General features: G+C 36.5%; 5 protein-coding genes and 1 pseudogene across 7 annotated transcripts; 1 reads left to right on the plus strand and 5 right to left on the minus strand.

Moving 5' to 3' along the window:
• Positions 1–274: 274 nt before the first annotated feature.
• On the minus strand, positions 275–2,132 carry LOC125472574 (potassium transporter 10-like). The gene is made up of 5 exons (XM_048574218.1): positions 2,031–2,132; positions 1,194–1,419; positions 1,007–1,017; positions 696–891; positions 275–348 (listed from the first exon to the last, which is right to left on the minus strand). Exons 1-5 carry the CDS (start codon positions 2,130–2,132, stop codon positions 275–277), a joined length of 609 nt encoding a protein of 202 aa, XP_048430175.1.
• A 10,021-nt stretch (positions 2,133–12,153) lies between these two features.
• Positions 12,154–16,645, minus strand: LOC125472599 (potassium transporter 10-like). Its single transcript, XM_048574252.1, is given in 9 exon segments — positions 12,154–13,254; positions 13,512–13,766; positions 14,090–14,257; positions 14,348–14,608; positions 14,718–14,768; positions 15,142–15,387; positions 15,640–15,865; positions 16,138–16,220; positions 16,223–16,645. Coding segments are annotated over 9 exon segments (2,358 nt in total). The 5' UTR covers positions 16,251–16,645; the 3' UTR covers positions 12,154–12,214.
• A 1,966-nt stretch (positions 16,646–18,611) lies between these two features.
• On the minus strand, positions 18,612–23,681 carry LOC103945168 (potassium transporter 10-like). The gene is made up of 8 exons (XM_009355704.3): positions 23,115–23,681; positions 22,470–22,698; positions 21,688–21,933; positions 20,965–21,015; positions 20,599–20,859; positions 20,344–20,511; positions 19,927–20,178; positions 18,612–19,708 (listed from the first exon to the last, which is right to left on the minus strand). Exons 1-8 carry the CDS (start codon positions 23,226–23,228, stop codon positions 18,675–18,677), a joined length of 2,355 nt encoding a protein of 784 aa, XP_009353979.3. The 5' UTR covers positions 23,229–23,681; the 3' UTR covers positions 18,612–18,674.
• Positions 23,682–23,798: 117 nt separating this feature from the next.
• LOC103945166 (potassium transporter 11-like) lies at positions 23,799–30,478 on the minus strand. 2 transcript variants are annotated; one of them, XM_018646908.2, is made up of 9 exons: positions 30,171–30,478; positions 29,452–29,802; positions 28,860–29,085; positions 28,034–28,279; positions 26,845–26,895; positions 26,436–26,696; positions 26,155–26,328; positions 25,367–25,621; positions 23,799–25,028 (listed from the first exon to the last, which is right to left on the minus strand). In XM_018646908.2, the coding sequence occupies exons 2-9, from the start codon at positions 29,611–29,613 to the stop codon at positions 23,986–23,988; spliced, it is 2,418 nt and encodes an 805-aa protein (XP_018502424.2). In that variant the 5' UTR covers positions 29,614–29,802; positions 30,171–30,478; the 3' UTR covers positions 23,799–23,985.
• A 24,798-nt stretch (positions 30,479–55,276) lies between these two features.
• On the plus strand, positions 55,277–62,606 carry LOC125468207 (annotated as a pseudogene).
• Positions 62,607–62,902: 296 nt separating this feature from the next.
• LOC125472422 lies at positions 62,903–65,022 on the minus strand. 2 transcript variants are annotated; one of them, XR_007254372.1, is made up of 3 exons: positions 63,965–65,022; positions 63,303–63,342; positions 62,903–63,201 (listed from the first exon to the last, which is right to left on the minus strand). XR_007254372.1 is itself a non-coding variant. In XM_048573837.1 (2 exons), exon 1 carries the CDS (start codon positions 64,959–64,961, stop codon positions 63,999–64,001), a length of 963 nt encoding a protein of 320 aa, XP_048429794.1. In that variant the 5' UTR covers positions 64,962–65,022; the 3' UTR covers positions 62,903–63,342; positions 63,965–63,998. The 2 variants fall into 2 exon arrangements, 1 of the variants encoding a protein (XP_048429794.1); XM_048573837.1 differs by having other exon boundaries at positions 62,903–63,342.
• Between the last annotated feature and the right edge of the window lie 7,067 nt (positions 65,023–72,089).

Genomic DNA, 72,089 nt, shown 5'->3' on the forward strand with positions numbered 1-72,089 from the left:
AATGTTATACTTCCATTAAGCATAAAATATGATTTATCCACTAGTGTAATTATTTTAAATTGAAGATCGAATTCATTCATTGCATTCTTATAGGATCGAGGAGTGTAGCTACAAAAAATCATCAAAATCGAAGCTAAAATAACCGTTAAATTGTGATTTTTCGTTTATAACCATAAAAAACTTTTGTTCTGTTACCTAATCTTTGAATGTTTGTTTTTTGCGATTTTTTTCGTATGTAATCTCGGAGTATTTGCAAACAAATGAAACAGTATCTTTATGTCAAGCTTATGGAGATACCATTACTAATCTCAGAGTGGCGTATGTCGATCCCCCCAACCGCTGACAGAACTGCAAAATATAGCATCGATAAGTGTTGCATGTACTTATCAAACAGAATATATATGGTTAAACAGCTTCCAATAAAACTAATAAAGAATATCATAGAACATGTGTAGAATATTTCAATGTTCTTACTTGGTCAAAATGCGTTCAAGGAAGTACCTTTTACCATTAGAAAGAAGAAGATAATAGTTTCGTAATTAAGATTGATCAGGGTGCAAGGGATTGCAATACGCTTCCCTTACGAGTTACTTCTTTAGGAACTAATCATGGATGTTGAATGTGTTAAGAAAATCACCAATGAGGATAGTTAGGCAGAAGAATGATACTACAACATCAACAATGAAGATGGTTACCTGATATGGCTGGAGTCAGAATCCCATCCCCAATCACCGTGGAAGAGCCAACTAGGACAAGGATAAGAAGTGTGCTCTGCATAAATGCATGTCCCTCCAACCATCTCCTGGTTCTTGCAGCAAATGATTTCTCACCAAACATAGAATGACTATATGTTGTGAGTGCCTCATCCGTTTGGTCTTGGTTAGGAATAGCCTTTATTTTTGCATATCGACAGAGTAATGAATAGAGAGCAAACGTTCCATTTGCAACCATGAGGAGGATAAGTTTACATGAACTGAAAATCGCAGAATAAAATAGAGAAATTTACCTCATTTGGCACTACATTAGAACAAAACATAACAGCATCTATAGCTCTCGATGTTATTGTCGCAATAATCAAACATAGATGCTTTAGATTAATGATCTGAGCATAGCGTTCAAGGCCTATGCTAAGATTAGAAAGGTAGGGAGGGGAGGAGGAGCTTATATAAGTATGATAGATTGAGATCAATTACCTTGACCATTGTCATTTGCTCTACAGACAATAAAAACGTACTTCAGGAGTACAATAAGGGTGAGGGAATAGATAATAACAGATAAAGCTTCAATCAAATCCTCCGGATCACCAATTCCATCAGGAAACGTATTGTAGAAAACATACAAAGGAGATGTGCCTAAATCTCCATATACAACGCCAAGGCTTTGAAATGCTACCTGCACGAGCTCTAATGCTGAAAATTTCTGGAAGGGCATAAAAAAAAAAAGTGATCAGCAAGGGGAGCAAAGTTAGTTCAGAAATAGCCCAAAAACTTCAAGATATGTTACATCCATGTCGGATATAGACAGATACATTCGCTCGTACAAAATGGTGGAGCTAGAAATTATTCGCCGGATGGGCTAGCTTAAAGATTTAAATCTTTATAAACAAAGAAACTTGATACTATATTTTTTTTATAGTATCAACTAGCTTAAGAAAATTTTCTCAAGGTGAGCCAAGAACTTTTGTTATTCAAACAAATTCAAACTTGTACATGTACAAGAAGTGATGAGAAAAAAGATGTGAGAAAAAAGATGGTTTATAAACTATATTATATAATTAAATCGAGAGAATTTGAATCGGTGACTAAATATATGGTGGACTACATTTGAAAATTAATAAAAATTACATGTAAAATTTTATTTTCTACCGAAAGCTACCTGGGCTACAGCCCAGGGTAGCCCTTAATGTGGCTCCGCCGGTTAGTGAAAATCAATCACAGATGTAAATCAATCGACTGCCCATTTCAAAAGATCAAACCCTTCAGGACTGACATTTGCGCAGTTTCAATAGGGGTGGGGGAGTGAGAAAATACCTGTTCCTCGTGCATGTTTCTCAGCCTTTTAGCCTCTTCATCCATGGGCTGATCAAGCTGCTGATCCAAAACCCGAACGGCTGTTCTTACCGGTGCTTTCATCAGCAGCCAATCGAAACCCGATAATTCAAGCGATTCTACTTCCCTTCCACCAATTCACGTCTCGACTATATTTTTTTCAATCCTTCCCTCTATATTGAAACTTTAGTCCTAACTGAACAAAATCCAGATCCGATATCAGTAAGAGTCTGAAGATTCCGGTTTCGAATTACTAACAAATGACCAAGGAAATTCCCAGAAATAACTAAACATCAACCTGCGTTCCCCAATCAAAAAGCTTATGATCAAGTATGAAACAGTAAAAAAATCATTCAAGTGAAACAAATGTGCACTGCCCACAAATCCAACGCTGATCAAATTTGAAAAAATACCCAGAACTCCATTGAATCCATGGCAGTGCAAGAACCCCCAGCACATAAATTTTACACAGGAAATGCAAAACAATATAGGAAAAGATGGAAAATTTATTAGTGTTATTACCCGGTTGCAACTTGCAGATGATCTTCCCAGGTGGGTTTTGCCTCATAGTCTTCGAGTAGCCATTTGAGCATTGCAACGAGTGTTGGGGTTTAAAAATGCTTCACTACTTGGAGAGGTTTATCTTACAAAGGAAAATGTAACGCAACGGAATTGATAGGCAAGAGAAAGAAAGAATTCTCAAAGTATTACACAAGGTTTTTATTCACTCACAAACTTAGTACAAAAGGAAACACTCTAACACTCTTAGAAGCTTTGTTGCTTCTTCTTACTTCTTACTTGACACTCTCACTTCTTGCTACTTGCTCTCTTGGTTGTTACAAATGGTGTGGATGCCTTCTCCTTTTATAGGCATGGATGGAACCTGGGAGAAGCATGAAAACATCATGCTAGAGATATCTAGATAATTCCACTACCTTCCTAAGCTAGAATTATCTACACTAATCTTGTATGTTGGTGGAATCCTCACCATTCTTCTAGACTATTCCACCAACTTGAACTTTGCTAGAATTCTCTAGCATGTGCATGGATCTTTCTTTGTGTATGGGCCGGATCAATTATCTTTGGGCCAAGACAAGATTACAATTCAACATCCCCCCTTAATCTTGTCTTGTGACGCCAATTGAGTTTCTTAGTCTGACAAAGTCTTCTTGTTTGAGTGGCTTGGTGAATATGTCGGCAACTTGGTCTTGAGACTTCACGTATTCCACTTGCACATCCTTTCTTGCAATGCACTCTCTTATGTAGTGATAATGGGTATCTATATGTTTGCTCCTGTCATGGAATACTGGATTCTTTGCTAGAGCTATTGCAGACTTGTTGTCAACATAGATCTTTGTTGGCTCTTCTTGTCGCATTCTTAATTCTTTCAGCAAGTTTCTCAGCCAGATTGCATGGCAGACACATGAAGTAGCAGCTACGTATTCAGCTTCGCAGGTAGAGAGAGTGACAATCGGTTGCTTCTTCGACATCCATGTGAATGCAGTGTCTCCCATGAAGAACACAAATCCAGTAGTGCTTTTTCTATCGTCGGAATCTCCTGCCCAATCACTGTCGCTATATCCAACAAGTTTGTAGTTATCAGAACTTGAATAAAACAAGCCAAAGTTAACAGTACCTTTGAGGTATCGAAGAATTCTTTTGGCCGTTTTCAAATGTGTAGTTGTGGGATTCTCCATGTGGCGACTGATTAATCCGACAGCATAGAGAATATCTGGTCTTGTGCAAGTCAAGTAGCGCAAGCTTCCAACTAGGCTTTTGAAAAATGTTGGATCTACGCTTTCTCCTTTGTCATACTTGGTTAGTTTGACTCCGTACTCCATTGGCGTGCTCACGGGCTTGCAGTTGTCCATTTTGAACTTTTTCAGTATCTCCTTTGCGTAGCTTTCTTGGGAGATGAAAATTCTTTCTTCGTTCTGCTTGACTTCAATGCCTAGGTAATATGCCATCAACCCGATGTCGGTCATCTCAAATTCTTTGGTCATCACTCTCTTGAACTCTTCAAACATGCTTGGATTACTCCCGGTGAAGATTAGATCATCCACATATAAGCACACAATCAAAATATCTCCATCTTTGACTTTGACGTAGAGAGCATGTTCATGAGGGCACTTGATGAAGTTGTTTTCTTGAAAGTACTTGTCGATGCGACTATTCCATGCTCGTGGCGCTTGTTTTAACCCATAGAGGGCTTTCTTCAGCTTCAGAACTTTGTCTTCATGCCCTTTGATCTCATAGCCTGACGGTTGCTGAATGTAGACTTCTTCTTCAAGGACTCCATTTAGAAAGGCGGACTTCACATCCATTTGTTGAATCTTCCAACTGTTTTGAGCTGCCAAAGAAATTAGTAATCGTATGGTTTCCAACCGAGCAACGGGTGCGAATACCTCATCATAGTCGATTCCGGCTCTTTGACTATAGCTTTTCGCCACTAGTCTTGCCTTGTATCTTTCGACCTCTCCATTGGCATTTTTCTTTGTCTTGTACACCCACTTGACTCCGATGGCTTTGTGTCCTTTCGGAAGAATAGCGAGTTCCCATGTATCATTCTTCTGGATTGCTTCAATTTCTTCATCCATTGCTTTCCTCCACTTAGTATCTTGCACTGCTTCTTGGAAGTCGACTGGTTCACAATCAGCAAAGAAACAGAAAAGTGTAGGATTATCAAGTCTTTCAGCTACCTCATAAAGATCTCGTATACTTCTTGTGCGTGGTACTTCTCTTTCATTTAGACTCCCACTTGACAATGCTGATGCTGATGAATTACCATGATTGGTTGATGTTGGTGAAGCAGGTGGAGTAGTGGATTCTTGTTGAACCTCTCTTGCTTGCTCCATCATCCCTTGTTCATTATCTTCTTCAAATTGAGGAAAGAAGTGAAGATCACCTGCATGCGGGCCAAAATCCCATTCTTCTTCTTCATCGAACATCACGTCTCGACTGATCACCGTCTTCCCATTGTTTGGATTATACAGCTTATAGCCTTTTGAATTGGTGTCATAGCCAATGAAGATGAACTTCTCACTTTTGTCGTCGAGTTTGGTTCTCCTCTCGTCTGGTACGTGTACATGGGCTATGCTTCCAAAAACTCTTAGATGAGAAATACCTGGTTTTCTTCCACTCCATGCTTCTTGCGGAGTTTTTCCCCACACACTCCTTGTTGGAGACCGATTGGATAGGTAGACAGCACATGCTACAGCTTCTGCCCACAATTCCTTAGGCAATTTCTTGCTTTTGAGCATGCTTCGAGCCATGTCGAGGATGGTTCGATTTTTTCTTTCCGCCACTCCATTTTGTTGAGGGGATCTTGGAACTGTCAAAGGTCGACGAATTCCATTTGCTTCACAAAACTCTTGAAATTCCTTCGAAGTGAATTCTCCTCCTCGATCAGATCTCATGGCTTTGATATTGCAACCACTCTCATTTTCTACAGTGGCTTTGAACTTCTTGAATGCTCCAAAGACTTCTGATTTCTGCTTCAAGAAATACACCCAGGTTTTTCTTGAAAAATCATCAATGAAGAGAAGGAAATAATTATTTTTACCCAAAGAGCTTGGTTTTATTGGACCGCACACATCGGTGTGAATGAGCTCGAGTGGCTTCTGGGCTCTTGTGGTCGACTCCTTTGGAAAGCTTTTCCTGAACTGTTTCCCAAGTAAACATCCTTCACAAACTTGATCAGGGTGGCTGATGCACGGTAAGCCTCGCACCATCTCCTTCTTAGATAATAACTCCAATCCCCCAAAGTTAAGATGCCCAAAACGAAGATGCCAAAGCCAAGATATGTCTTTGTAACATATCTTGAGACACTTTGCAACATCGTTTTGAATGTTCATGGGAAACATCCTATTCTTTGACATTTTCGCCTTGGCAATTAATCTTCCTTTGTCATCTCTAAGAAAAAGGATATAATTTTTCGTATGAAAATCATAACCTTTTTCTAAGAGTTGACCCAAACTCAAAATGTTGCTTTTCATATTGGGCACGTAGTAGACATTTGAAATTAATTGGTGACCGCCATTTTCCAAGGGAATAAGGATGTTACCTTTTCCTTTTACGGGTATTTTGGATTCATCTCCAAAAGAAACGTTGCCACTCACTGATTCATTGAGCTCTACGAAGATGCTTCTTCTTCCGCACATGTGGTTGCTAGCGCCGGTGTCAAGGTACCATGTATAGTCTTGGTCTCCATCATTGTTCTTGCATGCTAGTAGCACAACACCATTCTCTTCTTTCTCTTCTTTCACATAATTGACCTTCTCATCAAGTCTGCTGTTTGGAGCTCTACATTCCCAAGCATAATGCCCAAACTTTTGACAATTATAGCATTGAACTTGAGATTTTTCATACCTTGAGTTTGAGCGTCCTCTTCCGCGACCTTTTGTTGAGCTTTCTCCTCTTTCGTAGTTGCTATGGTTGTTTAAGTTCCAACCACATCCACGCCCATGTCCACGTCCGCGACCTCGACCACGACTTCTTCCGTATCGGCTTCTCTCGTTGTCGAAGCTTTCTTCTTTCTTCTTTGGCTGAACATGCGTCTTAAGGAGCTGCTCATCATTCCCTTGCCTCTTCTTATGTTTCTCTTCATATGCTTGTAGTGAACCCATTAATTGCTCTATACTAATTTCTTCCAAGTTTTTAGTTTCTTCAATCGTCAAGACAATGTGCTCGAACTTGGGGTCCAACGAGCGTAGTATCTTCTCCATAATTCTAACATCTTCTAACTTTTCTCCGTTTCTTTTTAATTGATTGGAAACGGCTAAGACTCTTGAGAAATAATCAGAGATTGATTCATACCCTTTCATTTGTAGAGATTCGAACTCACCTCTTAATACTTGAAGACGAACCTTTTTCACTTGTTCGGCTCCTTTGTAAGAGGTTTGAAGCTTCTCCCATGCTTGCTTGGCAGAGGTTGCACTCGAGACCTTCTCAAAGCCATTGTCATCTAATGCTTGGTAGATGAGGTAGAGAGCCTTCTTGTCTCTCTTTCTTGAATCTTTCAAACTCTCCTTCTGGGGCTGAGACAGAGTAGCTTCATCTTCTGGCTCAGTGTAGCCTTTCTCCACGACTTCCCAGACATCGTGTGCACCCAAAAGGGCCTTCATTTTGATACTCCAATTATCGAAGTTGTTGCTGTCGAGCACTGGAACTTGGAAGGCTGCCATAGTGTTGCTAGCCATGGCTCTGGTACCACTTTGTTGGGGTTTAAAAATGCTTCACTACTTGGAGAGGTTTATCTTACAAAGGAAAATGTAACGCAGCGGAATTGATAGGCAAGAGAAAGAAAGAATTCTCAAAATATTACACAAGGTTTTTATTCACTCACAAACCTTAGTCACAAAAGGAAACACTCAACACACTCTTAGGAAGCTTTGTTGCTTCTTCTACTTCTTACTTGACACTCTCACTTCTTGCTATGTCTTGGTTGTTACAATGTGTGATGCCTTTCCTTTTATAGGCATGGAGGAACCTTGGAGAAGCATGAAACATCATGCAGAGATATCTAGATAATTCCACTACCTTCTAAGCAGAATTATTACACAATCTTGTATGTTGGTGAACCTCACCATTCTTAGACTCTTCCCTGAACTTGTAGAATTCTCTAGCATGTGCATGGATCTTCTTGTGTTGGGCGGATCATATCTTTGGCCGACAGATTAAATTCACACGAGGTGGGAGAGATGAGCACGCGCCATTTTTTAAGAGCAAAAGAGTAGTTAAAGACTTCACGCTCATGTTGACCAATATTAAAAGACTTCAGTTCACGGAGAATTATATTAATAGCGTGAAGAACGAATAATACCGAGACCAGAAACCCTTCACCAGATAACGTTATTTTATGGAAGATTCTGAACATAGGCAAGTATAAGCGTTAAGCACGATGTTTGTATCTATTTTCTTAAGCAGCTGAAAGAATAAACAAATCAAGGGTGGGTGTTGACAGTTGACCTAGTAGTTTTATAATTTTTTGTTTTTGTTTGTTTTTATTCGTACATTTATATTTTTTACATTAAAGAAAAGGAAAGTTTGTTCAAGTAAAGAAGAATATCATCACGAGATTTGAATTAGTTTTATAATTAAGCACAATAAAATATTCTAAAGCAACTGCAAGAAATAACAAATCAAGGGTGGGGAAGAAAACACAAATCAAGGGTGGGTAAGAAGAAACAAATCAAGGGGTGGGGATCAAGGGCAGGTGAGGTCATTTTATTTTAAGAAAAATAAATTAAGTGTAACGAATTTTCAAGTCTAACACGTAGACAACATAAACAAAGTGACTTAAAACATGTGTGGTCGTTGGACTTCACACGTAAGATAACCTGCTTTGATACCATGAAGAAGTTGGAGTTCCACTATAAAACCAACTGGTAATATGAGGGTAGGCCAACTTATCTAAAAACTCATGCAAGATCCCTTCTCTCTTCGATGTGAAATTTATTCTCAACACTTTTTCACAACCATCGAATGAAGACACAAGCACATGTTTGTGAATTGACAAAACTAAAAAGGTAAGTTATCTTCAATCCATTATATATTGAAGAAAATAGTAGCAATGTTAATTTTAACCTAATTGGAGTAATGACACTTTAATTAAAAATTTATGACCATTGATCTCCTAACTTATCAAATATGTAGATATGATTCTTTTCGTCAACCTTGTCAAAATTATGTCAAAATAAGTTATGTTGGAATAAACATTACTACAATTGGGTTAAAAACCATTTCTGCAATTGAGTTAGAGTTGAGGGACCACTTCTCCGATTGGATTAAATGAAGTGATCATTGCTACAATTAGTGGGAGAGTTGTCCGCATTGTATTATTTTCTGTTTATGACCATTGTGTTATCAACCGAATTCACATTTGCATTTCATGGTTATTCGTTGAATAACTAGTTTATCTGTAAGGGAAGAATTTTGAGGCTTCATTACAAGACCCATTCATATTTGGATTGTGTTTTCATGTGAGGAAAGGAGAAGTGTCGACAGATATTGATGCTAGCTAACCCATTAAGAAAGTCACTGGCTATGGGAGCTTTCAAGAGTCATGTATGGGAATTCATGATGATTTTGAGCCGACTGATGTGTGGGAGTAAATGACTATTGCTTTTGATAAGTTTTGAATTTAGCCATTTCAAGTTTTCTAATGATAATGTGATATGTATATCATGTGATTAATCCATAATGTTGTGATTGATCCTTGTTCCAAAGAACATGTTGATTGATATCTGAAAATACAGGAATTTGAAAGAAAAAAATTCATTGATTGAAGATGGAAAATTTGGGTTTGATCATAAAGGTGAAATGGGTGAATTTACGAGAGGAATGAAGTGATATATATATATATATATATATATATATGTATGTATGTATGTATGTATGTACAGGTAAAATCTGTAGATGTGTATAAATGTATGTTTCATTTGCATTATACAGCATGAATTTGAAAATTGTGGTTTCAGGGTGGATACAGACATGTATTATTTCCTGGAGTCCATTCTTCTAAATGCATGCTGGTCAATGTATATAAGAAGTTAGCACTCAATGTGATCACTTAAGGGAGGAATTTTATTTTGGCCATATATCTTATAGAAAACAACTAATTAACATTCATGTGGGAGAATGTAAGAATTCTATGTGGACTTACCTTGTTGTGATAAGGAATAAGATATATATTGATAAAAATAAATTTAAATTCATCAATGAGTTGTATACGTGGAATAGCTTCCTATAATGGTAGAAACACATTCAAAATGTTTTGAATACAAACCGTTCTTCCACTACTCAATAACATGCAGGTTGTGATGATATGGGACGATAACCAACTCACCCATGATAGATGGAAGTTGGCTGCCAGTCATCAATAAATAAAAGGGATTCCCTACTCACAAAGTATTGGTTCTAAGTTAAGGATCCTATCACCATCAAAACATCGAGTCTTGAGTGAGTAGAAGACTTCCTTTTACTGAGATAATGACTGCTCCAAGTAAGTCTCTTTACTTCTGTATTGATAGTGATTTAGGTTGAGTCTTACATTTGTTATTAGCCCCTTGATTCAGCTTTGCATGTGTGACACGTGACTCATTTTGAAGGAAGTTCTAACGAAGTTGACAAAAAGGACCATAGCTGCAAGTTTTGATGAGTTAAGGGACCGATGGTTATGGACTTTCAGTTGAGAGACCATTGTTCCAATTAGATTAAAGCTAAGAGAACATTGCTACACTTTTATACTGTGATGTTTGGTTCTAAAATAAGAGTGAAATTACTTCATTCGTCAAGTCCTTAGAACCTGCACTTACATTCAAATCTCATTTTCTATGATCAGAGTAATTTAGAATATCATCTCGTCAAAAAGAAAAGGTAGTCTTGTTCGAGTGAGCCTGTGTTTTTCTAGAGTAATCATCGTGCTTCTTTTAGCAAATTTTGGAGTGAAAATGTTCTTGGCCCGAGAGTGCTGCATGAACGCAAAGATATACGCTTGCCTGCAAGTTTCTCTCGAAGTTGAGGTTGAGGATCCGCCGGCCGAAAAATCCACACTCTAGTAGTCCAGTTCCGAACGTTAAATCCTTTGCCTAATGGAGAAGGCAGAAGATTATTTACCGACTACCAATTGTTAATTATACTATCAAAAAAGTTTCACACAGAGAAAATCTGTCCAACGCTCAAGACACTCTCATGAGGAAAATTGAACAACACACTGTTCCCTCTGCAAATCTTCCTAAGAAATGCATACAGGTAATCAATCACCATCTTCCTAAAAAAAATTTGATCCCCCCTAGCGTGTATGACAGTGTTCCCAAGTGTGTGAACCACTCCTGCATCTCTACACCGGTTCAAGAACTCTATCCCGTCGAGCTCAACCAGCTGCTTGCTCGGTGGGACAGAGGAGTAGGCCAAACTCTGGCCGATATGCACCGGAGAATCATCAGGTTCGATGGAGTCTACAGATGCAATCGACAGGCCTGCATTCGATGGAGTTTACACGAAGGGGGCGTTGAGGGGAGCGGAAGATGCAGTCGCACAGGGTTCTAAATTTGAAAGAACCTCTAAAATTTTTGTCACCTAATATTTATATGTAATAATGTTCTATATTTAAAAATTGTTTTTATTAGCCTTTTAAAATCTCATCGTGCATCCCTTATAAGCTTTAATTTTTTTTCCTTTCTAAATATAAAAATTTGGAGTACAATGTGATACTTTTAATGGCAACAGTAACACCTTAAAAAAGGTTATTTTTTTCAATTTATTATTTAATAATGTTATATATTCAAGTGAAACTTTAAAGTTAGTGTTTTTAAAGTTTTTTTTCTTGTTTGGTTATTTAAGATTGAATTGCTTTTGATTATTTAGTGAACTTTATGTTCGTAACTCTTTTTATTTATTATTAATGATATTTTTAAACTTACAATTAGTGAGTACTAAACTTTGTTTTGATATAAGTGATTACTTTCTAGCATCAATACATTGTTCTATTTTTTTTAAACAATATCTTAAATAAAGGCCCTTTTATTAATTTCGCACAAAGCCCCCAAAATTTCAAAGACAACCCTGATTCTACAAATGCATCATCAGGTTCGTGCCCATTTGCGTTGTGCCCTGCGACACATTAATACATTAGTTTCGTTTTGAGCAACTTTAATTTACGGGTACCAACTACCAAGTAGGGGAAAATAGAATCTTAATGTTTCATCCAATTCATTTGCTATGTCAAGTTTCAAATTTCAATGAAATAGTGATGACAAATTCAAATTACTATTCGGATAGGGATGTTTGATTTGTTTATTTATTCTTTCTTCGTTGTGAATCATTTTCCTTAAGAACGATGTCATACGTGCATGGTCTCAAATACCTTGTTAGTTTAACCTAACTTTTGTTAAACGTCCGTTAAAAAATCTTACAAAATAAATTACAACTTATATTAACCGGTACGTGCAGGTGGTTAATTAACTTAAATGATCGATGTTAGATCTTAATTAGGTATTTAACTTGTTTAAAGAAATTGGACGAAAAATATATCGGTGTGAAGGAGGTTTTTCGATCGACAAGTCAAACTGAAATGGATGACAATATGTAAGATTGAAGTGTTAAAAGTTGACAAGATTCTTCGTCCAGAAAAATAAAAAAAAGAGTTTACAAGATTGATGCAGATGCTATACATAGAAAACCTGCCCGACATCCAAAAGACTCTCATGAGGAACGTTGAACATTACACTGTTTTCCCTACATACCCTCCTAAGAAATGCATATAGGTAGTCGATAGCGATCTTCTTCCATAGTTTCGATTCCCTCCCAGCTTTTACGACTGTATTTCCTAGTATGTGCACCACTCCTGCATTTCTACAGTGGTTCAAGAATTCTATCTCATCAGCCTCGCCCTGCCTGCTTGCCGGAATGGAGGTCATGTTGTTTGCATGCAATGGAGGATCGTAAGGCACGATCCAGTCCACTGATTCAACCGACAGGTCTACTTGATTGAAGTGATGTATATTACTGTTATTACTCAACTGGCCATCTCCTGATTGATTAGTTTGTTGACCAAGTAAACTAGGTACATCAGAGTTTAGTGACGCTTCCATCAGGGACTCAAGCTGGACAAACATGAAAAGGTTGTGAAAGAGCTTGTTCTCCAAATCATCATCCTTTTTATGGTAGTCTTTATACCCATACCTTACAACGCAACGAAACATATGGAAAGTCTTGGGTCCAATCCGCTTTATAAGGAACCGCTCATCTTCTGGGACTGTGAAGACAGGAAGGTACTTCACGCAGACAAAGACAACAACAGAATGGATGGCGGGTAGGTTGGTGATAAAGTGAGAGAAGATCCGGGGAACTCCACTTGCTAGCTCAGTGTACACAAGGCCAATCCCAGGTACGCGAACCAGTCCTAAACTTGGACCAAGTCCAAGAATCCATGCCATTGAAACCTTACTGTGCATCTCAGTCTCGTAGCATTTAACTGTACCATAATGCCAAACATACATGATGATAAAGAAGGCTGCTGCGACCACAAGAGGAACCCAGCCGCCTTGATTGACCTTGAGGAGTACAGCAGAAGAGTAAGTGCCCTCCACAACCAATGATGAGCCAGTGAAGATCAGGATAAGAATCCAATGGCAGCGCCACACTAATATCATGACAAAAATCATAAGCAATGTGGTTACCAACATGACTACACAAACTGCTGTCCCTGTTGGAACACGTAAGATTATGTTAGTTGGTGCAATCTTAATCACAGTCAAAACAGAAGTTTGAGGAGAGAAATTGTTACCCTTTAATCCTAACTGCCATCATAGATTTCCTAATGCTATACAAAAGTTTCATAGAATTTGAAGATGGCATATAATATGGAGGAGGAAAATTCTTTATTCACTAATGCTATGAAGTTATGTTTTAACATAGGAAGATACGTGCACAATAAAACAAGCAACATCTGGTTTAACTTACCACTGGCATTCCCTAGGTTGTTTTGACTTTTAAGCCCAGCTGTGACGGCAATGCACAGGATCATAACAATCCAATTAATTTCTGGAATATATATCTGGTGACGGTATTTCCTTGATGTATGCACAATTTTGACTCCTGGGAAGCAGCCTAATGCAACCGCCTGCTTGATTAGTGAAAAAGTTGCAGTTATGGCGGCTTGACTTGCAATGATAGCAGCTCCAGTTGCAAGAATAAACACGGGCCAATATATGCTGTCTGCAAGAAGTTAAGAACGATTAATCAGAATCCTTCGGCAATGCATTACCATAAATACAGGGCATTCATGCCACTCTAACTATATATGTAAAGTTTAAAGGGTTTCCTTGAACAATAGACTTCTACTTTACGTGAAATTTGAGTATCATAGCACGTTCACGTTTTGAAGAAAATACCGTACACTAGTTTTTCAAATACTATCTTGTATCAGTATTCTGACCATACAAGTATTTACTTGGTATCAGTTTCGGCAACATGGAAACAATAAACACCTAAACCTAAGTGTTCATGTTATATTTTATAGTTCAAGAAATTAAACAAACCTGGAATGGAATGATAAAAAGCACCAAACACGTTATTTGGATTTTTCGTGAGGTATGCTGCTTGACCACAGTAGGCTAATAGAAGGCAAGGAAATACAACCACTGTGAAAGCAAGTTGTATGGATGGGACTGAGAAATTGGATAAGTCAGCAAAAAGTGCTTCAGTACCTATAAGTGTTCACAACCAGTCTTCAGGGACTAAGTCACAAACTTGCTTGAATTTCATAAGTAAAAGAGGATGGAATGTTGAAATTTTACCTGTTATAGTGAGCATAAGACCTCCAAGGGATGTCCACCCATTTTTTCCTCCCCTCTTAAAAAATCGATATACATATATAGGTGAAAAGGCTTTTAAAATCCTTCTATCATACTTCCAAATATTGAACATGCCAATTCCTCCAGTTACGAGAAACCAGAGGAGTACGATTGGTGCAAACAGGAAACAAAGTTTATCTGTACCATAAGGTTGCATACTAAACAAAAGTACCAGTATAACAACAGCAACAAGCACAACTACCTCTGTATAACAAAAGAGTAGCTATGATTAGATTTGGCATAAATGATAGATGAGAAACAAACAAGGTGAAACAAATGAAACAGTATCTTTATGCCAAGCGTATGGAGATACCATTACTAATCTCAGAGTGGCGTACGTTGATCCCCCCAACAGCTGACAGAACTGCAAAATATAGCATCGATAAGTGTTGCTTGTACTTATCAAACAGAATATATATGGTTAAGCAGCTTCGAATAAAACTGATAAAGAATATCAAAGAACGTGTGTAGAATATTTCAATGTTCTTACTTGGTCAAAATGCATTCAAGGAAGTACCTTTTACCATTAGAAAGAAGATAATAGTTTCATAATTAAGATTGGTCAGGGTGCAAGGGATTGCAATACGCTCTCTTACAAGTTACTTCTTTAGGAACTAATTACGAATGTTGAATGTGTTAGGATACCCGTAAAACAAAACTAGATAATTAAGCAAATTACCAATGAGGATAGTTAGGAAGAAGAATGATACTACAACATCAACAATGAAGATGGTTACCTGATATGGCTGGAGTCAGAATCCCATCCCCAATCACCGCGGAAGAGCCAACTAGGACAAGAATAAGTAGTGTGCTCTGCATAAATGCATTTCCCTCCAACCATCTCCTGGTTCTTGCAGCAAATGATTTCTCACCAAACGTAGAACGACTATATGTTGTGAGTGCCTCATCCATTTGGTCTTGGTTAGGAATAGCCTTTATTTTTGCATATCGACAGAGTAATGAATAGAGAGCAAATGTTCCACCTGCAACCATGAGGAGGATAAGTTTACATGAACTGAAAATCGCAGAATCAAATAGAGAAATTTACCTCATCTGGCACTAAATTAGAACAAACCATAACAGCATCTATAGCTCTCGATGTTATTGTCACAACAATCAAACATAGATGCTTTAGATTAATGATCTGAGCATAGCGTTCAAGGCCTATGCTAAGATTAGAAAGGTAGGGAGGGGAGGAGGAGCTTATATAAGTATGATAGATTGAGATCAATTACCTTGACCATTGTCATTTGCTCTACAGACAATAAAAACGTACTTCAGGAGTACAACAAGGGTGAGGGAATAGATAATAACAGATAAAGCTTCAGCCAAATCCTCTGGGTCAGCAATTCCATCAGGAAACGTATTGTAGAAAACATACAACGGAGATGTGCCTAAATCTCCATATACAACGCCAAGGCTTTGAAATGCTACCTGCACGAGCGCTAATGCTGAAAATTTCTGGAAGGGCATAAAAAAAAGTGATCAGCAAGGGCAGCAAAGATAGTTCAGAAATAGCACAAAAGCTTCAAGATATGTTACATCCATGTCGGATATAGACAGATACATTCGCTAGTACATGTAATGAAATCTTTTCAACCATATAGGACGAGAAGTGAAAATCAATAACAGATGTAAATCAATCGACTGCCTATTTCAAAAAATCAAACCCTTCAGGACTGACATTTGCGCAGTTTTGATAGGGGTGAGGCCGTGAGGGAGTGAGATAATACCTTTTCCTCATGCATGTTCCTCAGCCTTTTAGCCTCTTCATCCATGGGCTGATCAAGCTGCTGATCCAAAACCCGAACGCTGCGTTCTTATCGGTACTTTCTTCAGCAGCCATTCGAAACCCGATAATTCAAGCGATTCCACTTCCTTTCCACCAATTCACGTCTCCACTATATTTTTTCAATCCTTCCCTCTATATTGAAACTTTGGTCATAACTGAACAAAATCCAGATCCGATATCAGTAAGAGTCTGAAGATTCCGGTTTCGAATTACTAACAAATGACCAAGGAAAAATCCCAGAAATAACTAAACATCAACCTGCGTTCCCCAATCAAAATGCTTATGATCAAGTATAAAAAACAGTAAAAAAATCGTTCAAGTAAAACAAATGTGCACTGCCCACAAATCCAACACAGAAGAAGAACAAGCTGACCAAATTTGAACAAATACCCAGAACTCCATTGAATGCATGGCAGTCCAAGAACCCCCAGCACATAAATTTTACACAGAAAATGCAAAACAAAATAGGAAAAGATGGAAAATTTATTAGTGTTATTACCTGGTTGCAACTTGCAGATGATCTTCCCAGGTGGGTTTTGCCTCATAGGCTTGGAGTGGCCGTTTGAGCATTGAAACGAGTGTGAGAAAGATGAGCACGCGCCATTTTTAAAGTGAAACTAATGAAAAATCCTTGAAAATTTTGAGTCTCAACGATAAGGACAAAATAAAAAGTAAAATGAATAATACAAGATTTGATTTTTTAGTATAAAAATATGATTTTTCGTTAAAATAAACAGTACCTCAGACTTTTCATTAAAATTCTTTTTTTTTAAGGGCAGAACAGGAGTTAAAGACTTCACCCTCATGTTGACCAATATTAAAAGACTTCACGGAGAATTATATTAATAGCGTGACCACAAACCGTTCACCAGATAACGTTATTTTTTCCAAGTCTCATTTTTTCAATAATAATATGGAAGATTCTAAACGTAGGCAGTTATAGGCACGATGTCTCTGTCTATTTTATTAAGCAGCTGAAACAATAAACAAATCAAGGGTGGGTGTTGACTTATTAGTTTTATAATTTTTTTGTTTTTATTTTGTTTTTTTGTTGAGTACATTGATATTTTTACATTAAGGAGGGAGAGTTCGGCAAAGCCACATAATGGGTAGCCTAATTTGGTATCAAATTCGCCATCCATAAAATTCGAACATAATACTTCTCACTTCTAAGTGAAGAAGAATATCATCATGAGATTCAAATTAGTTTTGTAATTAAGCACAATAAAATATTCTAGAGCAACTACAGGACAAGACAAATCAATGGGTGGGATCAAGGGTGAGTGAGGTCATTTTATTTTAAGAAAAACAAATTAAATGTAACGAATTTTCAAGTCTAACACGTAGACAACGTAAACAAAGTGATTTAGAACATGTGTGGCCGTTGGGCTTCACACGTGAGATAACCTGCTCTGATACCATGAAATGATACCATGAAGAAGTTAGGGTTTCATCATAAAATCAACTGGCAATATAAAAGTAGGTCAAATTATTTAAAAATTCATGCAAGATCCCTCCTCTCTTCGACATGAAATTTATTTTCAACACTTTTTCACAACCATCGAAGGAAGACTTTGTGAATTGACAACATTAAAAAGGTAAGTTATCTTTAATCCATTCTATATTGAAGAAAATTGTAGTTAATTTTAACTAATTGGAGTAATGACACTTTAATTAAAATTTTATAATCATTGGTCCCCTAACTCATGAAATATGTAGCTATGGTTCTTTTCGTCAATTCCCTCAAAATTCTATCAAAATGAGTCATGTTGGAAGAATCATTGCTACATTGCGTTAAAAACCATTACTTCAATTGGATTAAAGTCGATGGACCACTTCTCCTATCCGGTTAAATGAAGGGATCATTGCTACAATTTTTTTCATTTAGTTTTTCATATTTGCCCCTTGATTCAGCCTTACATGTGTGACACGTGATTCATTTTGAAGGAAGTTCTAACAAAATTGATAAAAAAGACCATAGCTGCAAATTTTGATGAGTTAAGGGACCGATGGTTACGGATTTTCAATTGAGTATCATTGTTCCAATTAGATTAAAACTAAGAGAACATATATTTGGTTCTAAAATAAAAGTGAAATTACTTCATTCGTCAAGTCCTCATAACCTGCACTTACGTTCAAATCTCATTTACTATGGTCAGGGTATTTTAGAATATGGGTTTGTCAAAAAAAAAAAAAAGGTAGTCTTGTTCGAGTGAGCTTGTGTTTTTCTAGAGCAATCATCATGCTTCTTTTAGCAAATTTTGGAGTGAAAATGTTCTTGACCCGATACTGATACATGAACGCAAAAATACACACCCCATTGCATGTAAGTTTTTCTTGAAATTGAGGTTGAGGATCCGCCGGCTGGAAAATCCACACTCTAGTAGTCCAGTTCCGAACGTTGAATCGCTTGTCTAATGGAGAAGGCAGAAGATGATTTACCGATTACCAATTGTTAATTATACTATCAAAAAAGTTTCACACATAGAAAATCTGTCCAACGCTCAAGAGACTCTCATGAGGAACATTGAACAACACACTGTTCCCTCTGCAAATCTTCCTAAGAAATGCATACAGGTAATCAATCGCCACCTTCCTAAAAAAATTTGATCCCCCCCTAGCGTGTACCACAGTGTTCCCAAGTATGTGCACCACTCCTGCATCTCTACACCGGTTCAAGAACTCTATCCCGTCGAGCTCCACCAGCTGCTTGCTCGGCGGGACAGAGGAGTAGGCCAAACTCTGGCCGATATGCACCGGAGAATCATCAGGTTCGATGGAGTCTACAGATGTAATCGACAGGTCTGCATTCGAGTAAGGTATGCTGCTGCTGTGGTTGTTCCACATGGCGTCCTGGTTGAGTATACTAGATACATCAGAGCCTGGAGATCCTTCCATCAGGGACTCAAGCCGGACGAATGTGAAGAGATTGTCAAAGAGCTTTTTCTCAAATTCGTCGTCCCTATTGTGGTCGTCCTTGTAGCCATATCTTACAACACAACGGAACATGTGGAAGTTTTCGGGTCCAATCCGCTTAACAAGGAACCGTTCTTCTTCTGGGACTGTGCAGACAGGAAGGTACTTCACGCAGACAAACACGACAACAGAATGGATGGCGGGCAGGTTGGTGATAAAGTGAGAGAAGATGCGGGGGACTCCAGTCGCTATCTCAGAGTACACAAGGCCTATCCCAGGTACCCGAACCAGTCCTAAACTGGGACCAAGTCCAAGCAGCCATGCCATCGACACCTTGCTGTGCATCTCAATGTCATAGCGTATTTCTGTACCGTAATGCCAACCATACATGACGATAAAGAAGGCCAGTGTAAGCACAAGAGGAACCCAGCCTCCTTGATTGACCTTGGGGAGTACAGCCGAAAGGTAAGTGCCCTCCACCACAAATGTTAAGACACTGAAGATAAGTACGAGAGTCCAATGGCAGCGCCAAACTAATATCATCACTAACATCATCAGAAATGTGGTTACCAACATGACTATAACAACCGCCGTCCCTGTCACAACACATAAGATTACATTAGCTGATGCAATCTTCATTTCAACCAGTGAGCTTGAAATGGGAAATTTGAACACTTCGAGAGAAAAGTTGTAGGTATGAAAGAAAGTAATCGAAAAGGATGAACTTAATCGGTTCATTCAGTACGTTATAGCTTATTACATGTTATTGTAGGACATGAAGCTGTAGCATGTGGAAACAAGAGCAAGAACTTACCGGCAGCGTTCCCAATTTCAGCTTGATTTCTAAATCGAACTGTTATTAAGATGCAGAGAATCATAAGAATCCAATTAATCTCCGGAATATATATTTGATGACGGTTCCTCGATGTATATACAACTTTGACTCTTGGGAAACAGCCAAGCGCAAGGGCCTGCTTGACTAACGAAAAAGTGGCGGTTATGATGGCCTGACTTGCAACAATAGCAGCAGCAGTTGCAACCGCAAACACAGGCCAGTATATGTGCTCTGCAGAAATGATTAAATAAATCAGAAATTACCATATAAACAGGGCTTAAACCTCTGATGTATATTTACATTCAAATTGTACTTCGTATTAGTTTGGCACCAATCAAAAAACACCCAGAACATAACTGTTTATGCTACATTTTATAGTCAATAGATCGAACGAACCTGGAATAGAGTAATGAAAAGCATCTATTACGTGATCTCGGTTTTTCATGAGGTAGGCAGCTTGACCAGAGTAGGCTAAAAGAAGGCAAGGAAATACAACAACAGTGAAAGCAATCTGTATGGACAGGACTGGGAAATGCGATACATCAGCAAAAAGTGTTTCCGTTCCTGTAAATGGTTCGAAAGCGGTATTCAGACTATTGATCAGAATAAAGAAGATGGATCAACTGCCATAACAGCATAAAGAATTTTTACCGTTTATACAAAGCACGATACCACCAAGCGATGCCCACCCAGTTATACCTCCCTTCTTAAAGTATACATACACATACATGGGTGAAAAAGCTTTCAAAACGCTAGTGTCATATTTCCAGATGTTGAAGATGCCGATTCCTCCAATTACGAGAAACCAAAGGAGCACAACTGGTGCAAACAGCCAACCAACTTTCTCCGGACCAAATTGTTGCACGATAAACAAAAGTACCAGTATAACAACAGAAACAAGTACAACTACGTCTGTATATAAAAATATGTGATCAGATTTGGAACATTGATAGATTCAATAACAGAAAGGATGAAGCAAATAAAAGACGGACTTTACATCCGGGAGCATGAAGATACCATTACTAATCTGGGACCGTCCCACATTGATCCCACCGACCGCTGACAGAACTGTTAAAGATAGTATGGTTAGCATTACATATACTGATCAAATAGAATATGGTTTAGCAGCTTTCAATGGAACTGAGAAAGAATCATACTCACCTCATTTGCATTAAAGAAAACATTAAGGCCTTGTGCAAATTGAACTCAATGGAAACAAGGCCTTAATGTCCCTAGACAAATTGCACAAAAAACTGATATGAAAGCGAGTTATACAAATAAAGCTTGCGCAAAATCAACTCAAAGTTCCTCCTGAATTTAGACAAATTGTTCGCTAAGGGATACCCCTGAAGTCTGAAGATGTCCCTAGAAAAGTTTGAAATTTCATCCATACAACTCGCTTTCATATTGGTTTTTGTGCAACGAAAATGTGATTGGCAGAAGTTGTGCAGATAGCCACAGAAAGTGAATAACATATTCAACTTAGGAGCATATGCTCAATATAATGGCAACATGAATATCGTTGGAGACAAGAAGTTCTCCGCTGTTGTCTACTAATTACAGAAAGTATCCGATAAACCTGGCTTATCCCATCACTTGTTCATTTTATACTTGCCTAATCTCATTTACTTTCTTGTGTAACCTACTCACATTCAATATGTCGAAAAAGATCTGAATCTGTAAGCAGATTAAAAACATACGTAGACAGAAGATTGATCCTACTACATGAAGATAGTATACCTGATATGGCTGGAGTAAGAATCCCATCCCCTATCACAGCGCAAGAGCCAACCAGGACAAGAATAAGAAGTATGTTCCGCATGACTGCGTGTCCTTCCAACCATCGCTTGGTGCATTCAGAAAATGATTTCTCACCAAATGTAGAACGGCTAAATGTTGTTAGCTCCTCATCACTTTGGTCTTGGTTAGGAACGGTCTTTATTTTTGCATGTCGACAAAGTAATGAATAAAGAGCAAATGTTCCACCTGCAACCACGAGGAGGATAAGATTACAGAAACTAAATGCTGGTGGAATCCAACAGAGGAATTTGCCTCATTCGGAAGGAATGTATATCGGAAAACTGCATGTTTCAGTATACTAGTATCAGATCAGAAGTATATGTATCAAAGGATGCATAATATTGGTCAAACGTTTCTATTATGTAGGTGCGTTGTACACATTTACATAATGTTTGTACACTAAACTTTCGTCTGCTCCCTCTCCCCCACCGACTTTACTCCTCCCCCTTTCTAATTCACCAAATCTTCGGGAAGAAAACCTTCCATCAATTCTTCGCAAGGGAAACAAAAATAAGAACCACCAATCAACCCTAAGAGGACGAAGAGGGAACGAGTAAATGAACTGCACGGCTGGGGCAACATTAAACAACTGAACAAGCTCGAAAAACCATCCATAATCTTTTATATAAATCGGCATAGTTAGATTTAGATCAATTATCTGAGCACTTCTTCAAGTATTACCAACTAGTATAAAGGGAATTTATCGGTTGAGATCAGTTTACCTTGACCGTTGTCATTCGCTCTACAGACAATAAGAACATACTTCACGAGTACGATAAGAGTGAGGGAATATATGATGACCGATAAAGCTCCGAGTAAATCTTCCGGGGCATCGATTCCTGCAGGAAATATATTTTTGAAAACATACAAAGGGGATGTGCCCAAATCTCCATAGACCACACCAAGACTTTGAAATGCAAGCTGTAGAACCGTTCCCACTGAACAATACGTCTGAAGTAAACAAAAAGCAATCAGAAACAGGACCAAAGCTAATCCTAAAAAAACACGTTAACCTTAAATATATGTTAAGGTAGCACATTGAGAACATGCCCGGCATGAAAGAGTTTACAATCAATAACAAAATTCTGACTAAATCTAATTGAAAAGAAAAGCTTTGGTAGGACGTCCCGACCATACCATTCGTAGGACACAAATATGCATGGGACCTATATTTTGGACTCACCCGACCCCTGTTACCTCCAACCAATGTGGGGGTATTAACGAAGTTTCTCTCCTAATTGAAAATGAAATCCTTTGGACAATTTCGTTTCACTTATCCCTATCTCAACAACTTATACAAATTAAAGACTTGAGCTTTGACATTTATTGGTTTTATAGAGAGAGAGAGAGAGAGAGAGAAAAAAAACCTGGTCCCCGTACACATTTCTGACCGTTTTAGCCTCCTCGTCCATTGGCTGGTCAAGCTGCTTATCCAAATCCCAGACCCCGCCTTTTTTCTCAGGGTCTCCATTGTCAGACATTGTTTGCAGTGATCTGCAACTCACTGATTCAAATGGGTTCCTCTTCCCCTGCTCAAATGTCACCTATCCGGCAACAATTTTTCAATTTCTTCACTTGGGTAGTTTTTGTTTTTCCTTTTTTTTCTTGTTGCTTTCTTCTGGTACCCCAGAATTTGCTTGGTGCTTGGGACAACAGTTTGTGGAGGATTAGGGGCAGGAATTTTTACTCATCTCATGTTTTTCGGGAGGGCAATGCAATAGGATGGTTTGCTGCCTCGCCTATTTATAGATTTTGCATTGCTTACATGTAATGATGCAACACTTCTGAATTAAAACGAAATACGTACAAGACAAGACCTTTGGAGAAAATTCAGTGACACAATGCAACAAGCACGTAACTTTGGCATGCAAGGCAACGAGTTTGTCGCTCAGTTCGTTGAGAAAATTCAACATTTTTTTTATAACATCTAGAGTTCAAAACATCAATTGTATTATGACAATAAAATAAAAAAACTTGGCACTTGACACGCTTTCTGTTAAAAAAAGACTCGTTTCGAATTGTTTTCTTATAAACAAAAAAAATTACGAAGATTCTCGACCAATGTCAAATACTAGAATTTATGTTTCTCGTGTCAAAAGCTATAAACAAGTACCAAGTCTAACAAGACTAGCAAAAAATAGATACACATTTTTTTTTTTTTTTTGGTGCAACATTCTGTACTGTTTAATTTCATTCCTAATATTATACTATGTACTTGCAGTTGCAATAATAAAAAAATTACACATAGAAAATCTGTCCAACATTCAGTAGGCTCTCATGAGGAACATTGAAGATCACACTATTCTCCCTGCAAATTTTCCTGAGAAATGCATAGATATAATCAACGGCTATCTTTTTGTAAAACCTGGCATCCCTCCTTGCTCTCACTACTGTATTCCCAAGTATATGCACCACCCCGGAGTCTCGACAATCGTTCAAAAATTCGAGCTCCTCAATCTCATTCTGGCTGCTCATCTGCCCTGATGAACTCACGGTAAAGTTCGTGTGTAATGGAGATTTAGCCGGCACAATTGAGTCCACTGATGAGATAGTGAGGTCTACTGTAGATGTGGTCGTGTTGCCATTATTAATTAAGAGGCAATCCCTTGACCTCTCAGTTTGCTGGCCATAGATGCTGTACTCATCTGAGTCTGAACACCCTTCCATCATGGAGTCGAGCCGGACAAACACGAAAAGGTTTTCAAAGAGCTTCTTCTCAAAGTCGTCATCTTTTTTGTGGAGGTCTTTATAACCGTATCTTGCAACACAACGAAACATGTGGAAGTTCTTGGGGCCAATCCGCTTGACGAGGAATCTTTCTTCTTCTGGTACGGTGTATACAGGGAGGTACTTCACACAGACAAAGACAACAACCTGGTGGATTGCGGGCAGGTTGGTGATGAAGTGGGAAAAGATGTGGGGCACCCCGCTTGCAAGCTCGGTGTACACAAGTCCTATCCCAGGGACCCGGACCAGTCCTAAACTGGGGCCAAGCCCAAGAAGCCATGCCATTGAAACCTTACTGTGCATCTCAAACTCATAACGTTTCAACGTACCATAATGCCAAACATACATGATGAGAAGAAAAGCAGCTGCAATCACAAGAGGAACCCATCCGCCTTGATCAACCTTGAAGAGTACAGCAGAAAAGTAAGTGCATTCCACAAGCAGTGACAAGCCGGTGAATATCGCGACAAGAATCCAGTGGCAGCGCCACACTAATATCATGATTAGAGTCATAAGCAATGTAGTTGCCAGCATGACTACTACAACTGCCGTCCCTGTTGCAACATAAAATATAACTCAATTGAGTGCAAGCTTATTTTGGAAGGATGAACTTATACTAGTATAAAATTCGTCATAAATTAATTTCACAACAGCAGGTCAGTAACTATTTCTCTACACTGTCTCAAAATAGTTCACCAACTCCCTACTACTTCACCTCCTAGTTTATCTCAAATACTTCTCCCGTCTCTTATTTTATTTGAAGTTTTCAACCATTTTCTTTTTCAAAGAAGTTTTTGCAATTACATTGCATGTTCTTCGAGTCCAGTTTCACAAAGTAGAGAATACAGCTTACGTAAGCTCCACTAGATTTAGCAGAGGATGAACTACTTACCATAAGCATTTCCAATTTGGCTTTGTTTTTTGAAACCCGCAGTCACAGCAATGCAAAGAATCATAAGGATCCAATTAATATCTGGAATATATATTTGGCCGAGGAACTTCTTTGATGTATGTACAACTTTGACTCTAGGAAAACAGCCAAGTGCAAGAGCCTGCTTGATTATTGAAAAAGTTGCTGATATTGTCGCTTGACTCGCAATTACAGCAGCTAAAGTCGCAACAACGAAGACTGGCCAGTATATTTTTTCTGCAGTAAGAGAAACAGTAAGCATATTTGGAACAACACACTGCCTACTTACAAGACACTATATAACTCGTTTCCGTGCTTTTTCTTAGATTATGTTGGAGATCGAGAAATGGGGCAAGGAAAATTCTATACAAAAAATATTGAATACCCACTCCAAAGACTATGAAATGAATTTTGTGTCATATCATTCTAATGATTTTCTTTAAAGCAATCACATTAGTTTTGATTGAGTAATCTCTCAAAAAGAAAAGCGGGGACTCATAGCCCGACTGGTAGAGAATATTTAGTATTTATCCTGACACCCAAAGTTGAAGATTGAGTGTGCCCATCCCCCTTTGACCTCCATTGTACAAAAAAAAAAGAAAAAAATAGACCCAACAAGAAAGATACTGAAGAGTGAAGAGCATGTTCTTTAAATTCCATCAAAAATTATGTTTTAAAATGTTATGCCTCAATTTCAAGAAAATCGTTTATGTGTACTACCATTTACAACATGGTCATCCTTTAAATGCAAAATAAAGATTAGAACAAACCTGGAATAGAACGATAAAATGCTTGAAGCAGGATTTTGTCTGAATGATTTTTCACAAGGAAGGCAGCCTGTCCGCAATAGGCTAAAAGAAGGCAAGGAAACACGACTGTAGTAAACGCAATCTGTACAGCTGAAACTGGAAAATAGGCAAGGTCGGCAAAGAGTGCTTCTGTCCCTGTAATCATTCAGAATTTGCCATCAGAATCCAACATAGCAGATGTGTTAAGAGTTCGGTGAAACTTAAAGAGTTGGAAAGTGAAACTAGGATACTTAAAACTTTACCTGTTATGCTAAGCATAATACCCCCAAGGGAAATCCAACCCTCTCTCCCGTTCCTTTTAAAATACCGAAATATATACACAGGGGAAAAAGCTCTCAAAACAGTACTATCATGTTTCCAGATGTTGAATATGCCAATACCTCCAATTAAGAGAAACCAAAGCAGCACAATGGGAGCAAAGAGCCAACCAACTTTATCAGTACCATAGTGCTGCATGCTAAACAGACCTACTAATATTACAACAGCAACGAGTACGACATAATCTGTACCACAACAAAGAAAGTATAAGTTAAGAAATAGTTCACAGTAGTGACTGAGAAAGATGCAGAGGCAGCAATAATAAAAATTAGACAATTATATAAAAAATAAAAAATAAAAACCAAACTTTAGCTCCAAGGAATCTAATGGTACCACTTTTCATGCCAGGGCTGCTTACTTTGATCCCACCAGCAGCTGATAAAACTGCCAAAAGCAAAGCATAGTTAGTCATTTTCTAATGGACCTGAGGAAAATAACACAATTTTAACTTAAAATTATATTCATGTGTCACTTTTTGATCAAATTAAGTAGCAAAAAAGACGACTCCGTGTTGTTTAGGAAAGATAACTAATGTAGCCAACCGCAATAATTGGGAATGAAGGATGAGTCGAGACAAAAGAAAAAGCAATACAGTTGTACTTTCCTAATTATGTAAATTAAGTTGAGTAGGTGTGTTATGGTAAACAGTTAAACAAGTAGAAAATCTTAAGCAGAGAATTTTTTTCCCATTTCAATCTTTTTCTGCTTCCAAAATCAAGAGAATAACATAGAAGATGTTGTTCAATTATGTGGTGCCTAAATCTCCAACTTTAATTGTCTTCTATCTATGGATAAAATACTCCTCTATCATGTCCGGTAGTACAAAGTACAGGATTATGTGACGGTAACCAACTTCCACTTATTTCAATCCATGAAACCAGAATTTTCTTTTTTCAATTAAACCTGCGACGCAGCCAGATACCAAGACTAATGGAATTCACTCTCTTGAGAACGGTGAAGATATTAACTCCTTAAAATGAGGACACTGATGGATTACTAAGGAAATCATTGAAGTACTTAGAGAAACATGGAAAACATAAGACTGCGTAAGCATGCAGCACATCAGCAAATCATTTCCTGATACACTGTCATGTGATTTGTCGGTCTTTGTGATTTTGTTATTTATGGATCATGGGTGCTTCCAAGAACATTCTTCGGCACTTGCTTCTTGGCATGGTCCTTAAGTATGATGAGGAAACTAATTTTCTGTTTGGAAATATATGTTAGAGCTTTCCGAATCCAGCACTCTACGTATTAGCTTAGGGCTAACTTTTGAGATTGTTATCCATGCTGATAACAACACTCACCCCTACATTATCTACTTCTAGCTTTCCTCTGTTTCTAGATTACCCCTTGTGTATATACTTCTTATGCACATCGGTTGTGCACCATTGGGCCTCTCCTTAATTAAAATCTTTTAAATCATGGTTCCAAAAAACCGCAGATAGAAAAATAAAGGATGAACACAGATGGATTATTAGGAGACAGATCAGGAGAACGTCTACTGTGGAGGGATGTGTACCAGATATAGCTGGAGTAAGAATCCCATCTCCAATCACCATACAAGTGCCTACGAGGACCAGAATAAGAAGGGCATTCTTCCTTGATGCATACCTCTCCAACCACTTCTTGGTTTTTGCAGCATATGATTGTTCATGGAAAGTAGAGCGACTATATGTCGTTAGGTCCTTATCAGTCCGGTGTTGGTTGGGAATAGTTTTTACATTTGCGTGTCGACAGAGCAATGAATAAAGAGCAAATGTTCCACCTGAAACACAGAAACCACAAGTTTCATAAGACTTTATGGCGACTCATTACCACAAAACGTAACATACAACTCTTGGAGACATGCAGTTCCAGAGCATTGAATACAAGGCAGAGACAGTATCATGTTTAATCAATTTCTGAAAAAAACAACTATGTTAGGAAATTTGTTCAACACCTCCTCTATTCTAAATCAAGAAGTGTACATGTACCAATTGTCGCCAAAATAAACAGTTCATTCGTAAATGTAGCATCACACATTGCTGCGAATGATCAACAGTGACATGAGCTTGGGATTAAATTGGTAAGTAAAAAAAGTTAAAGGCGTGCATTATTAATGTTAGCCGAACACTAGACACTAGTATATGCTACTGTTGTAAACAACTCTGCCAAGAGAATTATTTTCCTTAGGAACTAGTATAACATACTTCTCTGCCAAAGATTACTTTATACTTTTAAGCGTAAATTTTAAAAGCATATTGGAACTGTAATAGAAAACAGGTGCTTTGTCCATTTTACAATCCCATAAAACACCAGAACATTTGAATTTGATGGAGCAAATCTACAGGTAGAGTTTGGTTTACCTTGACCATTGTCATTCGCCCGACAAACAACAAATACATACTTGAGGAGCGGGACTAGAGTAAGAGAGTATATAATCAACGAAAGAGCTCCAACCACATCCTCCGAATCGTTAATTCCATGGGGAAAGGTATTGTCGAAAACATACAAGGGAGAAGTACCCAAATCTCCAAAAACCACTCCGAGACTTTGGAATGCAAGCCGCATAAGCAACAGCGAAGAGAATTTCTGGACAATTGAAGATTGGATCAGGAAACACAATCAAGAATATACATTATCCAGAATCCACTAATATCAGGCAATTACTCAACCTTTAAGCGTATACCACTTTGCACTCGTTTTAATAACAGTTGTATTATGTCCTACAAATACTACACAAGAATTCCAGATAATTACTTACTAACAGTGTGTTCCCAGAAGGTATAAATTCATTGACAGGAGTAAAAACTCTTTTACTTCATTGAATTACTTCTAAACTCTTACATATTGGCATAAACATATGTGTAAGGGAGGAGCGGGAGGATGACAGAAAAAGAGGGAGGGAGAGAGAGAGAGAGAGAGAGAGAGAGAGAGAGAGAGAGAGAGATAGAGAACCTTTTCCCTGTACATGGTTCTAAGCCTGCCAGCCTCCTCATCCATGGGTTGGTCAAGCTTCTGATCCAAAACCCACATACTGCCTTTGTTGGAGTTATCACTGTCTCCATCAACCTCCACTTTTGAAGCCTTTGAAATTTCAAATGATTCTACAGCTTCCATAATTTTATTCCTTCTGGTATCCCCTCTCACTCCTCAAAATCCAAATCCCACAAATGGAAAACTCGAACAAAACCAATATCAAACTACTAAAAACTGACTTAAAGCTTGACCCAGATCTTCAATTCTTTATAAAAATCCACTCCCAATACAACTTTGAATAAATACCCAGCAACAAAAAGGCAACACAATCTGGCCACCAAGAAGCAAACAACAAACAAAACAGATGACTAGGATGTTATGTCCAGTTCAAAAACCTTATCTTTTAAAACAACAAATGACAATCCAAAGGCACTATGTAGAAATTGACAGAGCTCATAAGATTAGCACCCCCCAAAAGTTTGAAAGAACAAAAACCAAAGTTTTAGTATTTGATAAGAACCCACCAAGAAAATGAATAAAAAGTAAAGTATGATACTTCAACTCAGTGGCAAAAAACCCAAAATTCAGAAATTGACAAAACCCAGAAACCAAATTTTCAACCGAGGACAGAAGAGGTGAAAGAACACCTCACACAGAAAAGGAAATGGCAGAAGAGACAAGGAAGTGAAAATTATTACTTTCTACCACTGGAATTCCCAGGTGGTGTTAGCTGGTGGGGAGGCTCAGTCTCAGCCACTTGATCAAGAAGTATCCCATGAGGCACTAAAGCAGGGAAGATGAACACAGAGAGAGAGAGAGAGAGTCGGTTTTCTGCAGGAAAAAAAAAAAACGAAAGGGGAAGTTCTTTTGCTCTGCAGGTTTTACAGTGGCCGTTTTGGCTGTTTATTTGTTCAAGGCACAAGCTTTGCAGCCAAATAACAGAAAGAAATAAAAACACAGCTTCCTTAAGGAAAAGAGTTTACTCACAAAGCATCTATCTGCCAATTAATGAGAGAGAATCTAGAAAAAGACGCAGAGAAGAAAGAGAGAGACAAATAATTTGTTGATATAATTAACAGATATTCTATTAAAAAATTAAGATGTCATTTTGTATAATTTTTGGGCATGCATTTTAACGTAGTTAAGTTAGTTATAATAGTATTTTTTTGTCGCCGAATTTTGATTTGAATATCTTTTAATTTATAAATTATATTAAAACAGTTAACAAAATAGTTAGAACAATGTGCTCATCGTCATTTTAATAAGAATTCTCCTCTTATAGTTTAGAATATTTAAGTTATTTTAAAGAGAGTTTTAACGAAATCTTCCGGTATTATTCATTTACAATACTTTTTTATCCTTTTAAATAAAACTCAAAATTTTTATACTATTTTTATTAGTTTTCATTGTTTTAAAATATTGACCGTAAAAGAAGAAAACTTCTTCATTAAATAGACGAAAACTAAGAAACAGTTAAATAAGAAGGTTAAAAATGAAATAAAATTAAAATTTTGTAGTATTTGATATGTGAATCTCTTTTCAAATATGTTTATTTATGACGTGGGCAGGGTGTCACTTGTCAGTAAAAATTACTAGTGTAAGACTGTTGTGTAAAGCTTTTGAATGTCAGTAGTGGGCCCATGAAACTGATTGGTAGATTGGGTGTGTCTAATCTGGTGGAACCTCCACTTCCCTCCTTTCTTTAATACATTCGCACTGATTACCATATGCCTTCAATTATCCGAACTTTCCACCCGCAAATATACTTAGTAGAAATATTAAGGCTATTGTTTTGAAAAATAACTTTTTTATTAATTATTTGTCATTTTATATTTTAGTAAAGTAAAATTGACGTTAAATTGTAAGATGATAAAGAATTAATAAAAAGTCTTTTTAACATTCTCATACATAATACTGAGGCATTTTCCTTTTTTGGTAAAAGCACTTGGTTAATTATTTTTTGAGAAGTAATTAATTAACAAAGTGAAAGACAAAATTTCATTTAAACTTGTGGAAAAAAAACATAAAGGGCTGAAAGCAAAAAACTCTAAGCCCCCTTCTTGTCTCCCACTCTCATTTTTGGATGGCGTCAGTGCAACTCCTTTTACTTGTCAATTCAAGCTACTTCTTTCTCTTCTTGTTTCGCTTCTGCATATCCTTTTCTTTTGATCTTTAATTTCTAGTTCAATTGAGCTTTCCTCCTTAAACTTGTCTCAGACTTGGGCTTTTATGCCCCTTTTTCCTTTCAATGTTTCTCCCCGTCATCAGTCCTCCACCGCCAACCTCAACTACTCGGGCCATTACGTGTCTCTTCTCCACGGCAGACTTTAGTGTTAGGTGGTTATTAAAGTGCTTTTAGCACTATTTAGTAGACTATGAGAGCAGTTTTTGCCCGGGTAGCTCACACACCCTCAATTTGTGCATCTAGTTTGTTCGTGGGTTCTTTCTCTTGGTGATGGTGGCGGATCAGCGATGGCGACACAACTAGAGTGGTGGAGTCTAAGTTTTCCAAATCTGGGGTTTTTGTTGTGGGCTTGCTCTTTTTAGGCTTTTCTGTAGTATTTACGTTTGGGTATGTATAACATCAGTTAGAATGGAATTGATCGGTGATAGTGAATTCACTATGGAAGGGCGGTAGATTTTTCATGGAGGCTCATAAAATTTTTTCTAAGGGGAACAAGCAAGGGAGAAATCCTATGATCTTTGCTATGATACCATGCTAATTTAGGGCTTTTTAGGCTTTCAATTCTTGATATTATTCTTCTCATCAAGGAGGCAAATATATATATATATATATATATATATATATATATATATATTACAGACTCGAACACAAAAATGCTTATTCTACACCTAACCTTTAGATAAAATATAAGCATTGTCACTTTCTTTTGGTTTTATTGATTCACAATATGAACTTCTCGTACAAGAAGGAATGGTGACAATAAGACAAACTATTTGAATCAAGATATGCATTATTTTTTTAGTTTAACACGTGGTGGATTGTCTTAATGATTAGAGTTTCCTTATAAATTTTTGTGTATGTGTTCGAGCTCTTCTCCCTCTTTTTATTCATTTTATAATATATATCGCTTATAACAACAGAAAATTTTGCAGTTTTATCGGAGGAAGAGTTTTAATATTTTCAAACTTATTTTAATTACATCCAAGGTTGTTTATTTCATTTTATAATTAGCATTTTATGTACAAAAAAAAAAAAAAAAAATTCCTTCTCTTCTATCTTCCTGCATTGCATTTAAGAGATGAGTTATTAACGTAAAGTTGTGTTGTTTCTTTTAACATAAATGACATAGTAATTACGTTTAATACATCTGTCTTATGTATATTTTTATCATATTTTAAAAGTATAATATATAATATGAGCATACTAATTATGTGTTAGAAAATGTTGCACAACAAACCAAAAGTTAGACGTCTATAGGTTGCCGCTTTGGAGAAGTCAACTTATTCTAAATCTGCAAAAGGAGTTGTGCAAAATGAATGAAATCATGCCAAGCTTATAAAAAGTTGGGGCCATTTAGATTTGGATTAAAAAATCAACGTGATTATTAGCTTAAGTCCAATATTATTTTTTCTCTGTTTTTAGTTTTTAAAATATTAAAGATAAATTAAAATCTTCTAATTTTAGTAAATTTACGTAATATCGTCTAACAAAAGATTAATATATTAACACAAATTCATCTAAAAAATATACGACGCTAACTCAAGTAATAAATACATGAATGCATATTATATCTATAAATGAGATATAAAACCTAATTAAAAGGTACAAAAACATAATGTACCTAAAAGCAAGACATATTAATTTGTCATATAAGTAGTTAAATACAACTAACTTGTAATATAGGTTGATTATAAAAATTAAAAATAATTATATATTGACACCCCCCGATCGAGATCAGGGCATGCTGGCCGTCACGTGGAAGTGACGTAACCATGTGCACAGTGCGGAAGCTAATAAAATAGTAACGTAAAAGTACGAATAAATAAAAACTAGCATACAAGGTAATAGTAATAAGTGCTAGCGTAAGTAAGACACAAGTTCAGAGCAGAAAACCTAAAGCAGTCCAAACTAAAATGACGCGACAACAGTACACCCGAAGGTGGCCCTACGCTGGTGATCGTCTGTCAGAAATGCCGGGAAAGCCTTCTGGGAAACCACCAAACCAACTGAACAGCTAGAACCTGGAAGGGCGCAAAACAAAAGCGTGAGTGGGCAAAAACAAAGCTTTTCGAAAACCATTTCAAAAACAAGATTCTAACCCCTCGCCGTAAAACATGTATACTTCCCAAAAAAATAAACAAATGTATATAAATATAGATATGCCAATCATGCTTAAGAATATGCCATGCCAAATCTCACAATGAAATGCAAGTGCTCAGGTATAAATCACATCAATAACATATAACCTGGCAGCCGGAGTCACCTAACGTGACCTGTACGGCTGCATCTAGAGCTCAGATCTCAATCACAATAACTAAACCTGCCCACGAGTCGGAACCACCTAAAGTGGTTTGTACGACAGGCCTGGGTGTAATACATATAAACGCTCTAGTGCTACGATCACGTGAAGGCTGTGCGAATAATCGCGGGTCACCTACGAGTCGGAACCACCTAAAGTGGTCTGTACAACAGGACTGTGCACCTAACTTGGATCCAAGTTGAGCGTGTGGTGCGGGAGGTGAACAACACGTGAAGGACTGTGCCCTATTCTGGGCGGGAGCACTAACACCGGGGGTGCAGGTTATGTGCTCTCTAAGCATCTCAAATCACTACTGAACATAAACGTGAATAACACTTACCTGGCACTTATCTGTGCGTCCACAGCACCAATACATACGAACATATATATATATATATATAAATGCAACTAATCATGCATAATAACCAACAATGTAAAGAATGGCATATAACTAATAAACATTTAAATCAATTTCTGGGAAATATAAGTATATAGGTATATACAGAAAACCAAAAGCCCACTCACTGGTAAGTGGAAGGGTCGTAACCCCCCCCCTGCCTCGAGTGACCACGCTCATCCTCGGGATACGTCTCACCTATATGCGAAATAACTATAAAAACGTTAATTTTAAAGCACACAACCAAACTTTAGAAATAACTTCTCATACAATGCTCAAATGGGGTGTATGAATACACCAACGTGATCTACTCAACCTCACGAACATCCCCAAATTTTTAAAATAATTTTTCACCGCCGCACGCGCCGGCCAAGGCACGGCCACACGCGACGGCCACGTGCAGGCACGTGCCTGGCACGCTGACGGCGTTAACTGACGCCGTAGGGAATATTCCGTCAGTTTTGATAGATTCTGTCAACGGCGTCAGGAATATTCCGTCAGATTTGACGGAATATTTCGTCTTCTTCCCCGGCGAGCCTCCAGCGCCGTCGCCGGCGTCGGAAAACTGGAAAATTTTCAAACTTCGATATCTTCTTCGTTTTTCAACCAAATTCCACAATTTCGGTACCAAAATGAAGCTTAGAACTAGAGGAACACAATCATACCACTTTCAAGGGTTAAAAACCACGAAATCTCACCTAAAAAATCAATCCAACTCCGGCCAACTTCGAAACCAATGATCCCGACATCCAATTCCTTCAAACGAACTACTCCGAGCCTCCTTGGGACCTCACTAAGCTTCCTACAAGCTTGAAATTTCCTAAAACGTGAGAAATCACGTGTGCATGAATAGTACCCAAATCGGACATCGTTGAATCGACGTGAAAACGATGGAGTTCTTACCTGAAAATGGTATGGTTGGACTCCTACGAGCCTCACGAGCTCGAATATGGCCTTGGATTCCACGATCTGTGAAGGTTTGATAGGTTTATGGGTGTGTCCGTACGTTTCCAAAGGAAATGGGAGGAATGGGGACTCGGGACAGTGCAGGAAACAGGGAGAAAAAGGGCTGTGGTGTGTGGGAAGGTGTGTGTGGCTCCAAACATGCCAACCAAACTCAAAACAACCAATAAACGTAACGAAATCGAACTAGGGGCAAAATAGTCTTTTCACGCGTACGTTTTTTATATTTCCGGGACGGGCTGTCACATATATAGGGTCTAGAGCTGAAAGAAGAATCAGAAATAACAAAAAAAAAAAAAGAATTAAGAAGAAATAATTAAAGAGAGAATCAAGAGAAACTTAATTTTTATAATAAATCGTATCATTAAATATATCATTATTGATAATAAAATAATCCTAAATTTAAAGAGATTGGACTTATTTTAATAAACTATTTACCCTAAAAATTTTAGTTTTAGATGCTCAATTATTAACAGCCAAAAGTCAATTGCTAAATTGTCTTCTTCTTTTATTAATTTGGTATGTAATTAAGGTTGCTAAATGTAAGCAATGTTATGCAATTTTTTACGAAACAATATTCTACTCCAAATTATTTTAATTTACAAAAAAATAAATAAATAAAATTCAGACTCACATGTAAGTGTCTAAAACAAACCCCACATTTGCAACTAATGTTATACATTAAAACAAACAAATCATGAAAGTGTAATTGATTAAACTAATTAGTTCTATGAAGTTTCATTGATCATCATATTAGTGGCTGATTAAAAAACCCTACATGCAGAGCCTATACAACTTTCGAATTAAGCTACTACTAAAAAACACTTTTAATCAACTATATTAAAACGATGATTATTAAAAATATATGCTCCACTAAATAACTTAATCAACTAATTTAAGTTTAATGAATGCCTTCGGCCAGTTGGTCGCTCTGTCATTTAATGTGAATATAAAATAGTATAATAATTTGTTATCGGTCAAACTAATTCGAACTCTTATAGTCTTATATATTAATTAGTGTTATGGAATTATTCGAATAAAATTAGAAAATTCTATAGAAATTTATTTTCTTAGAGTTTATCACATTTTTTTTATATTTAATTTTATGTGAAGTACATATATAAGTGATACATTTGATTTATGAATAAAGGGATTTTAATCATAGTTTTTTATTTCCATGCACTATATATAAATTAAAATACAATACGATTAATAAATAGGTTGAACTAAAATTAATTATCATTTGAAAAAGGATATAACATTACAATTAGTGTAACATCCCACATCGTCCAGGGGAATGGATCTTGTAAGCCTTATATGTATATTCTCATGCCTACCTAGCACGAGGTCTTTTGAGAGCTCACTGGCTTCGAGTTCTATAGGAACTCCGAAGTTAAGCGAGTCTCTTGTGAGAGCAATCCCAAGATGGGTGACCCACTGTGAAGTTTTCGTGTGAGTTCCCATAAACAAAACCGTGAGGGCGTGGTTGAGGCTACGGTGGAGTCGAGCTCGGGATGTGGTGGGGGCCCGGACTGAGATGTGACAATTAGGGTATATGACTTGTTTAAGATTATTTATGTAAGAATTATTTTTGCTTATAAGTATTTTTGTTAGAAGTTCTTTTACTATAAATACGTTTACCCTTACACTATGTTTGGATGAATAAATTTAAAATTACTAAGAAATTTTAAAATGACAGGATTTTATTTTCTAGAATTTGTGAATTTTCTTGTTTGATTAACCTAAAAGAACAATGGAATTGAAAATGGAATTTGTTAATTTTAAACTCTCAATCATATAATTTGGGAAATGACACCTATTTATATGAAATTTAAACTTGGGAAATGGAGGCCCCAAATTCCAAGTTCTTTTTTTCCCATGGAAATTCTAAATTTCTATGTTTATAAATCCAAACAAGGGAATTTTTGCATGTCAATTTATAAATTCCGACTTTTATCCAAATTCCAAGTTTATTTCCTTCATCCAAATATAATGTTAGTTTTTTTTTTTCCCATTAAAAATCATTAGAAATGCTTATTGAAAAAGCATTTGGTGATGCTTCTCTAGAAAGTAATTTTGTGAGCCAGAAGCACTTTTAAATTTGTTGGAAGAACAACAATCAAAATCAATTAAATTAATGAAAAAGTAATTTCTAATACAAGTAACTATATTATGAAATATATATATATATATGAATATAATCACATAGAATAAAATTACAAAATGCAATGAACTAACGGATTTTGTAGATAGAGGCTTGCGAATTTGTAATGTCCTTGAAACAGAATTTCGTCCCTACTCAGTACTTGTAGTTCTTTAAGCGTCTGCTCCACCAGGATTCAACTATCTATGATCAAAGTTTTAGCACCGAAACTTTGATTATGGCGAACTTCTATGTGTTTCTCTCTGAGGAAGGATGTATGAATGAGTATGCAAATTGACGTATTTGATGCAAGTGTGCGTTAGAAATATATAAGTAGTAAGATGTTGTTTCACAATAGGTGTAACTGTTTAATTCAAATTCAAATAGCCACAACCGTTTGAAATAATATGAAAGTTTAAAAATTAATTAATTAATCCCTAATAAAACTGTAAACCAATCAACGTTTTAATATGAAAAAATGACGTAACTGAAATTTGTGACTTTGTCGGCCGAGTTCAGAATTGGGCTCGCGATACCTTTTCGAAAAGAAAACGACGCCACGAGCAATAGTCATCGCTTTACCATGGTGCACGATGGATTTAGCCATCCGAGGTCATTTACTAGTCCAAAAATGCATTTAAAATTTTGTAACAAAAATCGAACTTTCTGTTTCACAACTGTTGTTTGTTCCAGATACTTCCAAACATTTCCAGGGTTGAAATTTTAACTCAAACATTGTTCTTTAACACCAACAAAATTTTCCCACCAAAAAAGTCAAAAGCACTTGAGAAGCATGTAGGGTTTGTTTGTGACTACTTCTATAAGAAGCACTTACATTCCTAAAGTGTTTTTGTTATAGTATATTTATTATAAATACGTTGAAATTTTTATTAAAAATCTATTGAAAGTGTTTCTTAAATAAGTATTTGGCACTTTCTCCTCATAATCTTTTTTCATGCTCAAACCACCAAAACTACATATGTAAGATCTTACATCGTCCAGGGGTGAGGATCTTGTAAGCCTTATATATATATATATATTCTCATCTCTACCTAGCACGAGGCCTTTTGGGAGCTCACTAGCTTTGGGTTCCATGGGAACTCCGAAGTTAAATGAGTAGCGCACGAGAGCACTCCCATGATGGGTGATCATTGGGAAGTTCTCGTGTGAGTTCCCAGAAACAAAAGCGTGAGGGCATGGTTGGGGCCCAAAGCGGACAATATTGTGCTATGGTGGAGTCGAGCCCGGGATGTGGTGGGAGCCCGGGTCAGGATGTGACAATTTGGTGTCAAAGCCAATCCTTGGGCGGAAGTGTGCTGACGAGGGGGGTGGATTGTAAGATCCCACATCGTCCAAGGGTGAGGATCCTGTAAGCCTTTTATGTTGTTTGGGCCCAAAATTACATAATCAGCTCGAGCGATCGATGTCGTTGAGTGAGTGAAGTTCTAACCGTTAGATGACTTAATCAGGATAATTTTGGTTATTATTACGGAATAATATTGTGATTTTTTTAGTCATGATAATATACCTTAATAATATGTTAGACTTGGTTTGATCATAAAATCTAGCTGGTTTGATTTGTATTCCAAGGCCTTACAAATTTTCTTCCATGCGTGATGCATATGCGTATGGGTGAGGGACTTTACATGCAATTCGTGTTTGCGTGGAGTGATCAGCACAAAGACACTTAAAAGGGATTAGCATGTTCTGCATGGATGAAGTTGGAACTTGACCAAGCAAAGAGTTGGTGATGATTATCATCGAAAAATGGTAATCATGGTGCCGTCTGAAATGAGGTATAAGTTGAAATGGACATGGTCTCTCTTAGGGCATGCGAAAGATAGAGGTGGAAAGAATAATACAATATTCTTTTGTTTTCCTATATGGTCAAAACAACAATATACATTGAATGTTGCCAATAATCTAGTCAAAACAAGATTGCATCAGGATAAATCTTTGAAAACCGAATTTGATCGAAGGTCAGGTTCTCAAGATGATAGCAGGTTTTGATTGATGTGACAAGGTGTGGGGTTAGCAACAGATAAAGACTCAGAATCACAGTGCAATTGGGATTGGTTTCCACGACTTGAGCATACCAGTCTCTATAAATACCAGAGTCGCAGACAACATTAAGGACCTCCAATTCAACACACAACTGCCCTGCGCAAAACCTCTCAAACATCTTCAGATTTTTTATTTTCTTTTTTCTGCCGACATATCTTCAGTTTGGATAAACAGCACTGTGAAGGCAACCGGCGAACACCTTCAGTTTGGATAAACAACAATGTTGCCGTAGAATCAGCCGACCGATAAGCACCTTCAGTTTGGATAAACAGCACTGCGTCGAGGCCGATTGGTTACCTATCCAAGTCTCGGTCGAGAAGGGTTTCTGAATCCTTATTGGTAGAAGTCATCTTATTAGCCTTCTCGGCGAAGTGAGGTGTTACGAGTGACGACATTCGGCGTATTGAACACCAAGTGATTTTATGATTGGATACTCACATGTGAGTTTCAGAGTTCAGCATTCTAATGGCCAAACCACATTCACCCTCAAGACATACATCACCTTTGAATACTTGTGTCTATACAGTCTGGTGTCGATTCGACATGCTTATACTCTCACGAATATAATCACTGTGATCGAATCCGACGCCGACGATTTGTGAACTTCGCAGAACTAGCAGCCTTGTCTTCAGGCTTGAGAATCCAAAGGCCGAGATTGGTTCCTTCCTCAGCCGCAGTCGCAAGATAAAGAAGTCAGCAACGTGCTCAACGCAACATCAACAAATTTTACTCCTTGGCCGAGCTCGACCGACGAGTTGGCACGCCTCACATTCAACCGAAGGACGTAGTTAACTTATTAGTTACTCGGCCTGCGCGCCACTTAGGCTTTGTAATTTTTAGGGACAACATATGTATATTCTCATCTCTACCTAGCACGAGGCCTTTTGGGAGCTCACTGGTTTCGGATTCCATGGGAACTCCGAAGTTAAGCGAGTAGCGCGCGAGAGCACTCCCATGATAGGTGACCACTGGGAAGTTCTCGTGTGAGTTCTCAGAAAAAGAAAAAAAAAACGCAAGGGCGTGATTAGGGCCCAAAGCGGACAATATCGTGTTATGATGGAGTCGAGCTCGGGATGTGGTGGAGGCCCGAGTCGGGATGTGACAACATATGTACAACAATTGTTGCTTAAGATATGAGGTTGATGAATAGTAAGTCATAACTGCTACAATAAACTCTCTTCGTCAGAAAGAGAGAACAATCACAACAACGAATGCTCCCCTCGACAAAGCGAGAGAGTGATCATTACCATAAATAGTAAAGGAAAGAAAAGGAAGGATCAAGAAAGGTTGCCGTTCACCTCAAAGCAAAAGGTTGGCCGGATTGGTAGCTGAAGGGATTTTTTTTTTGTTTTTTTTTCTCTTGCAACTTGGTTTCTGTCCACGAATAGAATGAAGAAGAATATTCTGATTTCATTTCACTATAATTAAATGTGTCTATGAGATAAGAGAGAAGAATATTCTGATCATTTCATCCCACTAATCCAATCTTAATTAACTGTAACAAACTACGAATCAATTAGTCGTATAGATAAGATGGTACATGTATGATGTAACTCCCAGATGGTCAATATTGATGATACACACTATGAAAAAATATATTAGACTTTCAAACAGCCTACAACCTTAAAAGGTAAGACGTAATTAAGTGAATTCCTACAAATTAGAGATCTACACAAATAATTAAGAATAGTGTTTGTGGAGGAATTTTTCAGTGTGTTGGGTACACAGCCCGGTACACCAAGCTTTATAATACAAGTTTTCAACCAGCTGTATTATGACACTTGATATACCGGGCTGTGTTCTTGACAAACTAAGAAATCTCTCGTGTTTGTGGGACACATGCAATGTTTGAAATTTCTTCGGTACAATTGATATCTTCGTAGAAATATTGGAAAAATCAAAGAAAGATATGTAAATAGGGGTTGAAGTCTAAACTTTACTCCATACTAGAGAAACTATTAAATTTCGGCTTAAATCAACAGATTTAGTCGATATTTTGACATATCGGTTAAGTATTAAAGAAACTCTTATATTTCATCTAAACCAGTGTTTGACATTTTCTAAACTTTTATTTTAAATCTATATTTCCACATAATTGCATATCGATATTTTCACTAATATTGATATTTTATTGGAAACATGTGTGTCAACCTCAAACCTCTCATACTTTCGATTCTCTTAGTCTTTTTGTAGGGCAAAATCCTTATCCACCTAATAAGGTATGTGTTTACGGAAACTTTGGCGTCGACCTACCAAATCTGGTAACTAGAATTTTCAGAATGTAGAATGTGACAAAACATTCTAGACAAGTCAATATTCTTTACCAACAAGGTCATCTCCAACCGAAGGGTCCAGAGGGTCAGAGGGCCGAAAATAACCCGAAAACCGTCTCCAACCGAGGGCTAGTGGAATCTGAGAAGGTCCCACGGAATCTGAAAGGGCTGGAGGGCTGGCCAGAAAACTGATCAACAGGAATACATTTATATTAAATATAATAAATGTATTACTGTCGGTTATAACCGACAGGAATTCTTAAAAAGAATTTTGAATCCAACAGCTAGCTAACGTCACCTAGCTGTTGGATTCAAATTTTTTTTTTTGGGCTTTTTTTTAAAAAAAAAATTATATTTTTTTTCCTATAAATACCTAAATCATTCCTCACAAAATTTTCACCATTCCTACACCATTTCATTTCTCATATTTTCCATCCTCTTTCAAAAATCTATCCTTCAATTTTTTTTAATAATAAATGGCCTCGTCTACAATGAAAGGTAGGGCTTGGACCCAAAAAGAAGATGAAGCTCTTTGCAAGGCTTATAGATGGGTGTCGGAAGATAGTGTGAGGAGGAATTGTCAAACAAATGACGGTGTTTGGACTCGTGTGTCCAAAAAATACTTAGAGTTCTACGAAGGCACCACTCCAATGAAAATTCGAAACCACGAGAGTTGGTCTTCAATAGGGAAGAAACATCTTCAGCCAAGTTTGAACAAATGGCATCAAGCATTGTTAGCAGCCGCAAGTAGACATGAAAGCGGCGCTAATTACTATGACGAAGTAAGTGTTTTCACAATTTATTTTAAATATTTAATTATATTACATTTAATTTCATAAATTAATTTCCTTTAATTTTTTTCTAGGTACGCCAAGCGGAGGAATTGTATATGGACAGCAACTCGAAACCCTTTCAGTTTCACAGTTGTTGGGAAATTTGTAAAGGGTGGGTGTTATTTGAAGATCCACCAGATAGCTTCTACGCCGGTGTTCGGAACTGCATCGTCAGCTACAGATATGAATGAAGATGGATCTCCAACCATTCAACAAATAATGGTAGAAAATTTATCTTCAGGTGAACGTTCCATATCTAGGGCTATGGGACGAAACAAGGCGCGAAGGTTGAAGGAAAAGAGCAAGGCAAATGATGATTACGCCGCTCAACATGAAGTGGTGGCCTCATTGCGATTATTGGCGGAGCAAAATGCCCGTGAGGTGGAAGAAAGGAAGTATAGGAATGAAGAACAGGCCAAACAAATACAAGAAGAGATGGATGATAAGAATATGGAAATGAACACTTCGAATTACACTCCAATGAGTAAGACCTATTTTGATAGGAAAAAAAAAAGAAATTATGAGCCGACGGCAGTTGTTTACCTCTGACTATACTCCTACGATGGCAGATGATGAAGATGATGTTGATTATGGATATTAAATTTAAGTTGTTGTAGTTTTTAAATTTAAATAATAAATTATGTTTGGCCCTATGACCCTTGATTGGAGACGGAGGCAAATATAACCATGTACTATTCATTAAAATATTAATATCTTGGAGGGTCAGAGGGCTAAAACGAGCCATCTGGCTAGCCCTCGGTTGGAAATGGCCTAATATGTTGAAAGTTTTTAGTTATCCACACCAACCAAACTTGCCCAATGTCTGCTAATATCCGAGGAATTTTTTCCCCCATCATTTTCTTTCCATAGAGCGGCTTGGTTACAATGAGAAATGGTATTTCGGACGCAAAATAGTTGCTAAAAAGTTAGATGCCCCCCATGTGATTTTCTTTTTGTTAACATGTAGGTATGATTTATTGTTATATTATGAAATTCACAGTTTATCAACAGTTTCTTGAATGAACTTTGAACGCATAACTTCATTTAGCAAGTTGAATACAAAAATTTTAAAAGCTAACATCCAATTCAAAATTAATTAAGTATGAACGAAGAGATTTTTTTTTAATCACGAATATAATGAATTGTATTAATATAATATAGAGATGAACGAATTATATTAAACTTATACGTAAAAGATGAAGACATGATTCATGCGAATGACAAAAAAGTCTTCTAAGTATTTCAGCAACAATAGGATTTGCTCAGAATGCAACATGTAAATTTTGAGAGCAAGAATTGCCAAATATATAGTGATAAGGCTTCCACTAATCCGGCCTATTACCGATAAATAAAGATTTGTCAAATCATAGGATATCATATAGAGTTCTAATTAGTATAGAAATCTAACCAAATAAGACCTCTTGATTAGTTGCATAGAGTAAGACTTCAAATCTCTATTAATTAATAAAACCCTCTTTATCAATCAAAAGATGGTGAAAAGACTACTTAGTCTTCTATCAAACAAAAAAAATGATAGGCAATAATGTAATTTTACATGTTCAAATTTTACTGTTTTTTATTGAAGCATTACTTACAGGTGATTTTAAAATACCTTCAATATTAAAAAAAAAAAAAAAAAAACCTTCCACTCGTCCCCCCTCACGATCTCTCTCCCCCTCTCTCCTTATTTTCTAAAAAAAATGTGTTCATACACACAAAATGTATAGGTAAATGCTAGTTTTTAATCAAAACAAGATTCCAAGATGTATTCAACACCAATTAACTCTCTAATTGAGTCACTTGATTGCAAAATAGTCAGTAAATCATATTCGTGACACTCACTAGCTTACAATCCACCCTCTAAAGGCAAAGACTTCTGGACCAAACGGTGATGTGTTGTGAAATGCGTGTCTTTTGCGATTGGCTCATACAAAAGTTCATCGTGTTGTACCATCTCTTATCGCAAGCAAAATGAGTGGAAGAATGGAGTAAAAAATAACTTTTGGGTGCTATTGACCATTTTGTTTGTTTTACAATTCGATTCATTGTACCTGCAGTGCGGTCTGTGTCTGCTTTTTGACATTTTCACACAGGCCAAACGTCTTGTAATTTTGAAGAAGATTTTCATTGCAGTGCGGTCTGCGTCTGCTTTTTATGCAGCACGTATACTGTCAGTCTGTCATATGAAATCACGCTTTCATATGTTTTCTGGCATATGTACTGTTATATTTTTTTTTATAATTATTTTTATTAGGAGAAGAGGAGATGATTTAAAAGTATTATAATAATTAAGAAGTGCGTAGAATTTTAAACTCGAGATGCATAATATGATTGTTGGTAATTAGATTATTATTTAAATGTTGATGAATATTCTTATTTTATATTAGTGTACATCACACGATTTGTAAATTGGATCCAAAAAGTTGGTTTACCTAGCATTATTCTTTAATTTTTTTCGTGCAAAAAACTTGAGCTTCGACTCTCAATGACGTAATTGGTTACACATTGTTTGGATGTAAAAATTTAAGATTACTAAAGAATTTTAAAACAACGGAATTTTATTTTCTAGAATGTGTGAATTTCTTGTTTTGTTAACCAAAAAGAACTATAGAATTTGGATAGGAATTTGTTATTTTTAAATTCTCTTTTTTTTTTTTTTCTAATTTTTTTTAAACTCTCACTCATAGAAATTTGTAAATGATACATATTTCCATAGAATTTAAACTTGGAAATTGGAGGTCCCAAATTTTAAGTTTCTTTTCTACACGAAAATTCTAAATTTATATGTTTATGACTCAAAACAAGAGAATTGGTGCATATCAATTTATAAATTCGAAATTTTGTCAAAATTTCAAATTTATTTCAGTATAAAATTGAAACAAGAGATTTCACACAATTATCCTTTCTTCCAATGATATATTTGGGGATATCTTATATATAGATATACAGGATCTCATTTTTAGGGTTCACTTCACGTCGAACTTCAATGATTCGAACGTCTATTTTGTAGTCTTGATTGATAGATCATCCTTACAAAAATTAAATTCAATCCGAAACCATTTGCTTATTTAATTATCACAATTCAATTTCATTTGTTCTTATAAAACCAAGTGTTCCTCAATTATTTGAACTCAATTAGATGTCTCAAATATTTTTCAATTGGCCAATATATTGCAAGGATGATCCATGAGATCCAACTTGAACAATAGACGGTTTAGATCGTTGAAGTTTAATGTGATGTGGACCCCACAACTAATCCTCATTTGTTTGGAAAAACTAAGAATCTCTTCCCTTAAAGTAGGGATGGCAATGGTTCGGTTTGGGGACGGAAATGTTATATCCATCCCCATAACCACGAAAATTAACCATATCCATAACCGCAAATTAACCATCGGGGATTATCCATAACCATATCCACCGGGTAACGGATTTTCAATCTGTTATCGGTTATATCCATCTTCGTAAAAAAACAAAAAAAAATTATTTTTGTCCAATTGACACATTATAAATTTTAGTATATACTAATTCCGTCATTAAATAGCAACATCTAGTTACAAAAAACTAACAATATATTTGAAGTTGTTCATGATAACATGCACCAATTTCTTGACAGTGAGACTCTTGAAGAGAGATGAATCTGAAAAACTTGTAATATTTGATAATTGATATATAAAATGAGGGAATTGTTATTGGCACTCCAAAAATCTCATTCTATACTCCAAATTTTCTATAATAGGAAAGAAAAATACACTTCTGAGGAGTGTAGAATGAGATTTTTGGAGTGCCAATAACACTTCCCTAAAATGATTCAATGAATTAATTTGGTTGAGTATAACAATAAGAGTATTGAATTGATGAGGTTGTTGGTATGCTCCATGCATAATGTTTGGTGCATAATAAATATAGTATAGGGAGGGTTCAGTAAATTGAATAAAATTATATTATATATCAAATATATATATATATATATATATATATATTCGAGTCGGATTCGGGGACGGATATGGATTGGGAACCCTATAACCATATCCAAAACCATAACCGAATAAAGTTCACGGTTTTTCCCCATATCCATACCATACCCAAATTTTCATATCCAAATCCAATCCATTCGGGCGGTTATCCACGGTTATCGGGTTTAACGGTTAGAATTGTCATCCCTACCTTAAAGACATCCTATAAATATATACATTTAAATATTTGATGAAAGATACAATAATCAAGATTTAACGGCTAAAAATTCTAGAATATATGTTACCCGACCCCGATACATAATATAATGTTCGTAATATTTGACTCAATTGTATAGTTATTGAACTCATTTTCCAAAAAAGGAACATGAAGTGAGCAAATACAAGCTTTTTACAATGGGATGAACTCAACATATACCTAACCGTAGATTAGGTCATGTATTTCATCATTGTATTGTTGACACTACCAGGCCACTCTGCAACTACCCCGTGGATCTCTTAAGCCATCGTGTGGTTTTTCTCGAGAGAGAATATCTTCCAATCACATTCGTTTATCATGCATTATACAATCAATTTTCGTCAAGTATTGTTTATATTCAATTTTAAATAGAGAGAGAATATCCTTCAATTACATTCGTTTAAAAAAAAAAATTACAATAATTTCTGACCACACGATATACGATGAATATATGTGATTTGAGGATCTCCGTTTTTCTCTTCCATTTTCTTTTAATTTGGTTTTTGATTTTTGTCAGTGTTGATTGAACTTTATGATGGTCCACTGGAGAGAGAGAGTCAAGTACATGTGCTATGATTTATGGTGAGAACATGATTAAAGTTATAAATGATTACAAACAATATTAATACTTTAAGCTACATTTAAAGAAAGATAATAATTTGAATAAATGACGTAATAGGTTGAAGAAGGATTCTCCATCTATTGGTACAATCCACCGCTTACATTAAGGCTATATATGATGAGTTCTCTAGTATAATTGGACCAAGATCAAAACCAACTATGAAATAATCGGATATCCATAGCACCTCTGTGAAATGAATTGGGGTTTAGGGTGCATGTTGACCGTTTACCTTTTTATACAAGTTATCCACTAAACTAATACAGCAAGAGTAATTTGAATGTGCACCAAAAAAAAAAAAAAAAAAAAAAAAAACAACATATTGTTCTAATCAATTTGATTAAACACAGATCAATCTTCAATTTTTGATAATTAGGTAACATATCTATCTACGCACATGGAATATTAAACCATATCTTAGGAAAGTGGACCAAGTATATATCTAGCTAATGATATGACCTAATTAAATCATTTTCAACTTAGTATCTATTGGGCGTGCATAACATATATGTACTCCAATTATTATCATGTCTCGATATTGTCCCTACCACAGCGTGTCTTCATCATTACCACAATTCGACTACAACCTCATATATTGTCCTTGTGGGTTGCTACACACGACATATTATATAAAACCTATGTATATGTCTGTGTTGATAAGTTGATTATTGATCAGCTATGTGCATATGGTCACCATTTTACCGAATTTCTTTTTTTTAGTATGTTAGGAATACGGCCCCATTGTGTCCTAATATAAGTAGTTGAATTTTTTTTCTTCTAAATATCCAAACACATCTATTATGATACTTGATATGCTGAGCTATACTCCCAACATACTGAAAACTCTTCCCATTTTAACAGCTTATGCATTGCTTGGCTAATAGAAGAAAGTAGGAATAATTGTTTAGATATCCTCTGACACATTGATTTAGGCCCATAGTTTTCTTTCTTCATTTTCTTATGCTAATCTTTGGGACTGAAATGACAATTTGAGCCGAGAAGGGTCGATCTGAGAACCACAAACCTTGGTTCGATATGCATCTTTTAGGCCAATGGGCTTTTAGTCCATAAGTAGGATCAATTCAACCGATGGACCTTGGATAAATACAAATTACCCCAAGGATCAAAATACCTGCGTAATTGGATAAAGATGAACAAGTCTCACAATGAGATCGGATTCAAAGTTTTAGTTGGAATCAAAGAAGCCGAGACTGGATGATGATGATGAAGTTTTGGCCATGAAAGGATAAAGGGAATATTCAAGCAGACGTCGAGCAAATACATTTCCATCTGGACTCTAGGCGAAACCCTTCTCATATCCTTGATTAAAAAAAACTAATTATATTGACCCTCCCGTCAACACGTCTTTAGTTCGAACACGTGAACAACATTGCGTTGACAACCGACGACATCTTCAGTTTGGATTAACAACATTGGAGCCGTAGAACCAGGTGATTCAAGAGCACCTTTAGTTAAGATCAATGAACAACACTACTACTGGTTGACTGGTTATCTATCCAAGTCTCGGCGAACGAAGATTTCTCAATTCTCTCACCTAAAAAGTCATCTCATTAGCTTCAACGAGGTGAGATATTACCTAGTTACCCCTTTGTTTCGGCACAACGAAAGCCGAACTAATTATTGAACTTTGCAGTGATCTAGTTACCTTGTCTTCTTATCCTGGAACCTAAACAACGTTCCCTTCTTAGCTGTCGCTTAGGGGTAAAAGTCAGGATGCAGCGCATTTGACCTCACTATCACATTCATTTTACTTGCAAGTTGGCACACCAGTATTCACAAGAATGACGTAGTTAGCTCATAGTTACTCGGCATGTGCCACGTAAGCTTTGTAATTTTAAGATCAACATTTTACCATATATTGATGCATCTCTCGCTCTAATTTGACAACTTCCATTGCCCATGTTAGAGAAGGTGAATCCGTTAAGCATTTTCTTCCCTCTTAGGGTTAGACAAGGATTATTTCTTCTAGTCGTTTTTGTATTCTTTCAATAACTTTACTTGTATCCCAAGTTACTAACTTGTATAAATATATATACATATCATTACAATCATCCAAACTTCTTTTTTCTAAATTCTTCTACAGCCCCATAACACACCTACGTGCATTCACTAAAGAATTTTTTTTTTTTAACAAACGATATTATTTACACTAAGAGAGTGGGAGAGTGAGCTAAGTCGCACAATGAACTATGAATAATGTATCAAAAAAATTAAAAAAAAACTAATAAAAATTATCAAAAGTCGATCATGATTCATGAAACACTTTGAAACTGATGATACAGTTAGTTAATTAATGAAAAAGGAATGCTAGATAACCATAAATTTATATCATATTGATTGATCATAATGAAATGATCAAAGCACTCATTACACCTCATTAACCATATTCTGTTATTATCCTTACCTTAATAATAAACATTTTCCATAATTAGATGATACCAAAATAGAAAACTTAAGATAGCAAAACTGTCTTGCCTTCGTTTTGTTGTACTCCATCAACTACTCTTTTTGCATTCCTCATCACTTCTATGAATTCAGATCCTTTCCAGGTCTTGAATATCAGAGTCAATGAATTGAGAAGATTTGGACTGTTCAAGAGAGGGAGAGAGAAAGTCGGATCCTTAGTTTGTGTGAGGTGGACTAATTTAATGAGCTAATGAGGTCGTAAGATATAAAACGAGTAGTCCGAATTTTTTTATCTGACAGCTCTGGATTGCGAAATCTCGATTCCACCTCTATGAATGAATTGTGTGTCCCTCTGGTTTTTCCCCTCTCAATTTATAAATAAAAAAGATACTCTACAAAGAAGTTTTAATCTTTTGTCATTCTAACATAAAGTTTTGAGATTTTATGAGTTCACGTATTTCGTTTTGTTGTAGTCTAGTACGTTCTTGCACGTGCATGGTCAATTATCGTGAGGTGGTTTTTGAGCAATGTTTTCTTTGTGGTCCTTTCCTCTCCCATATACATCTCATTTTCTCGTGAAGAAAGCTAGGGGATACCATATTTGCACAAATTATTTTCACCCATGCTTTGAAATACGTACGGACATACGTATGTATGGTTCGATAAAGTTACATAGAACCACATCCATACAATGATGGGCAATAATACAATTTTATAAAACCAAATTTTGATGTTTTTTTTATTGAAACTATCTAATAAAAAATAAAAACAAAACCGTCTTTTCTCACTCCCACTCACACGTTCTCTCTCCCCCTCTCTCCTTCCCATTTAAGAAACAAAAAATATTCATACGCACAGTGTATAGACATATGATAGTCTTTGTTATACGAAAGGCAAAGCAGTCTCTAGTTAGGGGTTGTTTTTGTTGGACAAGAAAAGGTGTATATAAATTGTAAAAGTAATAAATATATTTTTATTTATTATAAGTGATTTTCTACGCTAAAGATAAAGGAGAATGTTAAATCCCAAATGCAGTGAGTTGCAGAAGAACTTCTACACGCGCCAAGCAATTGACCATTTGTAATAAAGCAAATATATTAAAAATAATGACTACAACATGGTTTAAAATATACACATATTGGTTTGATGATAGTTACAGTATTAAATACTTTATCGTATTTATTTAATTTTGTTACATAAAAGGACATTTGGTGATTAGAATGGGAATCACGCATGATCACATAAATTTTTATTATAAAACATGGTGCGACGGAAATATTCCTTTAAAATTGCCAACAACGATTGTAACAAAATAAAATGTGTATCAAAAAACGTGTATTTCTCAATCCTAACTTATGTAAAAAGAATTAAAAAATCACTACCATACGCAATCCCTAAAACTAATTACAAATTAAAAAAAATTAATGAACTAGGTTTTTATTTCTTTTCTTTTAAAAAAGGGAATAACTGGTTGCAAGTCACGGTTTTCCATTGCTTTTGAGCGAGGACATGCTATGGAGAATTTGACTCTATTTATGACCATAGTCAAACAGACTCACCAGCTCAGAGCATTAAATCGGCAACCTTCCCCATTTTATTTATTTATTGGGGAGCCGATCAATCGTTTTTCTTCTCGTTTCCCCCCCTAAAAAATGAACAAGGTTTCTTAAATAATTAAATAAATAAAAATATAAAAACATGGAGGTTGACCAATACGTACTCGAATATGCCATAAGCACACATTGGATTTGGGAGATGCCATTGCCGCTCTCATTTTACATGTGGTGGGGTCAGGGCAGGCATTAAGAATTTGGGGGTCCTAGACGAGCCTTCGAGTTGGGCCTTAGAGTTCTTTGACTCCCGACTCTCTATACATTGACATGTGTGAAAAAAATTCACTAAATACATAAAAGTCTATTTCTACATCAAATATCATTAAAAATTAATATCAAAAGAAGAAAGATATACAAATATTACCCGTCTTACGTTTTTAGATGCAAATGCACTTATTAAGTTTACATAATCTAATTTTTCAACCAATTCAAACAGAAAGAGAAGTTCCTACCCAGTACGCCAAATTCCAATTATTTTTCTATTGTTACAATGTTACTTATTACATTCAATAAATGAATGAATGGTTAGATTACAGAGACAACATCTTACAACTAGGAAAAATACTAGAGTGAAGAGGATATTAATTTTCGTATAAGCGTCTAGGCGGACAAAACGAATATGAATAATTTATTATATATTTTATAAACTAATTAATTTGAACATTAAATAATGTCATTTTTCAAACAGGTGAGAGTTTTAAGCCTTTTAGGTACATAATAAAAATATATGTGGTATGATCTTAAAATAGGGTAATGAAACCCCATAAAAATAAATATAAAGGTGATAATTAAGAGAGAAGCAAAAAAGTAAAAATAAGATCGTGGGGACTATTTAAAAGGGAGAAGATGTGCAGTTATAAAAAAAGATGGTGTGACCATCTTAAGTAAAATCGTGCAATTAAAATGATGTTGGGAATAGGGTTGTCTCCTTCCTCGCGCAAGGCCGACCCCGCAACAAAAGATTTCTAAATTCTGACGTTTACATACAAGCCTGCATAGCTCCCGCCCATCCTCGTCTAGACCCGCCTAGCTCCGCCTAAAAATTGGGGGCCCTAGGTGGGCGCCTACTCCGGCTACCCTCAGGGCCGGCTCTGGGTGGGGTGACCTTCAATTACCATGTGAGAGAATTATGATCTTGTACTATAAGATTATTTTAAATTAATTATGAATCTTAGATCTAGAAGCACTTTATTCACAAACATTTCTGATTTGGATCGATGGCTTCCCTTGACTTTATTAAGTGTTCCATTCATCTTGCATTCTCTAAACAAGAATCCCATGATGTTCTTACCTAAAAAAGGAATTTTACTCACCGCCCTTCTCATATCATTACAGGAAACAATGAAAGAAAAATTAAGAGAAATATTATCGGACTAATAGTCAGTTAACACGTTTGAATGTCTTATAGAAACAACACGGCTGTTCAAGCAATCAAATAGCGCAGCCATGGACATTATGCAGGCCCTTTTCAATCATTATCCAAGAGGTTACCACTTGGTGAAGTTATGGATCCATGATATGCACCGGTATTATACGTTTCTAAAGATGTTTTGAACGTGTTTAAAATAGAGAAAATAATATTTAATAAACAATTGATTGAATCACATTATTACTAGCCCATTGTGAGGCTAAGCCCACCTCCCTTCCCCTTAGGGTAGATAATATCATTTGTTACAAAAAAAAAAAAAATAATAATAATAAGTTGACAACTAATTTAATCACATTATTATCCGCGTGCGAATGATCTTTATTATAACCGGCATTACACACCTTTTAAGATGTTTTGAACGTGTTTTAAAAAAAAATTAAATCACATTATTGCTAGCCTATTGTGAGGTACTAATTTAAAAAAAAAAAAAAACTACAGAATAATTAATTATTAAAAAAATACTATTAAAATGATGAAAATGCCCCTGCCTTATTTAATGCATTATTTTGGGATGCCTTTGAAGTTTTTTGTTTTGGGGCATTTTTGTCAATTATTTTTGTTGAAGTTTGGCAACACCAAAACACTATTCGCCTTTTTCCATTCTCTTTATATATAATAGATAAACCCCTTTTTTTAAATATACAAAAAATAATAGAATTAAACATTACAATTTGAAAAAAAAAAAAAAAAGAAAAAAAAAAACGGTTCTTCAACTTAATTATCAAAATTTAGAGACATCAAATTGAAGAGTAAACATGGTGCCTAATATGCGTAACATACTTCGCAGCTGTGGCCAATTCCAACATAACATCATATCATATTTAAATGTAACCAACAAATAAAAATATAATACAAGATTATGGAAAAATTGAGGGCTACCTGCAATATGGAATTGCTCTTATAAAAAGAAATATAAAATTGGTAGTATCTTTAATAATTCGCTTTAATTAAACAAGAGGTGGAGAAAAATCACTGTCAATACAATTAGTTAATTATTCTGGCCATACTTCTAAGTCTAACTAATAAAATAGATCAGGTTCTTTTAATCATAAACAGACAAGTGCCTAGGTTTAATTTAAGTAAATCAAACTAATTTCGTCCTAAGCTAACCTTAATCAAAATGTAATGTGGCTTAGGTTTTGAGTTGACACTTGTGGAGTTTGAATCCTTCCGATTTTTTTTTTTTTAATTAAGTATATTTTGTTAATATTCACAAGTGAGGTATGCATACATTGTCTTTTCCAATAATTCAAGTGAAGTTGGGGGTATATCTTAAGTTTTTTCCAGTATGCACAAAGCAGCGCATACTGATATTTTAGAGTGACAATAACTACTTTCTTAATAAGAAGATCTAAGCGAGATAAATAACAGATAAAATAATTGACAATATTTGTATGTCTTTTGGTTTGTTTGGCCCATTTGTGGAACACAATGGGCTACTCCATCAACTACTCTTTTTGCATCCTTCACCACTTCTATGAATTTAAATCCTCTTTAGATCTCGCATTTCAAAGCTAATGGATTGAGAAATTTAGACTATTCAAGAGAGGGAGAGAGAGGTTCGGGTCCTTAGTTTGTGTAAGGTGGGCAGTGGGATGAGCTAATGAGGTAGAAGGATTTAAAATGAGTGGTCCGGATTTTTCAATCCATTAACTACAGACTGCGAAATCTTGATTCCACCTCTATGAATGAATTGTGTGTCCCACTTGTTTTTCCCCTCTTAATTTATAAATACAAAAGATGCTCTACAAAGAAGTTTTAATCTTTTGTCGTTCCAATATGAAGTTTTGAAATTTTATGAATTCGTATTTTGTTTTTGTTTTGTTTTGTTTTTTTTTTTTTTTTTTTTTTTTTTGACTATTTTAGTCATTCACTAAACTGATGAGTGACAAGCGTAAGAGTATAGAAGCCACATCCGTATAACATGGACCAAAACTAATCATCATGGAGATTTCACTTCTCCTTAACCAATGCTTCTTATTCCCAAACAACACCCAATGACATGCTTTAGTCCCAATGGAATGGTGCACGTGAATAATTAAATTTAACGGAAGATTATATGATCAAAGAGACGAAGCCAAACGATTTTAAAATCTTACTAGTATAATGTGAGAAAATTAAATTTAAAAGCGAAATGTGTCCAAGGTTTGATTTCACTTTACCTCTTATAAAAAAATATAACATTTAAAATCATTCACTTTATCTCAGGATCAATGGAGCTTTGATTACCCACACGCGTCGCCAAGGCAATAGCATAGCCCACCGTTTGGCTTGATATGCCCTCCATAACGCCCCTCCTGTTTGCTTCTGGTTTGAGTAACCCCCAGAGTTCATTTCCCATTTGCTCGTCAATGATTGTAATGGTCCTGGGCATCACCTTTAACGGCTTGCCTTCCTAGTTCCTACCGTGTAACCGACTTGCTTTAATGAAATCCTCTGTCGTTTCTATCCCCCAAAAAAAGAGAGACGTTGGGCTAAAAATAAGAGGTTCATTGACATGGACCCGATATAAGGCAGTGGTCCGACCCGGCCCAGCCCGTTGAAGAGTCGAGTATACCGAACCAAAGGCTGCTATCTAACGACCCCCGGACGTTGTTCGTTAACTCCAAACCAGAACAGTTAGAAGCTTTGATCAGCAGAGAGAGAGAGAGAGAGAGAGAGAGCAATGGAGTCGCCATTCAAGGCGGAGGTACTGGGGGGAAAAGCTTCCTGACGGGAGGAGCATCAGGAATCGGGTACGAGATTTCGGTTCAGCTGGGCAAACATTGTGCTTTGATTGCCGTCATGGGCCCTCGTAAGCATGTCATTGACTGTGCTGTCGATGCCCTTCGTTTCCAAGATGTTTCTGTAATTTTCTCACTACCCATTTTTTTAACTGTAATTTGCTCCAATTGTCATACGATCATCTGGGTATCTATCAGTATCATGTGTTGTGTGTTGTTTTCTTTGTTGTTGATTTTGGTTAACGGGTTTTGTTCAGTGATGCTTGTTTTCTGTTTGGTTGCTGAGAAAATTTGCACAAAAAGAAAGTTTATTTCAGCTGTTTCTGTGTTTTCTGACCAAATATGCAACTGATTATCTGCAGTGATAAATTTAACGTTTCTTACATTATATTGATTTAAATGTGCAAATTGCTCGTGTTTGCTGAGATATTGGGATTGTTGTATTTGTTGCAGCCTATCGGATTTGAGGGCGATGTGCGCAGCTAGAGGTTTGGAATCGACAGTGAAGCATTTTGGTAGGCTTGACATCCTTGTGAATGCCGCAGCTGGAAATTTCCTTTGTCCCGTCGGAGGATCTATCCGCGAATGGATTTCGAACAGGTCCAATCTCTACGAGCATCAAAACATAGCTAGTTTAGTTTTACGCATTCTTATTCCGTAAATTGGTTCCTGCAGATATAGACATAGACGCCGTTGGCGCTTTCAGAGTGTGTCACGAAGCGCTCAAGTATCTTAAGAAAGGGGCGTCGGGGAAGAAGAACTCGTCTGCTGGTGGATCGGTAATAAACATAAGCGCAACGTTGCACTATACAGCTACTTGGTATCAGATTCATGTGTCTGTAGCAAAGGTTTGTTAAGTCATCGAAACCTTTGGTATGTCTTCGCTCACGCGTGTACGTTTCATCAATCTGTGACCGTCCTGATTGAATCGGATTCCTCTGTTGCCAGGCAGCCATCGATATCATAACGAGAAGCTTGGCGTTGGAGTGAATGGTATTGCACCAGGACCTATTGGAAACACCGCTGGCTTCGGTAAACATTTACCTCAGGAGATGCTGAGAAAACCCAAAGAGCAGATGGGATATTGCCATGGCTGCTCTGTATCCTTCATCCGATGCAGGTTCGAATTAATCTTCGTCGTTGAACGATCTGTTCCGAAAACAATCGATCGATGCTATGGTTCTTTCGGATTTCTCGCATGGAGACACGATCTTATCATTTGTTTGGTGCTGGAAGGAAAATACATCAACGGAACAACATTAGTTGTAGACGGGGGAGAGTGGCAGACCAAACCCGCGCATAGTCCGAAAGAGGCAGTGAAGCAACTTTCCCGAGCTGTGGAGCGAAGGTCTAGAGACAAACCAGTTGGTATTGCTAAGAGCAAGCTCTAAATAATTCCATTTCGAGCGCTATGTTTTCGGTCGACATCAAAGTAAATTCATTGTTTCACTTACAAATGAAAAGAAATACAAAGATTCGTGAATTGAATTTGAACACGCCTCACGCACCTTGTCGGTTTCCTCCTTTTTCTTTCTCCAGTTGAGAAGTCGTTAATTGTCAAGTTGTTGGGTAAGCCTCTCTCAATTGCTGTTTTGTATAATCGTCTAAAAGGAAAATGGGGGCCGAATGTTGGTTTTAAGCTTGTAGATTTAATTAATGGCTATTTTGTTGCAACTTTTGAGAAGAAGGAGGATTTGGAATTTGTTCTTACTGGAGGACCTTGGGTTATTTCGGGTCAGTACCTTGTAATTCATATATGGAAACCTGGGTTTGATGCTAATTCTTCCAAAATTACTAGGACTGCTGTTTGGGTTAGAATTTCAGGAATTCAAGCTGAATTTCTTGATGTTTGGGCTCTGATTGGTTCTTTTTTGGGTAAAGCTCGCTCGAATTTGTGTTGAATTGGATCTAACTAAACCTTTGGAGGCTTATGTGCAATTGAATGGTGCATCGTTCAACTTAGAGTATGAGGGTCTTCTTGATATTTGCTTCAAATGTGGAGTGTATGGTCATAGAAGAGATAGTTGTATTGTCACTAATGAGATGGTTGGTGATGTTTCTAGTGATGTAAATGGTATGAATGTTGATATTGGTGGAAAGGAGATTGGTGCAAGTGATGGTTGTACTGTTAATTCTGATACTAATGTTTGCAATACTAGTGTTCATGGTTCTGTTAAGGAATCTGTTTTGGGACCTTGGATGATTGTTCAAACAAAGAGAAGGGGTAAGAAAACGAGTGGGGAAGTAGCTTCTAGTACTAATAAAGGGGCTACTGGGTCTCGTTTTTCTGTGTTATCGAAAGAAGATCATTCTCATCCAGTTTTCAAGGCCAATATTGGTTCCAATGTTGGAGGAGATGCTGCTGGTACTAAAGTTTGGACTCCTAAGTCAAGAAGACCACTATTTCTAATAGATCTCATCTGGCTGATATTTCTAATTCTGTGCATAAAAGTGATACTCAAAAGGAGACTGGTTTTATGAAGAGCACTGATGTGGAAAATTCTAGTGTGATTCATCCTCATTTTGAATTTGGTGAATCTGTTTCAACTGATTGGTTTCGTAGTGAGGATTGGCAGAGACTTGTTGCTAGTCGCTCAATTGGGTTTCAGGCTTCATTTAATGGTCATGAACCACCTAATATCCATGCTCAAAGTAATTGTGGTGAGATGGACATGACTATTGGTAATGATTTGCATATGCAAGGTCAAGATGATTTGGTGGGTGGCAGTTCGTTACTTATGGATGATATGATTTCTAAGGGTGGTCCTAATTCCCATGTTGGGAAAGGACCATTCTTTTCTTCTTGATTTACCTGATTGGGCCCCTTCTTCTATAGTAGTTGTTATGAAAATTTTAACTTGGAATATCAGAGGAGCTGGGAGAGATATGGCTGCCCCTGTTGTAAAGAAGTTGGTGATGCAATATAAAGTAGATTTGTTGGTTGTTGTGGAACCCCGTATCAATGGGGATAAAACGAAAGAGATTATTCGAAATTTCAGTTTCTGTAGTTGGGAGATTGTGGATGCTACAGGTTTTTCTGGGGGTATTTGGCTTTTATGGAATGAGACTAAAGTTAAGGTGAAGTTTGCTGAAGCTTGTGAGCAAGCTCTTACTATTCAAGTATTTTATGATTGTAAGCGTCGTTGGTATTTTTCTGCTATTTATGGTAGCCCTGATATTAAAAAGAGAAATGCCTTATGGGAATTTTTCTATAATTTTAAGTCTAGATGTGATCTTCCTTGGCTTCTTGTTGGAGACTTTAATGAGTTGTTGGCCTGTGATAAAAAGAAGGGGGGCTCTGGAAGCGTTAGTTTGGGTGGTTTTAAGGATTGGTTTGATGCTAATTTTATGGTGGATTTGGGATTTTTGGGTCCTTTTTTCACTTGGGATAGTGTTAATAAAAATGGTGTAAGAGTCTTTGAAAGGCTTGATAGGGCAATTTGTAATCCTGGTTGGAGGGAGATGTTTCCTAAAGCTCATATCAAACACCTTGCAAAAACTATTTCTAATCATACTCTGTGCTCATCACTTGGCAAAGCAAGCATATTCCCAATCCAAAGTTCAAACCGTTCAAATTTGAGGCAATGTGGATGAAGCATGAGAATTCCAAGCACTATTTGGAGTCTAACTGAAAGTCCCAAGATGTTGGTATTAATCAAAAACTTGGTTTTCTTTCTAGTAAGCTGAGATGGTGGAATAAAAATATTTTTGGTCATCTTGAGTGGAAGAGAATAAGGTTACTTGCTCGAATTAAGGGTGTTCAAAAGGCTCTATGTAATAATTGCAGGCCTTTTTTGTTGAGGTTGAATACTTCCTTATCTAAGGAATATAATAATCTTCTTGAGCAGGAGGAAATTTTTTGGAAGCAAAAATCAAGAGTTAAATGGCTTCAAAAGGGAGATAGGAATACAAGGTTCTTTCATCTTTCTACCATCATTAGAAGGAGAAGGAACAAAATTGAAGGTTTGTTGAATAATGATGGTGTGTGGGTGGAGGATAAGGAAGATCTCAAGCAGATTGCGATACATCACTTTTGTTCTTTATTTGCTGATTCTTTTGATGGGACTTTTAACAGTGTGATGCCTAATCTTTTCCCTTATGTCGATCAGTCTTTGCTTGGTGCTTTAAAAGATGTGTCTCTTCAAGAAGTTAAAGATAGTTTGTTTTCTATTAGTGCTTTTGAGGCTCTTGGGCCAGATGATTACTCTGCTGCATTTTTTCAGAATTTTTGGGAGTTATGTAGCTTTGACATCCTTTGTCTTATTACTGAGTGTTTTAAGAAGGCTTTATTCCAGATGGTCTTGGAAGTACCTTAATCACTCTTGTTCCTAAGGTTGATGGCCTTCAAGATATTTCCCAATTTCGTCCTATAAGTTTGTGTTCTACTTGGTATAAGGTGCTGACCAAAATTCTTGTTAACAGATTGAGACCTATTATGAAATCCGTTATCAACCCTAATCAGGCTAGTTTCATCCCTGGAAGACATATTATTGATAACATTATAATTGCTCAGGAAGTTTTGCATATGTTTTTCATCACTGGAGGGGCCAGAGGCTATATGGCTTGGAAAATTGATTTATCTAAAGTCTATGATAGACTTAGATGAGATTTTATAAGGGAAGTGCTTGTTGAAGTGGGTATTGATGATTTAACTGTCAAGCTTATTATGGATTGTGTAAGTAAAGTGGATTAGAAGATTGTAGTTAGTGGGGAATGCTCAACTAGTTTTAGGCCGGAAAGTGGTGTTAAGCAGGGTGATCCTCTCTCTCCATATCTTTTTGTGTTATGCGTGGAGAAGTTGGGGCATCTTATCAGTGAAGATGTCTTTAATAAATGTTGGAAGCCTGTCAAAGTGGCTAAAAAGGGGCCTGCCATTTTGCATTTGTTTTTTGCAGATGATATTATTCTCTATAGCGATGCTTCTATTTCTCAAGTTAAAGTGGTTAAACGTTGTTTGGACACTTTTTGTTGCTTGTCTGGGCAACAAATTAGCTTTGAGAAGACTCAAATTTTTTGCTCTTCTAATGTGGACAGCAGTGTTGTTGATCTAATTAGTGAAATTTGTGGCTCTCCAATTGTTCAGGACTTGGGAACGTATCTAGGTGTGTCTTTAATTCATTCTGGAATTAATTCCAGCACCTATATGGAGGTTGTTAACAAGGTTCAGAGTAGACTCTCTGCATGGAAAACCAACACTTTATCTCTTGTTGGAAGAACTACTCTTATTCAAGCGGTTACTTCAACTATTCCAGTTCATGTGATGCAGACAGCCAAGCTCCCAGTCAGCACTTATGATTTAATTGATGGATTGAATAGGAAAATTTTGTGGGGTTCTTCTGAAGTCAAAAGTAAAACTTGTTTGGCTAGATGGAGTTCTGTTTGTCTTCCGAAGAACAAAGGTGGATTGGGTCTTAAGAGAATAAAGTACATGAATGCTGCTCTTTTGGCTAAGTCCAGTTGGCGTTTGTTACAATGGGATGATGGTCTTTGGGCTAGTACTTTCAGAGGTAAGTACTTAAGTGGGGTGAATTCCGATATTCTCAAATGGTCAACTGGTAAGGTAGCTTCTAGCTCTTGGAGGGTTATGGTTTATGGTGGTCAATTGTTGAAAAATGGTCTTATTTGGAGGGTTGGCTCAGGTGCTAATATTAGTTTTTGGTTTAATGCCTGGCTTGATGATGACATTCTCGCTGATAAGGCTTTGATTCCTTTGGATGTTTCTGCTAAGCTTCAAAGGTTATAGACTTTTGCTATGGTAATTGTTGGAATGTTTCTGCCTTGAGAGCTGTTTTTCCGGAGGAATATGTTTGGAAGATTTCTGCAATTCCTATTGGTCTCAACGATGGAGATAGTGATTCTATTATTTGGAAGCATTCAAATGATGGAAATTTTAGTGTTAAATTAGCTTATCTTGCAAGTATTGATGATCAAGTTTTTGCCGATTGGAGTTGGAGTGATATATGGAAGCTTAAGCTACCTCCTCGAGTGCTTCATTTTTTATGGTTGACTCTGCATGAGAGATTGCTTTGCAATGAACAGAGAGCTAAGAGAGGTATGACTGATAATTCCTGTTGTGACTTTTGTGATGGTTGTGTGGAATCAATTGGGTATGCATTCAATTGTTCTGTCCTCGGTTGATATTGACTTTCATGATTGGATGAGAGTGAATCTTTTTTCGAGAGGATTGCTCTGCCATAATCTGCCTTGGTGGGGTGTTTTTGCCTTTGCTTGTTGGTGGTTATGGAAATGGAGGAATTTAAGCATTTTTGCGTTTGATTTCATTTTCCCAAGTCAACCTTAGATTTTCATTTTTAAAGCTGCTAAAGAGTGGTTCGAGGTGCAAAATTTTGGTGCTAAGCCTGTGAAGAGTAGGATTTTTTTAGCCTGGGATCCTCTTCCTCCTAATTATGTCAAGTTGAATGTGGATGGCAGTAGGAAAAGTGGCAAGGGGTGCTCTAGTGCTGGTGGGATTTTATGTGTTGTTGCAGGTGTGTGGATTGCTGGTTTCATTATAAATATTGGTGTGGGGAGTGTGCTTAATGTTGAGTTATGGGGTCTTTTTCATGGTCTGTCTCTTGCTTGGCGATTGGGTTATAGAAAAGTGCTTGTTGAATTGAACTTCGCTGTGGCTGTTACTTTAGTAATGGATTTTAATTCCTCTATGCACCCTCTTGCTCATCTCATTACTGCTTGCCGGGAGTTATTGCACAAGGATTGGATTTGCTCGGGTTCTCATGTTTATTGTGAGAAGAATAGAGTAGCTGATGGTATGGCAGATTTAGGCCATAAGTTTGACATTGGTCTTCATGTTTTTTATGAGCCTCCTCCACTTGTGGATAGGTTGATCTTTGAGGATGCTGTTGGGTTTCCTCGTACACGTTTTGTTAATAGTTAGTTGTTTTTCTTGGGTCTTTTGACCCCCAATTTTACCAAATAAAAATTAAATTCATTGCCAAAGTGAATTCCCTGTTGAGAAATTGGAAAGATTCATGGACACAACTTATAAATGTAACATTAGTTATAAGCAGGTGCCAGTCAAACAGGAGAGATCCAAGAGAAGAACAAACTCGACCATGTAATATTCGTTGGGTTAAGAGAACTTAAGCACAATTTCGCAATATCAACGGTCAAAAAGTTCCACAATCCCTGCATTCTTATCAAACTCCAATCTTAACACGAAATTGACGCTGATTTTCTTAATGGCTGCATATAATTCTCATCCGTCCAGAACAACCGCAACAAAGAAATAAGCATTAAGTTACAAACATTATATGGCATGCGTCCCCGAGGATTTCGACATATAAATGATCTTGTACGCACCCTCAATCTGTCGGTAACTGTTTTTTGTTTACATTTGCGGGAATCGAACCTAGACCTATCCTAATCCTAACCCATTATAGCTAACCTCTAAGGCTTCATCATAAAGCAAAACCAACCAAACGATAGAGATCTCAAATTATGAAAACTATTTGAAAAGATTCAAATGGAATCAAGATCCCCAGGAGACATGCTTTACCTAAAGAATACTCCACCATGGACTTTTGGAGGAACACTAGTTTCACAAACAGAAAATATGCAACCATCTATAAGATTAGATTAAGGCAATAAACCCACACGTAATATACAAAAAATTTGGAAGGTCTATAGGCTTACTTGTTGATCATCAAGATCAAAACCGCTAACGCTAGAGACCCTGTAAGACAATCAAACCAACAATGCTACTGTATAGTCAAGTGGCAATCGATATAGAATTAGTTTTAGCTGTCTATGTCCATACCATAAACGAAGAGACACAGAACTTTTGAATATTGGACTAGACTTTAAACTAATAAACAACGCTACCTCGTAGACAATCCAACAGGAATGCAAACTATTAAGAGAACTGGCTCCTTCTGTTAAGATGATATTAATGTCTTTAGCTTCGGGTTCACGTTTATATTTTCTAAACAACCTGAAGGTTTTTCAGTCAGGTTAGGACAAAATACACAACCTGACCCTAGAATATGGTTAGATAGCATCACAAGATTAAGGAATCTGTAACAACTAGTTTATTAATGAATCTCGACACTCAAACTTTGGATGCCGAAGTTTAGAATTAATCTGTTGACATTTAACAGTGTGCAATTACATAAGAAAAGTTTTCCGACATTCAACGCAATACGAAAACTATAACCCCTAGCAAATTAATGCAATTCAACTAACTCAAATGTTTATTAAGCAAAAAAAGAATTAAGTAACAAACATGTATATGTATCCACAAAGTAACTAACGCAAATTTTTTTTACCTTTCAAGCATTTAGTACACAGAAACTTACACATTAAATCCAAGACAATGTTGTTCCTTTACCATCAGACATCCAAGTTTTCCATCTGAATGCTGCTCTTGAGAGGCACATACTCTCCAAGGTAGCCGCCGAGATGATCGTGCAAGGCGCTCTTGTCAATCTCCTGGTGATGATAACTCTTGCAGACATAGTAAAACACACTCTGCAATAGCAATCCAACCAAATTCACAATCACCAGCACACCCACCAAAAACCCACCAACCACAATCCTCACAAAAACCCCATAATCCTCCCCGCCGTGAACCACCACCGACCCGAAAACGGCACCGATGACCGCACAGAGGGTCAAGTAGCCGAAAACGAGGACGAAGGCCATCCCAACCTTCCCTTTAAGGAGCTCGTAGCTCTTCTTCATGGCGGCGAACCCGTAGACGGGCTCGAGGACGGAGACGACGCTGGCCAAGTGCCAGAGGGCGGTGATGTAGACATGGACGACGAGGAAGAGGAGGAAGATGACAATGGCGGAGAAGAGGAGGAGAAAGGGGTTATGGGTATCGATGGCGAGGATGAGGAGGATGAGGAAGCCGACGAAGACGAAATTGTAGCAGACCATGAGGAGGGAGACCCAGAGGAAAGTGATGAAGAGGCGCTTGAAGACTTTGGGGATGGCGGAGAGGGTGTTGGAGAAGGAGACGGGCTTGGAGGTGTAGAGGGAGGCAGCGGTGAAGACGACGGCGGCGGTGGAGAGGAGGGAGAAGGCGAAGAGGAATATGAGGTAGCAGAATTGGAAGAGGAGGAGGAGGGACCATTTGTGGTGGAGCTGGGCGGGGTCGGTGGAGGAGGCTTGGAGCTGGTTGAGGAGGGGGTGGGTGAAGAGGGAATGGGCGAGGATGGCGAAGGAGAGAGGGAAAATTAAGGTTAGGGTTATGAGGTAGAAGGTCTTGGGGGACTGTTTGGGGATGGAGGTGGATTCTCTGAAGATGTCTGGGATGGTCAGAAATTGGAGCTCCTCCGGCGCCAGATCCATTGATTGCAGCAAAAAGAAAACTTTTGATTGATTGGGTGTTTGAGTTTTAGAGAGAGAGAGAGAGATGGTGAGCCCAAGATCTTGTTTTTAGGAGATGAAGAGAGAGGAGAGAGAGAGAGAGAGGATGACGAGAGATTGGGGAAGAAAGGAAGGAAGAAGGAAGGACTGAAGAAGATGGTGGCAGAAGAGCGGTAATTATTTTATTTTATTGGCCACATTATCTTTATTTTATTGGTTTGTTTGTAAAAGGAGGAATTTAAACGTGTGATGTGAATTGTGAAATATTGATATAGAAACAAGATAACCAATCTCTGGTCTTAATTTCAGTATACATATATTCAAGGTTTTGAGAACGCTAGGCACTAGTGCTAGTGGATTGAGGTTGAGACGGATTAAACGAATTTATGTAAATTTATTATATATTGTATAAATAATTGTCCGTTTATACTTAAAAAATTCATAATTGTATTGAGATATATAAAATAAAAAAGATAAAATGGCATATAGATTAGAAAGTATTAGAACATATTGAAAACATGAGAACCAGAATATAATTATTAAGTGTTCAACAAGTCTCTTACAATTTATTAAAAAAATTAAAAAAGAACCAAAAGTTATCTATTTTCTGTCTAAATGAGAGTCACGACTTAAGTGGTGCCTATACGGGTTATGCAAGCGCCTAAGCAGGTTAGGCGCTTAAGCAGGTTTAGGTGTCATTTTTGATTTACAAATGTCTATGCATTAATCAGTGAGGTGGCCAGAGCCTAACCCTAGGCACTAGGTGGAAATATTTCAAAAACAATGCATATATTTGCATTAGGCAAATTGATTAATGTTGTGTGTTCAACCTCTTTTCCCTCAAGTTATGATCATTCTGTAAATTAGAGGGTATCAGAATCGAGCCCAATCATTGTAGTTACCATGTTATATTCAAACTCAATCGATGTTGCTATGACCCAAGTATCTTGCGGTTTCACTTCAGTTCCAACTTGCAAGTCGGATCAATGCAGTTACCATATTATAGTCGAACCTAATCAATGTAGTTACTTTTTGTTTATCTCAATATCTTGTAGTTTCAATTTGGATCTAATTTGTAGGTCGGGATTGACCTAATGGATAGGACATTCTTCTTTAACTCAATGTTTCCATGTTCTTTTAGTTTAGCTTAGAATACTATTACTGCTTACAAACACTCTAGTATATGTGGATCCAAAATGACATGGCACACCTCTTTAGAACAAAAAATGTGTTAATTTTTTAGGGTTAATAAAATTATTGAATCTTTGTGAGAATCTAGAATTTAATATTAAGAAGTCAATTTCTACCACTTAAATCAACTATCAATTTTTTTTTTTTTTTGACAAACGATAGTAGTAGTGGTTTAATTTTTCGTTGTGCAATTTCATTTTGTCATTTCTCTCCAACTTCTATAAACCAAATGTTGTTCTTCTCTTTTATATTTTGATCAAAAGAAGTGATGCTTTTTTTTTTTTGTCGAATAAAATAAAATACAATAAACTATCACTTCTTTTGACAAAAAAAAAAAAAAAAAAAAAAAAAAAAAACTTACACAAACACCAAAGAAAGTAAATTTCTTAAACGGTCATTACAACAAGCACCACCAGTACATTGAAATATCCACGTGAAATAAAATCGAGTACATAATAATAGTTTTCTTTCTTACATGTCTGTTTGTGTGTGATAAGAGAAACTGAAAGTATGACTTTAACCCTTTGAATTCAATTTTTTTCATATAAAACTTGACATATTTTTTTACTCAAAAAGAACCTAGTGACTAGGATCCACCTAAGTGAATTCATTAATTACATATTACTTTACACATTTTACATTTTTAAATGCCTAAAATACCCCTATTGCATATTTGATGTTCACAATTAATTCTATGCAGATTGTAAGGAGAGAGTAAATGATTTTGCAAAAAGAAAAATAAGACATTAATGCTAAAAAATTCATTGCATATTAATATCAAATATGAGAATTGTTGGTTTAATTCTATGTATCTGGCATTATGAGTTCATATATATATTTTTACCAAAAAAAAAAAAAAAAACCATAATATATGTAATAATACATAAAAAAAAAAAGTAATTTACCTACCATTTACAAAAATGTTATTTGATTCAAAATGTGTATAAATATATATATATATATATATATAGATATATGTGTGTGTGTGTGTGTTTATATAATTAGACCATATTAATTTACCTACCTACTATTTGAAATGTTCATTTCCAATGATGCTAAATAATGTATACCAACAACAAAATATTGCATAAACTTAGGAATTGGATCATGCTTTTGATTTTATCTTGTACCTACAAACAATCATATACATATTACTTTATATATTTTTACCAAAAAAAGTCCCTAATAGGCTAATATATGTAATAATTCATGAAAAATAATTTACCTACCATGTACACAAAAATGTTATTTGATTCAAAATATATAATCTAGGTTTTCTCAAAAAAATAAAAATAAAAAATAAAAAATATATATATATATAATCTAGGTGTAGTATATATATTTTTTTTATATAATTGGAACAAATTAATTTACCTACCTACAAATTATTTCCAATAATTTACCTACAAAAAATTATACCCCGTGTGTAATATAATATCTTTTTCTCACTAATACATGGAGAATAATTTACCCATAACAAGAAGAATTGAAAAATATTATGTCATACCTATATTTATACAACAATAAAACGTGCCTAATATATATAACAATACATGAAAAATAATTTACCTACAAGTTAGAGAAGTGCTATTTGATTCAAAATATATAATACGGATTTACTATAATTTTTTTTAATAATTGGAACAAATTAATTTACTTCCCAATTAATGCAATATATATATATATATATATATATATCACAAAAAAGGCAAATTTTTGGTATGATATGGATACAATGAATGCAATACAACAATTTATATATTTTATTTCACTTTTTCTACAACTTTTAATTTGGAATAAACTTAGGGATTTGGGAAAATAGCATGGGTGTAAATAAATTGTATTAGTAGGTCAATAGTGTTCCCATGTGGCTGCAGATTTTAAATTTGAACTTTTATTGGACGTTTATATGTAAACGGGTTTTTATCTAGGAATCATGAATTGTAAGGGCTAACATCTAAAGCACCCTAAGAGAAACAGATACATATTTAAGGTTTTCTTCTTTCTTGCATGTTCTATCTTTTGCATGCTCGTCTAATTAACATATGTTTACCGTTTCTTTACTTCTCCCACTAGTTTCCTTGACTGGTTTATGTTTATACCTTACCGTTAAGTTTTCGAATTCCATGACTTATGGCAGCCATGGAGAGAAGATATTTGCGCTTGGCAGCCTATCGAAAGAGAACCCAATTAAGTTCGAACAAGGTAATGCGCATGCTACATTATTGCACACAATACTCAAAGAAGAATAATCATTTGCTGATTACATTTGAGTTAGAGACGATGTTTTTGAGAGAAATTTTGGAATAATTAACAATTGGATGTGCTAATTGAATAATGTACTAAAATATAGACGTATTACTTGTATAATAAGTTTGCTTACCAATCACAATCGTATTACTTGTACACAGCCATAGGGTATCCTACAGCACCCCATCTGAACATAAAGTTTTGCTCTAGGTCACTTCTGAACAAGCCAATATTGAGATTCTCAGTGCAGGGAAATTTTCTAAACAGTTGATGACCTTTAACACATCGCAGGGTCAAAGCACCTATACTAATATTTGGAGGCAACTGCAGACTCGCTGCAGTTTACTCTATTTATCTTTTATAAATATATATATATATATATATGTCGACCTTTCTATCACGTTCTGGATTGGTTGAAATGTTCTTAAGAGCTAGATAGAGAAAGATGAATGGCGGATTAATTTTATTGACAATTAATCTGATGAATGGCCTCGTAACGAAATTATTGAGTTGGAACAGAGATGCTAACATGGACAGGCAATCAAAGGACTAAAATCCATTTTCAGTCTTACATCATGTTTTGATCTAAACTTCAACTTATCTAAAGACATGAAACTAAATTTTACAAAAAAGAAGAAGAAGAGGAGATGATGATACCTGCAGATGGCTGCTCCTGAAGGCTGAAAAAGTAAAATATCAGAGAAGTAAGCTAGGTTCTGTAGTAGTGTGTACAATTCAAGGCAATGTACGTAACATAGCTTAATGTTACCGTGGGCTACTGGGGCTACTGGTTTTCTTCATTATTTTATCATCACTATTTCTTAGGAAAACTAATGAAAATGGCTTGAAAACTTTGAGTTTTAACGAAAATAACAAAATAGGTAAAGTGAATAGTACCAGGAATGACTTTTTAGTATAAAAATATGATTTTTCGTTAAAATGAACAGTACCGGGAGCTTTTCGTTAAACTTCCTGTATTTCTTAGGTTGGGATGAAGAAAAAAATATCAACCAAAATTTATTTTGTACGTACATGTATACATGCAATAGGAGAAAATAGGAATCCATGCGATGGATGCATGCAATGACTAATGTCTAATTAATGAGATCTTTTGATTTATACATAAGAAGAAATGAAGAATCTGTTGGTGTTAATATTTGAACATTGGGCTTAAATGAATGAAAGCCTAAGAGTGCCTAATTAAAGGAAACTTGTTCGAAGCCCAGCACCAAGCTCAAAGGCAAAATGAAGCCTTCTCAGCCAAATACAAGCCACATGCTTACCATTGAAGAAATGAAGAATCTGTTGGTGTTAATATTTGAACATTGGGCTTAAATGAATGAAAGCCTAAGAGTGCCTAATTAAAGGAAACTTGTCCGAAGCCCAGCACCAAGTTCAAAGGCAAAATGAAGCCTTCTCAGCCAAATACAAGCCACATGCTTACCATTGAAGTAACAAGTGATAAAGACTAACCTACTACCAGCCAAAGAATACTTTCTAGTGGCATTCCAAGTAAAAAGCTAATGAGTCACTACCCTCCAAGTGCTTTTGGGCAAGATCAAAAGTTGCAGCAGTGGGGTTAATTTGCCTATAAGAGGAAGAAGAGGCCCCAGAGACAATGACACTCAACCAATCAAACAAACAAACATACAAACTCTGCTCTCAAGGCCAGATTTGCATCCAAAAGCTGAAATCAACCCGAATTCAGTCATTTTTAGCAACAAGCTATCTCTTGTCTAGTTAAGGCTCTGTTATCTCCCTTAGTGGCGTAATCTCGATTACCTTGTGTAAACTTGTTTACCATCCATCCCTTTTTAGCATATAAACCCCTATTAATTCAAAGAGAAGTGATTGCAAGAGGTTCAACCTTGCTAGACAAGGTGAAATCTTGCCCGAGGCTCTTTGTTTGTTTTCTAAATTTGTAGATCTATTACTTAATGCATTCTCCGGTACGTATTCAAGTTATTTCCATTAGTTTTCCTATTTTAAGAGTTATTTGCATCTGGATCTGGTTGGTTTAATGGATATGTTATCGTTAAAATCAATCAAGAACTAATAAATGGCTTAAAGGGGCCTGGACTCCCTTCATTTTAAACATACAAGACTATGAACTAAAAGTTCTTATTTACAAGGGAAGAAAAAGAACTTAATGTGGACTTAACCCATCCACGACAATCCTTTGATAACAAGAGGTCCGAGTAACTTAGGGCGCAAGTAATCGACTGAAAACACACTTGTTCTACATCTGCTATACTGAGATAGCAGTGGCACTCCTAGCATTTAGTTTTGATTGCGAGCCTCAAGGCCTACACCTAAGGCCCCACAAAGGCACCTTTCAGAACTAACTTTGTCCTCTTCTTGTAGCACATTAACAAGTAAGAGCCCGACTACACATTCAAAGTGCCAATCCCTTGGGGAATTGTGCTAAGGTCCAAGGATCCTTCTCCAAAGAAATCTTTGCCCAAACAGAATCTATAATTTTTTCGAATCAAAATAGTTTTCCAACACATATTTTGTTATGGACACAATATCAATTAGAACAACTTTGGAGAGAAAGTATCAATTTGGAAGATTGAACATGCATTTCTTTTAACCTAAGAGCAGGTCAAGGCCCAAAACGCCTACACATAAATGGTTTAAATCCTAAGGACCGCAAGATCGAAAACCCTAATCAAGAACCCCCGAAGTGACGTTTCTACGTCTCTCATCTCTTCATATTTTTATTCAAGCTCTTTACCCCCTTGATATATTCTTTGTTACCCGCTCTGTTTGCAGTTGCTTTTTTACTTCATTTAGTTTTCTAGGATGTTTAGTTGTAATTTTATGGAAAACCTAGCTTAATTACAACATTAGTAATGTTTGTTAACACCTATTGCATGTGTTCACATGCTTTTTAAGGATATGTTGTTGTTGGCCTTGTGGGATTAAAAAGACGTCAAAGTGAGTTTGGGAGTATAATTTGTAGCAAAAGGAGAATGGTCTTGTGGTTGTGGTCTAAAGGGAAAAACAAAAGCACCTTGTGTTGTTTGATGGATTTTTTTTGGAACAATTTGAAAGTAGGTTTGCGGGTAGGGATTACTCATTTTTTTAGTGTGTTATGTAGTACTTTGAACATTTTATCTGAAATGGGTAACCGATAAAAACCGATGCCTATGCATCGGTCACCAATTAATAAATCGATTTTAAACACACATTCTATCTGTTTTCTAAGCCAAATTTGGTATAATAGTGCTCATCATCTGGAGAAACAAAAAGTGAAGATTAAAGTGTACGTGTTCACATTTAGTTTTGAGCCATATAATTGACCACCGAAAACATAAGAAACTAAGCTAAATATGAACAACGAATTGTAGATGTGAAAAACAATTCCAGTCAAAATTTCACATGCATGCATGCGCGTAGATGGCAAATAATTAACATCAATTTGTTTAATATTTGAGTCTGCGGAAGTCCATGTGATTCTGTGAAGACTGAGAAAAATATCAATGATGAAGGGGACGTAAAACTCAGTTCCATTTTAGGCAAACGACATTCTTAATTCTTCTTTCTGTGTGTGGCTCTCATCCGACTGTCACATTTTGAGCAATGAAGTTGGAACCCATAAAATTGACCTCCCTGCACATCAATATACAGAAGAACAATGATTATATTCTCATTGCAGAGTAGAAA

Source organism: the organism of the source record quoted next, unplaced genomic scaffold, assembly GCF_019419815.1.
Source record: "Pyrus x bretschneideri cultivar Hongxiangsu unplaced genomic scaffold, Pyrus_bretschneideri_v1 Contig7, whole genome shotgun sequence".
Taxonomy (NCBI): domain Eukaryota; kingdom Viridiplantae; phylum Streptophyta; class Magnoliopsida; order Rosales; family Rosaceae; genus Pyrus; species Pyrus x bretschneideri.

What these genes read in the sequence shown, in the direction of transcription:
- LOC103945168 (XM_009355704.3), bottom strand. Translation starts at nt 23,228, where the DNA reads ATGTCTGACAATGGAGACCCTGAGAAAAAAGGCGGGGTCTGGGATTTG. An exon ending in TCTTACTCCAGCCATATCAG is followed by an intron (nt 21,016 to 21,687) that starts GTATACTATCTT and finishes TATCTTTAACAG; the next exon opens with TTCTGTCAGCGGTCGGTGGG. An exon ending in TTTTCATTACTCTATTCCAG is followed by an intron (nt 20,179 to 20,343) that starts GTTCGTTCGATC and finishes TCATTTCTGCAG; the next exon opens with AGCACATATACTGGCCTGTG.
- LOC125472574 (XM_048574218.1), bottom strand. Translation starts at nt 2,132, where the DNA reads ATGAAAGCACCGGTAAGAACAGCCGTTCGGGTTTTGGATCAGCAGCTT. An exon ending in GAAACATGCACGAGGAACAG is followed by an intron (nt 1,420 to 2,030) that starts GTATTTTCTCAC and finishes ATGCCCTTCCAG; the next exon opens with AAATTTTCAGCATTAGAGCT. An exon ending in TCTGACTCCAGCCATATCAG is followed by an intron (nt 349 to 695) that starts GTAACCATCTTC and finishes TATATTTTGCAG; the next exon opens with TTCTGTCAGCGGTTGGGGGG.
- LOC125472422 (XM_048573837.1), bottom strand. Translation starts at nt 64,961, where the DNA reads ATGGATCTGGCGCCGGAGGAGCTCCAATTTCTGACCATCCCAGACATC.
- LOC103945166 (XM_018646908.2), bottom strand. Translation starts at nt 29,613, where the DNA reads ATGGAAGCTGTAGAATCATTTGAAATTTCAAAGGCTTCAAAAGTGGAG. An exon ending in CAGCCCTGGCATGAAAAGTG is followed by an intron (nt 26,697 to 26,844) that starts GTACCATTAGAT and finishes GTTGTGGTACAG; the next exon opens with ATTATGTCGTACTCGTTGCT. An exon ending in TATTATGCTTAGCATAACAG is followed by an intron (nt 26,329 to 26,435) that starts GTAAAGTTTTAA and finishes GAATGATTACAG; the next exon opens with GGACAGAAGCACTCTTTGCC.